The sequence below is a fragment of the Pongo abelii genome, chromosome 1 (assembly GCF_028885655.2).
Source record: "Pongo abelii isolate AG06213 chromosome 1, NHGRI_mPonAbe1-v2.0_pri, whole genome shotgun sequence".
Lineage (NCBI taxonomy): Eukaryota > Metazoa > Chordata > Mammalia > Primates > Hominidae > Pongo > Pongo abelii.
The window spans coordinates 87,720,319-87,792,407 of NC_071985.2; the positions used below are offsets into that span (position 1 = coordinate 87,720,319).

General features: G+C 40.2%; 2 protein-coding genes across 2 annotated transcripts in view; both read right to left on the minus strand.

The window, feature by feature from the left end:
* Positions 1-2,792: 2,792 nt before the first annotated feature.
* UHMK1 (U2AF homology motif kinase 1) lies at positions 2,793-29,153 on the minus strand. Its single transcript, NM_001131711.1, is given in 8 exon segments — positions 2,793-4,455; positions 8,691-8,779; positions 14,036-14,134; positions 14,283-14,359; positions 23,158-23,252; positions 25,908-26,099; positions 26,767-27,059; positions 28,744-29,153. Coding segments are annotated over 8 exon segments (1,260 nt in total). The 5' UTR covers positions 29,012-29,153; the 3' UTR covers positions 2,793-4,308.
* Positions 29,154-70,611: 41,458 nt separating this feature from the next.
* Positions 70,612-72,089, minus strand: part of LOC100447864 (SLAM family member 9) — a 1,634-nt gene continuing 156 nt past the window's right edge. Inside the window, exons 2-3 of the mRNA XM_002809867.3 lie at positions 71,421-71,693; positions 70,612-71,242 (exon numbers count right to left, since the gene is read on the minus strand). Coding sequence (XP_002809913.2) covers positions 71,094-71,242; positions 71,421-71,693 — 422 coding nt within the window. The 3' untranslated portion in view covers positions 70,612-71,093. The remainder of the gene's footprint in view (positions 71,243-71,420; positions 71,694-72,089) is intronic.

Genomic DNA, 72,089 nt, shown 5'->3' on the forward strand with positions numbered 1-72,089 from the left:
AACCCGATATTAAAAACAGAACTAGAGATCCAAGGAAGAATTAAATTCTGCCAGACAATTCTGGCTTTTCCATCATATATAATATTGGAATAAAATCAAACATGAATAGTTTTACACATACAAAAAAACAAGGTAAACCAAGGCTATTTCCAGGCAGATAGTGAATATATACATGAAAAATAAAACAAAGGTAAACCAAGAAAATTTTGGACTTTTATACTATCATATGTGACTCAATCTAAAAGTTACTCCAGGAAAAAGGCAGAAGTGCTATTAATTATCATCATCTGGGAAGCTTTCACCCAAATGAGTTTTAATATTTTCCAGGAAACACAAGGCACTTGCTTAAATCTTTATCTACACATCCATCAGACTCAAAGTCATGATGTGATTCCAACTGTACCCGAATCTGAATAAAGCCACCTAGCATGTACCCTTGCATAAGTGTCTAGGTAAATATATGGTTACTGAGTGTCTCCCCTACTCCTTCACCCAGTAACTATGTTCTTACAATTACTATCATTTACAATGGTGCTGATTTACATTAAATTAACTGTAAAAAAAAAGAAAAAAAGTCATGCTGCCAAGTATACTGATAGTAGAAATGATGTGTAAGATAGGCCTAACAGAAAATAAGACCTAAAACAAAAAATACCCAAATGTTAGTTATCTGCATGATGAATTAACTAAAACAAGCCATGAAACAGCATCTGCTAAGTGCTCTAACTCTGCCTTTTATTCCAGAAAAGTAACTGATGCTCTTACCAGAGTGAAGGTCCAGTGTAACAAGACAGAAAAAAGCCTTCTGCCCATGGTTTCTCTTCAGCTTTCTCTATATGGCAGCATTCCTTACAATAAACTTGCTCAAGAGTTAAAATATAAGCAACATGAATCTAGAAGACAAGTTAAATGAGTATTCGGAGATTTTCTTTTGAAGAATAATTTAACATATCTCAGCACTCTTTAGCAGCTGGAGTACCAAAAAGAAGGCAATATTTCTCTCAATAAAAACAAAGAGAAGTTCGAGTAAAACCATACTTATGGTTTTTGTTCTAAAAGCAGCCAGTTTGGCTCAAGGCATAGCAGAAAGGGAATCCCTCTAAAGAGAGCTGCTATATTGGTGGCCACAAAAAAGGAAGACAACCAGTGGTAATAAATGCGGATCTCTTATTGCAAAAGGATAGTTTTAAAAATTCCTTTAAAAGGCAGTCAGTACTTTTAGTTAATGCTGTCTCTTACTGAGGTGTCCAACTCTACTTGTTTTTGTCCTGTAAATACAGCATTAGTTTTGACAGTGGCTAGCTAGCTACCCCCTCCAAATATATTTCAAAAGAATCAAGTATTTTCCACAAAACAATAATCACTGTATGTGCCTTTTCTGGGTGTACAATGTGCCACAGTAATACCCCAAAGAAGTAACTGGGAAGGTGAGAGGCAAGGAAGCACAGGTATTAATTTAGGGAATGAAACACTACCTGAGACAAAATTTGCCCAAAAGGGTAGGGGTTAAGTGACATGAACCCTCACCTCTTTACCCTTTCTCTCAAAAATAAAATTTCTAGGTCTTTCAATAACTTTAAGAAATCAAAATCCCTATGTATATATTTCATCCTAATCATGAAACTCGTATCTTTTGATAATATTTGGTTCAGGTTTAAGAAAGATAATATCACAGGAGGGAGGGGTAATCTGCTAATGTGATCTTTGGTAGAACAGGCTAAGAGCTATAAAATAATTTAAATCACAGGAGGCATTTCTTTTTCAATTCTCTGGCTTTAATATAAAACATCTAGCCAGGTGTGGTGGCAAGTGCCTGTAAACCCAGCTACTGGGGAGGCTGAGACAGGTGAATCGCTCAAACCTGGGAGGCAGAGGTTGCAGTGAGCCAAGATTGAGCCACTGCACTCTAGCCTGGGCAACACAGCAAGACACCATCTCAAAAAACAACAACAACAACAAAAAAAACCCCATCTAATCAAATGCATGGTTAATTCAAGGCTCATCAATTATTCCCTCAGCTCCCTTAAAATCTAGTTACCATCTTCTGTAACAAAATTCTACAGTGTCAAGCACTAAATATATGTATGAATGTATCAGCAATAAGATGACAATCAAAGAATGCTGTGAAGATTGGCATCAAGATGTTAGCAGCATACTGCAGGACTAGGCTTAGAAGCCTACCTGCAGTTTATTTGTAAGGATTTTTCTTTTGGGGGCGGAGGGGAGAGAAAAGTAAATGTGCTAACTTAGGATACTTGCCCTTATAAAGAATTTCTTTGTATCCCATGTTCATCATATTTAAGGACCTGATGTTTCTAATCACCACAAAATCTGCTACCCATATGAACATTTAGGAAAGTTTAGGTCTTCACAATACTGGTTCTGCCCACTTGAATTCTGACTTGAAAACAAACCAATTTATAATCAACTCCTGAAAGGGTCAAAATAAAAAATAATAGTTCTTCCTTCTAAGGGCATATATTGGGGAACATGCCACAAGACCCTTTGGTAATTCATAAATCAGCCTCCTTATGCCAAATTTGGTTTCATAATAAACATTAAAGGAGAGTCCTGAATTTGACAATTATAAATAACTAAAATGTCAAACAGTAATTGTTTGAGTGGGGTAAAGTATTTCATTCTGTAAAACGCAAATCCTAATTGGACTCTCAGCAACCTGCCTGGCAAACATAAGGAAATATGAGAAGGCTTCCAGCAGGGAAAGACAGAAGACTTTTTCCTTAGGAAAAAATAAATAAATAAAAAAATTAATAACCTGTATATAACTTGTCTTTTTTTTTTTTGGTATAATCAGTGTTTCATAAAGGCATCCTAATTTTTATATCATTAAAGACAACCTACCATGAAATAAGAAGAATCCATAATTATAATTCTAAAAACCATGTCATCAACTTGTGTCCATGAACTCACGAATAGCAGCATCCTCTACTCACGGACACATTAGGTTGCTATGAATCCTTTTAAGAATTCTTTGAGTTTTTCTTCCTTTCTACTCTACCTCATTATATCTACACCTTTCTTAACTACCTTGCAGTCAAAAGCCAAACTACCTGGGATGCTGTTCCTCTAGTTTGTCTTCAGCTAAGGACAGAGGCAGAGAATGAGGGAAGGGGAGGAAAAAGGGAGCAGGGATATGAGAAACAGAAAGGAAGAAAAAAAGAATCCTTTTATTTTCCACCCTCTCTTCGCCCTTTTTTTTTCTTTCCCCTTCACTGTACATCTAATTCTTTTGACCCACTTCAATTTTCCATCATAGTAGGTAGAGCCACATCTTGAGAAACCTTAAAACTATAGATTTACTACAAAAAAGATGAGCTAATACAAAGTCTAAAGTAAACTAAAAGAGGGGTTGATTTACATCTGGCACAACTTAGTCTTTGTTGCAATCATTTTAGAAGTCTCAATTTAACTCCAGGCTAGACTCCAGTTTGTTCTGGGCCTCTCAGGAATTATGTTTTGTCATTTACATTGTATCAGACAGACTACCTCTCAAAAAATGTATATCTTAAATCTTACGGATGTGAAACAGGTAGGGAAGAAATAAGTATAGACTGTATTAGCTCACAGGATTCACACTATAAAGTACACTGACTCAAATTTTCTCTAATCGTTCATACTCGCACACTCACTCAAGCATACATACTAGACATAAAAATTGTGCAAGATCAAGCATCAGCTTTCTATTTTAAAAGCCTTAATTTAAAAAAAAAACGTAGATAGGCTCACTGCAGTTCCTTTAAAGGAATATTCAGTACTACAGTACTGCTTTAAGAAAAAATTCACAACTCAGTGTTAAGAACACAGTAGGTAACTGCTGCTTGACAATTACTTAACATTACTAAGAGCATCCAGTGCCAGCTTATGGATATCAACAATAAGAACCACTGGACAACATAAAGAAATAATCTGTAAATGATGTCACCAAACCTAACAAATTTGTTAGTATTTACCGAGACATGATATTATTCATCCTTGCTTCATGATCCATGAAATAATTAAGATTTTTTTAGGCTACATACTGAAGAGCAACACCTGCTCTCCTGCACAAAAAAGGGTTGCCCACATGGATGCTCTAAAACCCCTCAATGTATAGCTGAGAGGTCTTGTCCTACTCAGTGCCAAATGTATGCAACGCAGTCACTGCTTGGGCAATGGCTGCATATTAGTAGGATTAAATAAATGTACAAAGTACCTTCTTAAAATGGTAAGGGGGTACTCCTGCATTCAGATGTGGAATAACCCAAGAAATGGAAGAGGAGAAAAAGGAAACAGTCCTTAGGTTACTGATTAAAGCAAGGTTTGATACAGATATCCCCTCTTGTAGGCACTCAGCGGGTAGAATGTAGCCACAACAAACTTCCCATCAAACATCCTTCCAGTCAGTAATTTCTGCGCAGCTTTGGAATCACCAGCATTTGCATACTCGACAAAGACCTGAAAGACAGAGAAAAAAACATTTCATTTCCACCAAGATTGTTTTAGACCAGTGCTTTACCACCTTTAATGTACATACATCAACTGGAGATGTTATTAAAATGCAGATTTTGCTTCCTTGGGTCTAAGATGTTGCCTGAGTTTCTGTTCTAAACAAACTTCCAGGTGATGCCAATGCTGCTGGTCTATGAACTATACTTCAGGGCAGCAAGGTTTAGAATACTTCCTCACAACTCAGCTCAACTCTGAAAAATCTCTCAAAGACAAGTTGTGTGAATCATGTACAATCTTTTGCTAAGGTCATTACAGGAGTGATGAACAACACTAGACATTTGCCAAAGATACGGCTGAATAGCCCAGACAGCAACTGCATTTCAATGGTACCTGGATGATAATCTGTATTTTTACAAGTGAAAAAGGTAAAAATACTGGTCAAAATCTGCTGGAAATTGCACCTATTAGGAAGTACAATTTGGCTGGGTGCAGGGGCTCACTCCTGTAATCCGAGTACTTTGGGAGGCGGAGGCAGGTGGATCACGAGGTCAGGAATTCAAGATCAGCCTGACCAACACGGTAAAACCCTGTCTCTACTAAAAATACAAAAATTAGCTGGGCAAGGTGACACACACCTGTAATCCCAGCTACCCAGGAGGCTGAGGCAGGAGAATCGCTTGAACCCAGGAGGTGAAGGTTGCAGGGAGCTGAGATTGCGCCACTGCACTCCACCCGGGGCAACAACAGAGCAAGACTTCATCTCAAAAACAAACAAACAAAATCTAACTAGGTGTGGTAGCATGTGCCTGTAATCCCAGCTACTTGGGAGGCAGAGTTGGGAGGATCACTTGAGCTCAGGAAGTCGAGGCTGCAATGAGCCGAGATCACGACACTGTATGTATTCCAGCCTGGGTGACAGAACAAGGCCTTGTCCCCTCCCCCACCCCACCCCAAAAAGGAATAATGAATCTATTCCTGATTTTTTTTTTACCTGATTCTTAATTATGCCCAAACCTATAGACCAAAGTTCAATAAATGAGTAGACATGCATTTATAGAAGGAATATCATGTTTTCTATCATACTCCTTGCTTCAGATAGGCTATACTTTTCTATACTACACCATCCCACACTAAGAAAGGCATCTTATTTTTATAAATTATTATGAAATTAATAGGGCTGTATCATTTTAATTCTGATTTTTATAATTGCATTATCAGATGCATTCATTATTTTTCAGTGTTTTTTGTAACATTCCTTATAAAATCATGTTTGCCTGAATTAAAAATTCAAATGAAGAATGGCTTTGACAACTAAGTAATGGACATTTTCAAAAGCCTAGATAGATTAAATCTGTGATTCCAAGAGTTTATCAAAAGCTGCTTTCACTCTCCTTTAAATGTCAGTGAAAACTTCTCAAAATAGCAACTTTCCTCTCACTGATACTTTTTTCATATCATCTTAAACCTGGATACTTCTCTCTGGAAAAGCTTTCTCCTCTCTCTCTATTCTGTATCTTCCACTTCACTTTGACCACTGGGGCTAATATTGAGTCAGATCATGTTAGTCCTTCATTCGAAATCTTCCAATACCTTGCCCTAGTTCAGAGTAAAAGCCAATGTAATCTCAATACTCTACCAAGCTCACTCTACTTAATATGACCCCTACCACTCCCTAATCTCTCTGATCTAATCTCCTACTATTCTTCTTTCTCACTCTGCTACAGCCACATCGGCCTCCTCAAATCTGCCAGGAATGCTCAGGGCCTTGGATCTTGCTGTTCCTTTTGCCTAAAATTCTCTTCCTCACTTCCCTCAAATCTTGATTCATATGACCTTCTCAGATGTCCTTCCCTACTAACCCATTTAACAGTGCAACCCACCCTACCTACCCCAGCACTCCTTAGGCTTCTTCCTTAATCTGTTTTTCTCCCTAGCACTTATCACATTTTTAAAAATCTGATTTGACCACTTTTATGATGGGTACCTAGAACATAATAAATGCTCAATAAATATCAGTTAAATGACTAAACAGCAATGATACAATTATACATACTAGTATTCAGTATGTGATACTAAATGTAAAACTATTATCACTAGTTTGGCAATAACTTTTCATTAGGACTAGAATAAAACTGTGTTCATATTTTTGTTTTCATATTTTTTCAGTTGTCAGGAATGTTCATAATACTAAGCTATTAAGATAAAATAATAGCTGGGCGCAGTGGCTCACGCCTTTAATCCCAGCACTTAGGGAGGCTGAATCGGGTGGATCTCTTGAATTCAGGTGTTCAAGACCACCCTGGGCAACATAGCAAAACCTCGTTTCTACAAAAAATTAGCCAGGTGTGGTGGCACATGTGCATGTAGTTCCAGCTACGCGGGAGGCTGAGGCAGAAGGATCACTTCAGCCTGGAAGGCAGAGGTTGCAGAGAGCTGAGATCGCGCCACTGCACTCCAGCCTAGGAAACACAGTGAGACCCTGTCTCAAAAAAAAAAAAAAAAAAAAAAAAGATAAAATAAAATAATCCACAACCAGAGATGACTTCACCCCCTACAGGACAGACACTGGGCAGTGTCTAGAGACATTTTTGTTGTCCAAAGTGGGTAGAAATCAGGAAAGCTGTTAAACGTTCTATAGTGTAGAGGACAGCTACTCCAACAAAAGAATGATCAGGCTCAATGTCAACAGTGTCAAGAATGAGGAACCCTAAGATAAAGCAAGCCAAAATTCTATCTCTCGAAAAATAAAAATACTACAAATAAATATTTTCTTACATTCTTTGTCATATAATTTAATTTGGAATTAGAGTTTCTAAAGAAAATGCAGTGATAACAGTTTTACCCCACACATTTTAAAGATGAAGAAAATGAGGATCATCACAAAGCTAATCATATTGAGGCTAGAACTCAGGTTCAAGAATTCTCAGTCCAGCACACTTTCCATCTTTAAACTATCACTGATAGTTTCTATTACAATTAGAACCTAACCTAATTGGCTTTCTAACTCTACCTAATTAGAACAAAATTAGACTAAAACATTTCTCCAGCTGAACCTGAAATAAAGCATGATTTAGCAGTTGGTGTTATTGTTACTGTTTTTTTTTTTTTTTTGAGATGGAGTCTCGCTCTGTCACCCAGGCTGGAGTGCCATAAAGCAATCTCAGCTTGCTGCAGCTCAGCCTCCCAAGTTCAAGCAAATTTCCTGCCTCAGCCCCCTGAAGAGCTGGGACTATAGGCACCTACCACCACACCTGGCTAATTTTTGTATTTTTAGTAGAGAGGAGGTTTCACCATGTTGGCCGGGCTGGTCTCAAACTCCTGACCTCAGGTGATCCACCCGCCTCGGCCTCCCAAAGTGCTAGGATTACACGCATGAGCCACCTCGCCTGGCCTGGTGTTACTGTTTATAGTGGCTCAAAAGTAGTTTTTTTTTTTTTGAGATGGAGTCTCACACTGTTGCCCAGGCTGGAGTGCAGTGGCGTGATCTCCGCTCACTAAAACCTCCACCTCCCAGGTTCAAGCGATTCTCCTGCGTCAGCCCCCCGAGTAGCTGGGATTAGAGGCATGCGCCACCATGCCCGGCTAATTTTTTGTATTTTTAGTAGAGAAAGGGTTTCACCATGTTGGCCAGGCTGGTCTCGAACTCCTGATCTCGTGATCTACCTGCCTCGGCCTCCCAAAGTGCTGGGATTATAGGCGTGAGCCACGGCGCCCGGCCAAAAGTAGTTTTTTTTTTTTTTTTTTGAGATGAAGTCTCACTCATTTCTCCCGGCCCAGGCTGGAGTGCAGTGGCAGGATCTCGGCTCACTGCAACCTCTGCCTCCTGGGTTCAAGTGATTCTCCTGCCTCAGCCTCCCAAGGAGCTGGGATTACAGGCATGTGCCACCACGCCTGGCTAACTTTTGTATTTTCAGTAGAGACAGGGCTTCACCATCTCTGAACTCCTAACCTCAAGTAATCCACCCACCTCAGCCTCCCAAAGTGCTAGGATTACAGGCGTAAGCCACCACACCCGGCCAATATTTTAAAAAAAAAAAATTTTAAGTGCTAAAAAAATGCAAGCATATTATAGAACTTTTAGAAGAAGTAAAAAGTACAAGTCAGAATATAAAAATCATTAAAATGCAAAACTCATAATCCCTAGTAAAATTTTGTTGTACATCTTCCTACAGAACTAAAACATTAAACGCAGAATTTTAATAACCTCTGAGTAATCTGCAATTATGAAAATATTCACTTACTTGTCCTCTGCCAGGATTTTCCTTTGGAACAAGTAGAGATACCACTGGTCCATATTTTTGACACTCCTCTTTTACATCTTCTACAACATCTGATTATTAAAACATATAACAGTAACTGCTCTGATATAATAAACAAGTATTCAACATTTTAAATTTTTTAATCATCAAAGAATTCAAGAATACATAACTAGTAATGAGGTCATTTTATGTCTTGAATAGTTGACATTCAAATGATTCAAAATTTTAAATAATAGTCTTCCACCTTCTATTCTCCTTGAAGGCAATACATAGTATCAGTTTGTCTTTTTTTTTTTTTAGACAGAGTCTCGCTAGGCTGGAGTGCAGTGGCGTGACACTGCGACCTCCACCTCTCGGGTTCAAGCAATTCTTCTCCCTCAGCCTCCCGAGTAGCTGGGACTACAGGCGCGCACCACCACGCCCAGCTAATTTTTGTATTTTTAGTAGAGATGGGGTTTCACCATATTGGCCAGGCTGTTCTCGAACTCCTGGTCTTGTGATCCACCCACCTCAGCCTCCCAAAGTGCTGGGATTACAGGCGTGAGCCACCGCACCTCGCCAATTTCTTCTGTATTCTGCCATTATTATAAACTTATATACAAGCAAATATGAAATTATAAAAATACCTTGCTTTTTATATTAAATATGTCCTTTAAGATATTTCCAAATTATCCCATAAAATTTTCTCATTTGTTTTAATGGTTATGCAATATTTTATTCTATCAATGTTCAATATATTATCTTATATGTCCAATACTGATTAGACAATTTCCAAACTTTTACCATTAAAAACAGTACTGCAATAGATAACTCCCCTATGCACATCTCATTTCATTTGTGTATTTCTTTCTTTCCTTTTTTTTTTTTTTTTTTGAGATGGAGTCTTGCTCTGTTCCCAGACTGGAGTGTAGTGGCACAATCTCGGCTCACTGCAACCTCCACCTCCCGGGTTCAAGTGATTCTCCTGCCTTAGCCTCTCAAGCAGTTTGGATTACAGGCGTGTGCCACCACACCCAGCTAATCTTTGCATTTTTAGTAGAGACAGGGTTTCACCATGTTGGTCAGGCTGGTCTCAAACTCCTGACCTCAGGTGATCCACCTGCCTTGGCCTCCCAAAGTGTTGGGATTACAGGCGTGAGCCACTGCACTCAGCCTCACTTGTGTATTTCTAAGTTGACATTCTAGAAATAGAAATGCTGGGTCAAAATTGACATAAATTTGTAATTTTTCCAATTTGCTTTCCATAAAAGTTTACCAATGTAAACTTTCTCTAGCAATGTACAAAAATGTCTGCTTCCTTATACCCTTACCCACAAGAGGATAATCAAATGTTCCATTACTGTCAATGTGTTTGATGGGTAACAAAGATATTGCAGTTTGGCTCTAATTAGCATTTCAAGAATAATAGAGAGTAAAAGCATATGTGTAAAATACTTGTCTACTTCCTTTTCCATAAACTGTAATAAGAGCTATAAATATTTTTTCTTTAAACTATAAATATTTTTTCTTTAAATTATCCTTTGTCTTTTAATCTTTCTTAGGGTGATTTTTGTCAGGGTTGATTTTGTTCAATGCTTATTACACTGCTTCTGAGTCTTTTGCCATATTCAAAAAAGGCCTTTCCAACTTCAGGAATATTAAAAAACAAAATTCTACAATGTCTTTTTATATTAAAAAATTATCTCCTTCCTACCTGCCCTACTTCCTTCCCTCACCCTTTCTTTTCCCTTCCTCCCTATTTCATTCCCTTGTTTTAGTATTTTAATCTTTACTTGATTTGAAATTTAATTTGGTCTATAATGTAAGGTTTAACTTCCTTCCCTGCCTCTATGAAGATTACAAGACAGCTGTTCCAACACATACCATAATTTCTAGCTAAGAAATTCATTATTTCATGATGACCCCGTTCATCAGAAGTGACAAAGGATTTAATGGTACCATATTGTCTGCTGCACTTTAGTTCACTTCAGATTCTTAAACACTAAGATTCAATAGCAACATTTAAACAAAATGTAAAGACTCCGTGTATTTAAAAGCAGAAAAAAAGTCACAGCAAGATAGAAAAGGAGAGTTATATGGTTGTCTAAAGGTTTATTCAAAAACAGGCCAAGCTTCAGTTTTTTTGTTTTTTGTTTTTTTGAGACAGAGTCTCGTTCTGTCGCCTAGGCTGGAGTGCAGTGGTGCCATCTCGGCTCACTGCAAGCTCCGCCTCCCGGGTTCATGCCATTCTCCTGCCTCAGCCTCCTGAGTAGCTGGGACTACAGGCGCCCGCCACCACGCCTGGCTAATTTTTTGTATTTTTAGTAGAGATGGGGTTTCACCATGTTAACCAGGATGGTCTCGATCTCCTGACCTCGTGATCCATCCGCCTCGGCCTCCCAAAGTGCTAGGATTATAGGCATGAGCCACCGTGCCCGGCCAAGCTTCAGTTTTAAAGAGAGAAAAATTATTAGGAGTAGACAGAATGAGGTGATGAAGACAGCAGGTCTTTACAAAGATGAAGACTAAAAGGACCTAAGTAGTATTCTGAACTGATTCCAAGAAATTCAGAGCCATTGCACCTTCGTAACCTGAAACAATGCTGAGGGCAAGACTTTCTTTCAGATAGACAACCTGAAAACTCAAGACTCTTAAAATGGTCACAGACTCAAAGAAATTACAGTTCTCTCACTACACTGTAGGGACATGAAATCATTTACAAGAGGTACTGTCATATAATTAGCCTTATCTGTAACATTTTAATTTTCTACAAGGAGAATATTTAATATTAAGCAATTGATATTTTTAAATAGAAAAATAAGAGCTTTAGAGATATACAGACCTAAATATCTGGCTTTAAAAATATTTACTAGCTTTGTGAATAAACCTAAGTTTACTTCCATTATCTACAAACTGGAAAAATAACTACTACCTCTCAAATAATATATATAAAGTACTAGGCACAAAGTAAGTGTTAAGCCAGAGAACAAGAAACAAAGTAAAAGGAAAAGGAAACATAAAATAAAGCTTTCTGTTTTAAATTTTTTCCTATTTTAAATATTAAGAGGACATAAAACTGATATAATTTATGGGCAGAAGATACAGAAATTAAAAATAGGTCAAGAGTCTAGAGGATATTTGAGCATCATTTGTTAGCAAAATAATAGTTAAGACCTGAAAGTAAATAAAATAATAGGAAAAAATTAGAAAAGTCCAAAATCGAGTGCTGAAGGACATATATAGAAAATATTTGGTTACTACGCAGGAACATCACTAACTTCCTACCTACTTTTACTTATAACTTACGTAACTTAGATACAGCCACACCAAAATTCTTTCTCTTCCAACCTATTTCAGTGAGTACAGGAGGTATTCCTCTTGTCCAAAATGAATCCCCAAGGTCTGCTTTTTCTCTTTTATTCCTTACCTCTTTAACTAGGACCACCATCTGCCAAGTGGTTTAATTCAGATGCCTCGTGCAAAACCCCAACCTGCCTCACTTCTTGCTCTCATATCCACTTAGTCACTACATTTAGATAGATTGGCTCCTTGCGAATTATTTCTCCTTCCATCTTCCCTTTCTTCCTATAATAAATATTTGAGTGCCTACTGTGTGTCAGTGCTATTAATATAGCAATAAACAGAACAAACCAGATTGTATTCTAGTGGTTAATAATAGGTAATATTTGTTGAGTGCTTACTATTTGCCAGGCATGGTTCTAGGAAATGTTTATACATTATTTAATTTTCACAACAACTCTACAAGATAGGTACTATTTATTATCTCCATTTTATAGATGAGGAAACTATAGTTTCCTTCTTTTGCAGAAAACTGCAAAGAAGCTAGTAAGTGATAGAGGCATAATGTAAACTCAGTCTACATTCTTTTTTTTTTTTTTCCTGCGATGGTCTCACTCTGTTGCCCAGGCTGGAGTGCAGTGGTGCAATCTCGGGTCACTGCAACCTCTGCCTCCTGGGTTCAAGCGATTATCCCACCTCAGCCTCCTGAGCAGCTGGGATTATGGGCATGTGCCACCACATTCAGGTAATTTTTGTTAAGTCTACACTCTTAACCGCTACACAAAATTGTCTCTCCAGTAGTAGTAACAATAGGTTGATGCAAATGCTTCACAGCTGTTGTCCTTGGTCTAAGTTTGGCCCTGTTTTAGTCCACTCCCTCTCTGTTTCCAAAATGTCCCTACTAAAATACAGGTTTGACTATGTCATTCTCCCATTTAAAATTATTTAATAAACTCCTTACTGCATTCAACAAAGAACAGATAGGTATTGAATACTTAACCATAAACTAGATATTATTCTATACCTGACGCAAAGTTCTTCACATATCTGTATTTTGGTGTTACTATCTCTGGGATAAAATCCAAATTCTTAAACATAGCAAACTCGTCTGTACTCTGGCTACCTTGTTAGCTTTAACTGATTGCTCCCCAACAAATATCTTAAGATACAGTCATACCAGTTTGCTGTTTTCTGACACTTTCATATCTATGTGTTTGTGCTACTTATTTCCTAACCCCTCAACTTTTAGTCAAGCAACTCCAAATTACTGAGCTCAGATATAACGTCCGTAGAGAAGCATTCACCAGTTACTGAGATTGGGTTAAGTACTTGTCCTTTCTGCCATTGTATAGTACCCTATCTTCAGATTATCAGAACTATAATTGTTTATGTAGCTGTCTCCCCTACTATACTAAAGACGGGAAGTAATCCCACAACAGCACATAGTAAATACTCAGTTAATATGTCTTAAAAGCAAAAAAGAGAGCTAAAATGGAGAAATGCAAGCATAGGGAAAGGCTAGAAGAGACAGACCAGAGAGATAGAAGTTGTTGGGAAAATTAATCTTTTTCATTAACTGGGTAAAGATGAAACGTAAAAGAGTCAAAAGGACATTATGAATAAAAAAGTGAGAGGGCTGGGCACAGTGGCTCACACCTGTAATCTCAGCACTTTGAGAGGCTGAGCCTGGTGGATCACCTGAGGTCAGGAGTTTGAGACCAGCTGACCAACACGGTAAAACCCCGTCCCTACTAAAAATACAAAATTAGCCAGGCCTGGTGGCACATGCCTGTAATCTCAGCTACTTGAGGGGCTGAGGCTTGAACCCAGGAGGCAGAGGTTGCAGTGAGCTGAGATCGTGCCACTGCACTCCAGCCTGGGCAACGAGTGAAACACTGCCTCAAAAAAAAAAAAGTGAGAGTATATTAGAGATCATATTGTTCAATATTCTCATTAGATAAATTGGGAAATATGAAAATGTTACGGATATGTTTATTCCAGACTTATTTAAGAAAGACACATTAAAATATAATTTAGAAAACACTAACCTTCATATTCCTCTTCATTCTCAAGATAATCATCATCCAGCACATTCAGCAGTCTTAGCACTGGAGTGGGAAGCATGACCAGATCTTCAATATGAGGGGCTGTTAAAATTCATCATAATATGGTTAAATGTAAATCCCCCCAAATAAGTTGAACACCAGATAAAGGAACTTGGGAATATAAATTAGTGCTGATGTCTTGTATGACTGTCAAATGACCAAGAAAAAAATAAAAGAATACACAACTTACCAAAAGGAATGCTAAAGAATGGGCTGCACAATGCCATTTCAGCAGGAATTCTTCTGCTTGGATCATCATGAAGCATGCTAAAACACAAAAATAGGTGCCTTATCATTTCTGCTGAATCTTTTGAAAATGCAACCATTAAAGAAAGTAAGAATGTCTAAATGTTCATCACAGCATTAATTATATTAGCATGATTTATTGAATCATTCACTTACAAAGAATACAAATGCTATTTATTAGTAAATGGTTTAGTAATTCATGATACATACCTATGACATTATACTGTGATTTAAAATAACACTTTTGATTAATAAATGAAACACTGCAAAGTGACCCACACTCTATAACAGTGAGTGACAAAAAAAGACACAGATTTAGGGTAACACAATTAAAAAAAAAGATATCGGTGGGATGATTGTTGAATCTCATCAAATTTCTCTACTAATAAAGCAACTAGATAGCAAAACCAAAAACCCATGGACAAAATATATAACAAAAACCATAGGGACACCCTGAATAGCCAAAGCAATCTTGAGAAAAAAGAACAAAGCTGGAAGCACTATACTACCTGACTTCAAAAAAGTTCTACAAAGCTACAGTAACCAAAACAGCATGGTATTGATATGAGAACAGACACACAGACTGATGAAACAGATCAGAGAGCCCAGGGAAAAAAAATATTTACAACCAACTGATTTCCAACAAAGGTGCCAAGAATACACAATGGGGAAAGGACAGTATTTTCAATAAACGGTGCTGGGAAAAACTGGATATTAACACGCCAAAGAATAAAATTAAACCCTTATCTCTCACCTACACAAAAATCAACTCAAAATGGATTAACAATTTAAATGTAAGACCTAAAACTACTAGAAGAAAACAGGAGAAAAGCTGCACAACATTGTTCTGGGCATTGAATTTTTGAATATAACTTCAACAGCACAAGCAACAAGAGCAAAAACAGACAAATGGGATTATATCAAACTAAAATCCTTCTGCATAGCCAAGGAAACAATGAACAGGGTGAAGAGACAACTTACAGAATGGGAGAAAATATTTACAAACTATACATATGCTAGGGGAGTAATATACAAAATATATAAGGAACTCAATTTGGCTGGGTGTGGTAGCTCACATCTGTAATCCCAGAACTTTGGGAGGCAGAGGTGGGAGGACTGCTTGAGTCCAGGAATCTGAGACCAGCCTGGGCAACATGGCAAGATCCTCTCTCTACAAAAAAAATTTAAAAATTAGCTGGTGTGATGGCATGCACCTGTAGTTCCAGGATCACTTGACCCTATGAATTCAAGGCTGCAGTGAGCCATGTTTACACCACTGCACTACAGCCTTGGCAACAGAACGAGACCCTGTCTCAAAGGAAAAAAAAAGAAAAAAGAAAAAAGAAAAAAAAGCGCTCAAATAACTTAATAGCAAGGAAACAAATAGCCCAATTAAAAAATGAGCAAAAGACCTGAACAAACATTTCTCAAAAGAACACATACAAATGGCCAACAGTATATGAGAAATGCTCAATATCGCTAATCATCAGGAAAATGAAAAACCAAAACCACAATGAGGTATCACCTCATATCTACTACAATAGCTATTATCAAACAGACAAAAGACATAAAGAAAAGGGAATCCGTACACATTGTTGGTGGGAATATAAATTAGTAAAGCCATTATGGAAAGTAGTATGGAGGCCCCTTAAAAAATTTTTTAAAAAAGAACTACCAGCAATCCCACTACTGGGCATATATCCAAAGGAAATGAAATCAGTATGATGAAGAGATACCTGTAGGCCCATGTTTGTTGCAGCACTATTCACAATAGACAAGATATGGAATCAACCTAAGTATCTATTAACAGATAAGTGTTCATTTCTTGCATGTTAGCTTAAAAAAAAAAAGATGAGTGTAAGAAGTAAAAAAAAAAAAAGAAAAAAAGAAAAACACAGATGAGTAAAAAAAGAAAATATGATATATATACACAATGGAATACTATTCAGCCATTGAAAAGGAGCAAATCCTGTCATTTTCAACACAGATGAACCTGTAGGGCATCATGTTAAGTGTTATAATAAGCCAGGTCCAGAAAGACAAATACAGCATGATCTCACTCCTATGTGAATTCTAAAAAGTGCTGATGTCACAGAAGTAGAGAGAAGAATGGTGTTACCAGAGGCTGGGTGGGGGCGTTAGTGGAGAGAGGAGTTTGGGGAGACATTGGCCAAAGCCAAAAGATGCCTAATTACAGTTAGATAGAAAGAATAAGTTCAAGAGATCTACTGCACAACATGGTGATTCTAGTTAATGATGATATATTGGATTCTTGAAAAACATAGGCAGTGAATGTTAAAAACTCTCATCACAAAAAATGATAACTATGTAAAATAATGCATTTGTTCATTAACTAGATTTAATCATTCCATAATGTATATATACTTTAAAACATGTTGTACATGATAAATACATATAATTTTATGTCATTAAAAAAAAAGACCGAGATGCTGTTATAGTCTAATAAAATTAATGTATCTCTATATAGCTACTGAAGTGTTTGTGGCATAAAAAGACCATTATTTCCTTATTGTAAGTAAGCATTTATAAAGTAAAAATAAGCCACTTAAAAAACAAAAACTAGGCCAGGTGTGGTGGCTCACGCCTGTAATCCCAGCAATTTGGGAGGCTAAGGTGGGTGGATCACTTCAGGTTAGGAGTTTGAGACCAGCCTGGCCAACATGGTGAAACCCCATCTCTACTAAAAAATACAAAAAATTAGCCAGGTGTGGTGCCGTGCACCCGTAGTCCCAGCTATTTGGGAGGCTGAGGCAGGAAAATCACTTGAACCTGGGAGGTTGAGGTTGCAGTAAGCCGAGATCGTGCCACTGCACTCCAGCCTGGGCAACAGAGTGTGACTCCATCATACACACACACACACACAAACCTATAGTGCCAAACTATCAATAGCCATAAGATTTGCACTATATTGGCATCTATGTGTAAGAAGGCAGAGGAAAGCTACAATTGATCTGATGAACCAGAAAAAAAATAACCCCAAACAGCCAAGAGGTACTCACTGGACTGCACAGCAAGACGCTGGAGAAAAGCAGCTGAAACTATAAGGGGTTATACATTCTAATACTAAGTGAATACAAGGAATTCTTTGTAAAATCATAAGAGGTTGGAGTAATCTAGACACTAAGACCTCTTAAAACTAACCAGCCAAAGCTTTCTTTCAGTGCAGAGTCCCACAGTGAGAAGAAATCTTGGGAATAGAATCCAAATTGAGCAGGGTGAGAGGAGAGAGAGAGGCACCAGAAAAAAGCAGAAGAGAAGAGCCAGGAGATCTCTGAAAAAAGTCACTTTTTGGGGAATATTACACAAAACAACAGAAGAGGGAGCCCTATATAATAAGAAAAGTTATCCCAAGTATATTTTCTTATAAGTTTAGGAAAATAATTTTCACATAAAAATGAGCAACATAAAAAGGATTATAACTGACTGTGCATGGTGGCTGATGCCTGTAATCCCAGCACTTTAGAAGGCAAAGGCAGGAGGATTACTTGAGCCCAGGAGTTTGAAACCAGCCTGGGCATCATAGTGTGACTTTGTCTACCAAAAAAATAAACCAGGCATGGTGGTGCACACCTGTGGTCCCAGCTACTTCGGAGGCTAAGGTGGGAGGATTGCTTAAAGCTGCAGTTAGCTGTGATCACACCATGGCACTCTAGCCTGGGTCACAGAGTGAGACCCTGCCTCGAAAGAAAAGAAGAGAAGAGAAGAGAAGAGAAGAGAAGAGAAGAGAAAGAAAAGTATCTATTGTACAAAAAAAAAAACCTACAAAATGATAAATCTCAGATAATGTATGCCAGAAAGACATGACCATTATAATCTACCTTTTTTTTTTTTTTTTTTTTTTTTGAGACAGAGTCTTGCTCTGTCACTCAGGCTGAAGTGCAATGGTGCAATCTTGGCTCACTGCAACCTCTGCCTCCGGGATTCAATCGATCCTCCTGCCTCAGCCTCCAGAGTACCTGGGATTACAGGCAGATGCTGCTAGGCCCAGCTAAATTGTGTTTTTAGTAGAGACAGGATTTCACCATGTTGGCCATGCTAGTCTGGAACTCCTGACCTCAAGTGGTCTGCTCGCCTCAACCTCCCAAAGTGCTGGGATTATGGCCATGAGCCTACCATTTCAAAATGAGGTAAATGGCCAGGCGTGGTGGCTCACGCCCATAAATCCCAGCACTTTGGGAGGTTGAGGCAAGCAGATCACTTGAGGTCAGGAGTTCCAGACTAGCCTGGCCAACATGGTGAAACCTTGTCTCTACTAAAAACATGAAAATTAGTTGGGCCTGGCAGCGTCCGCCTGTAATCCCAGCTACTCGGGAGGGTGAGGAGGGAGGAATGCTAAAACCTGAGAGGCGGAGGTTGCAGTGAGCACTGTGCCACTGCACTCCAGCCTGGGTGACAGAGTGAGACTCTGTCTTCTCCTCCCCCCGCAAAAAACTCAAATGAGCTAAAGACATTTTTAAAAAATGATTCAAGATGTGAAAGAGCAACAGAAAAAAAATTGAAAATCACAAAAATAAGGTAATAGAACTCAGGAAAGAATTAGACATTTTTAAAAATCATTTCATAAAATAAAATTACACTACAAGAGATACAAGGATGAATAAACACAACAAATAATGTCTTAAAGAGAAATAGTAGGCAAAAAGGAGGATATTTTTAAAAATAAAAAAGAGGCCGGGCATGGTGGCTGATGCCTGTAATCACAACATCTGGGGAGGCTGAGGCAGGTGGATCACGAGTTCAGGAGATCAAGACCATCCTGGCTAACATGGTGAAACCCTGTCTCTACTAAAAATACAAAAAATTAGCCGGGTGTGGTAGTGGGCGCCTGTAGTCCCAGCTACTCGGGAGGCTGAGGTAGGAGAATGGCGTGAACCTGGGAGGCGGAGCTTGCAGTGAGCCGAGATCACGCCACTGCACTTCAGCCTGGGCGACAGAGTGAGACTCTGTCTCACAAAAAAAAAATAAAAATAAAAATAAAAAAAGAAATAATGGGTTGGGGGTGGTGGCTTATGCCTGTAATCCCAGCATTTTGGGAAACTGAGGCTGGAAGGTCACTTGAGTTCAAGACTAGCCTGGCACATAGTGGGACCTTGTCTCTTAAAAAAAGAAAGGAAAAAGAGATAATATAGAATCAAGATAAAATGGCAGCTGGGCGCTGTGGCTCACGCCTGTAATCCCAGCATTTTCGGAGGCCAAGGCAGGCGGATCACGAGATCAGGAGTTCGAGACCAGCCTGGCCAATATGGCGAAATCCTGTCTCTACTAAAAATACAGAAATTAGCCAGGCATGGTGGCAGTAGCCTGTAATCCCAGCTCCTTGGGAGGCTGATGTGGGAGAATTGCTTGAACCCAGGGGACAGAGGTTGCAGTGAGCCGAGATCGTGCCACTGTACTTCAGCCTGGGCAACAGAGCAAAAACTCTGTCTCAAAAAAAAAAAAAGAAAAGAAAAAAAAAAAAAAAAAAGAAAAGAAAAAATGGCAATATTGAATATAAGGCAAAGAAAATCAAATGCATGTAGACTAGGAGGACATGAAAGTGAAAACCACAAAGAACAGAAAAAATATTTAAAAACTGTAATTTAAGAGACATACCGTATTTCTGAGAATACTGACCCAGAACAATCAAAATCAAAATACATTTTGATAAAATTACTATACATTGAAGAAAAAGTTAAAATCCTCTGGGCATCTAGACAAGAAGACCAAGTGACTTTTTTTTTTTTTCTTGAGACAGATTCTCACTCTGTTGCCCAGGCTGAATTGCAGTGGCACAATCTTAGCTCACTGCAACCTCCACCTCCTGGGTTCAAGCAATTCTCTGCCTCAGCCTCCTGAGTGGCTGGGATTATAGGCGCGTGCCACCACACTCGGCTAATTTTTTTGTATTTTTAGTAGAGACAGGGTTTTACCATCTTGGCCAGGCTGGAAGACCAAGTGGCTTTTAATGAAAAGGCAATTACTGAGTCATCAAACTTTCAACAGAAGCACATGCAGTAATATATAAGACACTCAAGGAAACAAAAATGTATGAGATTGGGATGAGACACATACAGGACTTCCAGGGTGATGGGCAAAGTTTTATTTCTTGATGTGAATGGTAGTTACAAGATGGGTACAATGTTCCTACAGATTAAGCTACACATTTGTTTAATTAGTGTTTTTAGTGTCTGTGCTTTATTCAACAACAGCAACAAAAAAGGTTCAGCGACTTGCATGGATATATAATGCAAAATGCAGAAAAATAGTGGAAGGAAATATACCAAAGTGCTAACACTAGAATGTGGGTTTATAATTTTTATTTTCCTCATCATGACTTTCTATAGTTTCCAAATTTAGTATTCTATGTAAAATGGTGGGGGGGTCTATTATTTAAAAAAAATAAAAATAAGAAAGTCAATACTAGAACTTAGATAAAAATTTAACTTCCAGGCTAGAATCCATTTTATAATTTTTCACTCCCATCTCGTCAATGTAAAATGCAATTTATAATATCTCATATCAATCAGATACTAACAGCTATTTAAAACTAATTTGAAAAACACAAGTAAGTATGCGTAAAATTGGTGAAATCGGAATAAATCGTGTGGATTATACCTATTTCAATTTACTGGATTTGATACTGTATATACTACAGTTATGTAAAAAGTTACCACTGGGGGAAACTGGGTAAATGGTAGGGACCTCTCTGTAACATTTCTGCAAAGTCCTGTGAGTCTGTAACTATTTCAAGGTAAAGAGTTAATAAAACTAATTTAAAGGTTTACAGGGCCAATATTCAAAGGAAACTATAATACTCTAACTCAGACAAGGGATCCATACCTTTCTAGTGTACTAATTATTTTATTCACTTCCAGTCCATAGTCTAGAAACCTGAAAAGCCTACTATTTAATAATAGTCATACACTGCACAATGACGTTTTGGTCAACAATGGACCACATATACGACAGCGATCTCATAAAATTATACTGGGCTGAAAAATTCCTATCACCTAGTGACATCGTAGCTATCATAATGTCCTATCGCAACACATCACTCACATGCTTGTGGTAATGCAGGTGAGTAATGTGTTGCAGTAGGACATAGATGTAAACAAAACTACTGTACTTGATAATGACAATACATAGCTGTGTTACTGGCTTATGTATTTACAACTATATTTTTTTATTCCTATTTTAAAGTACATCCCCCTCCCCCAAAAAGTTGACTGTAAAATAGTCTCAGGCAGGTCCTTTGTGAGGTATTCCAAAAGAAGGCATTGTTAACATAGGAGATGGCAGCTCTATGCATGTTACTGTGCCTGTGGACATTCCAGTAAGACAATATGTGGAAGTGGAAGACAATGATATTGATGATCCTGACCCTGTGTAGGTCTAAGCTAAGGTGTGGTTGTGTCTCAGTTTTTAACAAAAAATTTTAAAAGTAAGTAAGATAAAGAAAAATTAAAGTTTATAAAGTAAAAAAGTTACAGTTAAGCTAAAGTTAATTTATTATAGAAGAAAAAAAATTTTGGCCAGAAGCGGTGGCACACACCTGTAACCCCAGCACCTTAGGAGGCTGAGGCAGACCGATCACTTGAGGTCAGGAGTTCGAGACCAACCTAGCCAACATAGTGAAACCCCGTCTCTACTAAAAACACAAAAATTAGCTGGGCATGGTGGCATGCACCTGTAATTCCAGCTATTCGAGAGGCTGAGGCACAAGAATCGCTTGAATCTGGGAGGCAGAGGTTGCAGTGAGCCAAGATTGTGCCACTGCACTCCAGCTTGGGTGATGGAGTGAAACTCTGTCTCAAAAACAGAAAGAAAAAATTTTTAAATAAATATAGTGTAGGCAAAGTATACAGTGTTTACCCTTAGTCTTATAGTGTACAGTAATGTCCTAGGCCCTCACATTCACTCACCACTCACTCACTGAATCACCCAGAGCAACTCCAGTCCTGCAAGCTCCATTCATGGTTAAGTGCCCCATAAGGTATACCATTTTTAATCTTTTATACTATATTTTTACTGTACCTTTTCTATGTTTAGACACAATACTTACCATTGTATTACAACTGTCTATAGTATTTGGTACAGTAACACACTATATAGGTTGTAGCCTAAGAGCAATAGACTGTGCCATATAGCCTAGGTGTGGGCAGAAGTCTGTATCATTTACGTTTATGTAAGTACTATATGATGTCGGCATGGCAAAATCACCTAATGGCATATTTCTCACAACAGATCCCTATTGTTAAATGACATGACTGTACACATTTGTATTTTCAAAATATCTATTGTATTTGGATCTATTCAGATATCAGAAAAACTGTACCTGTCTCCAGACCGTTGTCAAGAGTAATTATTTAAAGTATAATAAAAAACTATCTTATTCGAAATGGTTTTTGGGTCTTTTTTGGGGGGGAGGGGAGTAGTCCAAAAGCAAACTCAATCTTTAGTTAATAAAGACTCTCTTTAAAAACCTGCTTTCCATCAAGTATATAGAACTGCCAGGGCTATGAGAGGCCAACGGTACAGTGAATCTATCTTCCAGTGAAAAGGCAGCTGCCAGGAAAAGCTTAACATCTGATACTATGAGCAAAAGAACATTCCTTTGAAAACAAACTTGGTACAACTATTTCATTACTTATGTTCCTTACAGGAAGCTAGCCTGCATAGACTTATTTCTAGGGGAACAAAACCCCTACATGGATCAAGCAAACTAGAAATAATAATATAAATCTGTTCAGAGAAAAAAAAGACGTACCATTTCACATAGTACATGTATGCAAAGCAAGTTTATGCTACGTGTAACATACCTTTTGATAAGGTCTCTTAGGTGATAGGCTGGAATTGCGGCATTCACCACTGCTTTACTGGCAAATATGTGATCAATAATAGCAGAACTGTTTGCCTTAAAAAACGGAGAAAAGTTTTCCTTTGGTTATTCAGTCTGTATTTATTGAGTACTAGGCATATAGCACTATTTGAGAGTAAAATGCAACAGAAAACACTATCTTCTGAGAGCCTACAATCTTTTTTTCTCTTTTTTTTTTTTTTTTTTTGGAGACAGGGTCTTGCTCTGCCACCCAGGCTGTAGTGCAGTGACGCAATCTCAGCTGACTGCAACCTCTGCCTCCCAGGTTTAAGTGATCCTCCCGCCTCAGCCTCCTGCGTAGCTGGAAATACAGGTGTGTGCCATCACATCCAGCTAATTTTTTGTATTTTTTGTAGATACAGGGTTTCACTAAGTTGCCCAGGCTGGTCTCAAACTCTTGGGCTCAAGTGATCTGCCCACCGTGGCCTCCCAAAGTGCTGGGACTATAAGTGTGAGCCATCATGCCCAGCAAGAGCCTACAATCTTAACAGAGGAAATAATATACATAATTATACACTTCTAGAGAAGAACATTTTTTTCTTCATTTTCAGCACCTAGCACTCTATGAACATCTACTAGATGAAAGAATAAAAAATAAATACCAAAGCAACCACATAAGAATGTAGTTTAATGCAAAAATGAATGTGTAATAGGTGACTCAGGGTATCTCCGTGATGAGTCTTCAATTGGTTTTCAGGCAGAAATAAACCATCAAAGCGAATATGATGCAGTATTAAAACATCTTATTTGTCATATTACTCATTCTCTAAATCTTTACAGAATATATTTTCTCCTTGAATACTATGCTAACTCACAATTTAGAACTGTGTACATGAGTTAAAAGAACAGATACTATCATTATCAGTAAAATTTATTAAATACTTACCATGAGCTGTTTGCTAAAAGTATCATTTCTTTATTAACCTCAATAGTCTTATGAGATAGATGCCATTATTATCCTCATTTTAAAGAAAGCAAACTATGGCTTAGTGAACCCAAATAAATAACTTAGAGCTTTGTGGAGGCAAGATACAAACCCTAGTAGCTTTGACTTTAGAGCCTATGCTCATAATCAGTTGGCAATTTTGCCTCCATAGAAAGTGATAAAACAGAAAAATAACGTTTTATCTAGAGGCATATATTGGAGATCCCATTACTACACATCACCCCTCTAAATTTCACACAAATCTGAATGTGATCTAGTTCTGATGAGCTCTAGGCCAAACAGATATAGTCCAAAAGGCTCAAAGGCAGTCAAAGCTCATTCAAATAACTGATCTATGTCTGGATTAGCACTAAGAAAGAATACTTAGACTCTTGATTGTTTGGGATATCAATAATAAAGAATGATACTGATTTTACTCCCAAGAAATCAATTTTTACCCATTAAAGCATCAGGTACATACATTGGGCTATTAAAATATCCCTTCCAGGAAATGCTACAACGGAAATCAGTGACTAGGTGTTTAAAAGAAACAAAACTATATGTTATAATAGCTATACAGTATGTATTAGATGCTCAAAAAAATACTTGTTGCTTAGTATCAAAAACTTGTTGCTTAATATCTAAGTTCCAAACCTCTAATATTTGAATGAACTTTCTGTGCATTTATAAATTAGGAATTAACTATAGTATGTTTTCAAAGGTATTGTGGGGCTTTAATGTTGTGATAATATCAGTATCCTTTAGGCTACTGTTTAAGTGATCCTCCTGCCTCAGCCTCCTGGGTAGCTGGGACTACAGGTGTGTGCCATCACACCCAGCTAATTCTTTGAGGTTTAATAAATACAATGCTTTGGAATGATTATTGTTCTTGATATTAAACAAGTATTAAAATACCTTTTATAATTTTTTTTTTTTTTTTTACTAGAGACTGGGGTCTCACTACGTTGCCTGGGCTAGTCTCAAATTCCTGGTCTCAAGTGAGCCTCCCATCTCAGCCTCCAAAAGTGCTGGGATTACAGGTGTGAGCCACCATGCCCAGCAAAAATATTTTTTAACTGTAAAGCAGTTAAGATAATCTATAAAAATTATCATTTAACTTATAAGCTATGGTTGTATTAGTAACACTTTAGAACTTAATATTACTGTTAGTAAACAAAAGAAACCACTTTTGCTTCTTCAGGAAAATGCATTCATTCAAACATTTTATCAAGCACTTACTATATGCCAAGCCACAGGCTAGGAACAATAAGAATGCAATACTCACTAGCACATCGATAGCCATAGGAGTTGGTAGTGGCATTCAAGTATCATAAATAGAAAAAGAGGAGAATGGACAACAGACAGCAATCAAGAGTTCTCTAAAAGAATCATCATAAATTGGCCAGGTGCAGTGGCTCATGCCTGTAATCCCAGCACTTGGGGAGGCCCAGGCGGGCACATCATGAGGTCAGGAGTTCGAGACCAGCCTGGCCAACATGGTGAAACTCCACATCTACTAAAAATACAAAAATTAGCCAGGCATGGTGGCTGGCGCCTGTAATCCCAGCTACTCAGGAGGCTGAGGCAGGAGAATTGGTTGAAACCGGAAGGTGGAGGTTGCAGTGAGCTGAGATTGCGCCACTGCACTCCAGCCTGGGCAAAAGAGTGAAACTCCATCTCAAAAGAAAAAAAAAAAGAATCATCATAAATTGAATACTCCTAAGTTGAAAGTAAGGACCCCAAAGCAAAGCACTGGTGAAGTTTACCTTCCATTCCTGAGATCTGACTGTATGTTTCAGTTTCATTCCTGAGAACATTTCCAGTAAAATGATTCCTAGGCTCCACAGATCAACAGCTGAGGTACATTCTGTATCACTCTGCAGGCCAGCCTGGGCCAAGCAATTTTGCAGTTCTGCTTCTGGAGCCCGATACCCGTCTGTCTGAATATACTTTACATCCTAAAAAAGATGAGTAAATATTACAACCAATAAAAAAGCTGCTCCCTTTCTATCCATCTCTACAGTGAATTTACTTCCCTAAGAGTGCAGTAAACCCACTGCCAAGCTAAATGCTAAAACTTTTTAGTCCTTGGTTACCATAATTCTTTGGTTCATTAACTGGGCAGTTCTCAGAGGCAAGCTGTACATTTCCATATAGTGCTCATAAAGAAGTCTTCTTTGGATTGTCTCTTACCTATTAGGCACTGCTGATAATAAGGACACTCTGCAAAGAAATGATAAGCCATGGAGAAAAGAGGATTTGGCAGAACTATTATATGCATTCTGCCACGAGATACAGCCCCAACACTGAAGAGACCAGGAATAGTAACTCAGCAATTAGCCAAACACGCATAAAATTTAAAAAACCATTCTATGTAGGTTAAGTACTTTTAATAATTCCAGAGCTCTTGTGCTTCACTGGCTCCTCCTACCTGACCCAAACATTATGTCCTTTTTTTACACGGTGGCACTGAAATTCTTTTGATTTACTGCATCCCCTGGCATTTCAGTAATTTAGGTTAAAATGACTTGTAAGTCCCTACTAAACTACCCTTGTCATTTAAAAATATTTGGCTTCAACCACTACATTTTAAACTGCGAGAGAAAAGAAAAGGTTATTTCTTACCTGATTGCCTTCTTTGAAGCTAAGTCCAAAGTCAATGAGTTTAAAACATTCATTCTCTGCACTCCACAATATGTTACGTGGTTTGAGGTCCGCATGGACATAGCCCTCATGATGAAGAAAAGCAAGGGCCTCCAAAACATCTCGGGCACAATGCTGTATCATCCACATGGAACAACCCTGGTGACTGGAATATAAGAGCAATTCCGAAACACTGACATCCAGGAGTTCAAGCAACAGACAGCGTGATGGCACATTTGGAGAAAAGTGGATTGTAAACACTCCATACAAAGTCACTAGAAAAAGAAATTATAATACTTTAAAAATCAGACTCAGAGTAAGTCACTATTAAAGTAGGTAACTGCAGTACAAATTTGAGATAGTCTAGATAAGGATAACTTTGATGAGCAAGCTTCCACTGTAATTTATTTCTCCCATGAATAAGATCTTTTGGCAATTGGGTTATTTTAATAAAAATAAGATGAGACAGCCTACAACAGCTGATTACCATTCACAGATACTAAATATGGTACAATTATTCAATTTGTGTTTCACCAAGTACTCAGTGGTGGTGAACACGAACTTGGAGTGCCAAGCAAAAATGATTAAAAGTAAAAATCCAAAATATAAATAAATAAAACTTACTGTTGCATCATGAGGTCCTTTAAAAAAAAGAAATTTTAAAAAGTAAAAATCCAAATATTAAGTAACTCTTTTAAAAGGAATGTCACAATGCGCAAAAACCAAACTAAAGATTGCTTCTTCATCCAAAACAGCAGTCTAGGTCTGTCACGGTGGCTCATGCCCGTGATCCCAGCATTCTGGGAGACTGAGGCAGGTGGACTGCTTGAGCCCAGGAGTTTGGAGACCAGCCTGGGTAACAAAAGGGGACCTCCTCTCTACAAAAAATTAGTGGTGCTACGTGCCTGTAGTCCCAGCTACCTGGGGAGGCTGAGGCAGGAGGATGGCTTTAGAAGGAATTGGAGGCTGGAGTGAACTGTGATCTCGCCATTGTACTCCAGCCTGGGTGACAGAGTAAGAACTTGTCTCAAAAAAAAAAACTAAAACAGAAAAATAAACAGCTCTCTATAATCTAAATACTAACAAAGAGATTAAGACTTTCCGGATGAAATTTTAATCTTGCAGAGATTCGGCAAGTCCTTAGGCTTGCAAAATTTTTCCCTTTTCAATACCAAGGTTATAGTAACAGACCATTTAGTAAACTAAAAAAATGTAGCACTAGTGTTAATTCTTCCCCAAAATGGTATTATAAAAAAACTCACTCTTCAAATTAAATATGCATCATACTTGCTAGGAAATAAGACTTTTCTTTAATAACCAAAGCTATAACTAATGATAAGCTTTCTGTCGAGTAATGAAAATGAAACCTTTTCACAGATCAATCATCAGTGATCATTACATATCTTACATTCCGAGTTATCTGATTCTTGAAACAGTCTCACGAGAGCAAAGGTACAGTGTTCCTAAATTTCACACTTCTATAAGGGCTCCCATGGAATACTGAATAATTTCTTCCAAATCCGTACTAAAGATATAACAGGTGAGCTATATGAGTTACTAGCATTGATGTCACAAGGCCCAGACATAGTCCCCATTTTCTACTGGTATGCAAAGATTCAAAAATTTCCACACAAGACACGACAATCTAGTAAAGACATGCCTCCTCTCACCAGAAAAGATATTTCTGTATGCTAATGAATGCGGCATTCTCCGATGAGACTCGAAGCAAGACAGAATTTACTGAGCATCTATGTGACACCTGGCAAAGCAGACCACCAACTCCACTATACCGCAGACAGTAATAAAGAGAAAGGGGAAAGGGGCCTGGATGGGGTGATAAAGAGGGCTAGACCCGCTTCTTCCGCAGAAGGGGAGGAAGATGGAACGCCAGACAGCGAGAGGAAGAGTGTGCTCGGACTGTGACCTGGGCAAGAAGAGAAAGGAGACAGCGGCAATTACCGATGTTTCTGTGACCCTGCAACTGTTCCAGCGCCGCCCTCTCTTTGCGGAAACCATACTCGGCGGCAGAGGCCGCAGCCCCGGTGGTTCCTGGCGGCAAGAACTGCTTGAGGGCGCCGGGGGGCGAGCCAGGGTTGCCGCAGCAGCGAACCCGATACACCGAGGCGGAGGAGCCGCTACCCAGACGGCTCTGTACCTGCCATAGCCGTCCGAAGGCCTCCAGAAAACGCGGCGGCTCCGCGCCCCAGGCGCAGCCGGATCCCGCCATCGGTGTGGGTTAAGGGCACGGACACGGGAGCTGACGCGACGCCTGAGACAGGCCGTCCGGGCCCGCGGTCACATCCCCGCCAGCCGGACCAGCGGCTCCGCAGGGAGGCACCTGCAGCCGCCTCACCGACTCCCGGGACTTCAAGCAGCCATGACACCGGAAGCCGTCGTGCACCCGAGTCCCAGAAGCCGGAAATGGAGGAAGAGCCTATCATACAGGCCGAAGGAGGGGGGCTCAGAAGGGGCGGGGCGTAGAAGTGATTAGACGCGCTAGGGTTGGAAAAAAGAACCGAGAATAAGAAGTAACCTTAAATTATCTACCATTCCAGGCCCAGTGTTAACCGCTTTCACATAGACCTGAAGCTAAAACTGGTCCTTTTTCTTGTTGAGGGACCTCACCTTACCTCACCACTAGGAACCTAGAAAAATAAAACCCGGCCTACATTTGTCATAGAAAGTATCCCAATGAAAACACCCCAGGAACAAAAAGAGAGATTTTACCATCACCTCCAGGTCCACGGTCACCAGAACCCATGATTCTGGATGCCTAGACCTTTGTGCTTCTTTTAGATGTAAACCAAAAATAGCTAAGCCCCCCGCGCCGCCAACCATCGGAATGGACTTTCTCCCAGGCCAGGGCACTCTAAAATTCTGGTTCAGGCCATGACGGGAAGTTGGGGTCCGACTAGCCTCATACCTCTCTGGTTAAGGTCAACACAGACTTTCGGTCTGGTAAGAAACATTTACAATCTGTTTTCTCGGAAGCCTGCTACCTGGAGGCTTCATCTGCATGATAAAACTTTGGTCTTCACAAGTTCTTATGACAACCCAGACATTCCTTTCTATTGATAACTCTTTCAACCAATTGCCAATTAGAAAAATTTTAAATCTACCTATAACCTGGAAGGACCCATTTCTCCCACCACCAATTCCCGCTTCGAGTTGTCCCACCTTTCTGGGCCAAATCAATGTATTTCTTAAATGTATTTGATTGAAGTCTCGTGTCTCCCAAAATGTATAAAACCAAGCTGCATCCCAACCACCTTGGGTGCATGTTCTCAGGATCTCCTGAGGGCTGTGTCACAGATCATGGTCACTCATATTTGGCTCAGAATAAATCTCTTCAAATATTTTACAGAGTTTAACTCTTTATCAACATAGTCCACCTTGCCTATGGCTCCCTCATCAAAAAACATTCACCCTGGGCAAACATGGATCTGTTTCAAATTTTTATTTTTCATTTATTTATTCAATTATTTTATTCATTCAGCAAACGCTTATTGAGTAACAAATGTAGCAAATAGGCATCTCAATCCACAAACTAGGGTGTGTAAGAAATGTAGCCTTCTTTACTTTTCAGTCATTCAACCTTTTCTCTTTCAAGCTCTATTCTGATTGTGTGGCAAAAACTTAGTATCAGACAATAGGCCCTATCTTCTTTTCCTCAGGTTTTGTGTAAGTTCCCAGCCAGATGAGATGGTTCATGTAGTGCTAAGTGGAAAGTTTGAGGAGAGGTTTTAGACGGAGTTTCACTCTTGTTGCCCAGGCTGAAGTGCAATGGCACGATCTCGGCATCTCGGCCCACTGCAACCTCTGCCTCCCGGGGTCCAGCGATTCTCCTGCCTCAGCCTTCCGAGTAGCTGGAATTACAGGAATGCGCCACCACGCTGGCTAATTTTGTATTTTTAGTAGAGGCGAAATTTCTCCATGTTGGTCAGGCTGTTCTCGAACTCCTGACCTTGTTATTCGCCCTCCTCACCCTCCCAAAGTGCTGGGATTACAGGCGGGAGCCACCGCACCCAGCCCCAAATTCTTATCTAAGGGATGTGAGGAGTCACAGCCTACAAACCATAAAATCTCATCAGATTGTCAGAGGTGTTCAAACCAGAGCAACTCCATCTTGAATAGGAGCTGGGTAAAATAAGGCTGAGATCTACTGGGCTGCATTCCCAGGAAGTTAGGCATTCTAAGTCACAGGATGAGATAGGAGGTCAGCACAAGATACAGGTCACAAAGACCTTGCTGATAAAACAGATTGCAGTAAAGAAGCCAGCCAAAACCCACCAAAACCAAAATAGTGGTGAAGGTGACCTCTGGTCGTCCTTACTACTCATTAGATGCTAATTATAATGCATTAGCATGCTAAAGAAAACTCTTACCAGCACCATTACAGTTTACAAATGCTATGGCAACGTCCGGAAGTTATCCTACATGGTCTAAAAGAGGAGGAACCCTCAGTTCCAGGAATTGCCCACTCCTTTCCTGGAAAACTCATGAATAATCCACCCCTTGTTTAGCATATAATCAAGAAATAACTATAAATATGAATAACTATAAGTCGAGCAGCCTAAGCTGTTGCTCTGCCTATGGAGTAGCCATTCTTTTATCCCTTTTACTTCCTAATAAACTTGCTTTATGGACTCATTCTGAATTCTTTCTTGCGTGACGTCTAAGAACTCTCTCCTGGGGTCTGGATTGAGACCACTTTCCAGTAACAAGATGGGTTTGTTTGTTTGTTTGTTTGTTTGTTTGAGACAAAGTCTCACTCTATCGCCCAGGCTAGAGTGCAGTGGCGTGATCTTGGCTCACTGCAACCTCTGCCTCCTGGGTTCAAGGAATTCTCCCACCTCAGCCTCCCGAGTAGCTGGGATTATAGGCATGCGCCACCATGCCCGGTTAAATTTTGTATTTTTAGTAGAGACAGGGTTTTGCCATGTTGGTCAGGCTGGTCTTGAACTCCTGACCTCAGGTAATCCTCCCACCTTGGCCTCCCAAAGTGTTAAGATTACAGGCATGAGCCACTGCACCCGGCCACAAGATGGGTTTTATTTAACCCCATGTAACGTGACTTACTTTCCAACCTAACTCTGGCATAACATCACGTGACAGATAAAGAAGGAAATACAAATATTTTAACACCAAATATATTTCTTTTTTTTTTTTTTTTGAGACGGAATTTCGCTCTTGTTGCCTAGGCTGGAGTGCAATGGCACAATCTTGACTCACTGCAACCTCTGCCTCCTGGGTTCAAGCGATTCTCCTGCCTCAGCCTCCCGAGTAGCTGGGATTACAGGCATCCACCACCACACCCTGCTAATATTGTATTTTCACCATGTTGACCAGGATGGTCTCTATCTCTTGACCTCGTGATCCACCTGCCTCAGCCTCCCAAAGTGCTGGGATTACAGGCGTGAGCCACCGTGCCCGGCCTCTTTTTTTTTGAGACGGAGTTTTGCTTTTTTTTTTTTTTTTTTTGAGATGGAATTTCACCCAGGCTGGAGTGCAATGGTGCGATCTTGGCTCACTGCAACCTCTCCCTCCCGAGTTCAAACAATTCTCCTGCCTCAGCCTCCCAAGTAGCTGGGATTACATGTGCCTGCCACCACACCCAGCTAATTTTTTATTTTTAGTAGAGATGAGGTTTCACCACGTTGGCCAGGCTGACCTCGAACTCCTCAGCTCAGGTAATCCACCCACCTTGGCCTCCCAAAGTGCTGGCGTAATAGGCATGAGCTACTGTGCCCAGCCCCCAAATATATTTCTTTGCTATATTTTGAAATGGCCCTGCAAAGCCTGTCTTTTGTGGGGGAAAATTTGCAGCTGTAAATAATCTATGTTAACATAACTAGGACTTTTCCCCCTTCCAGGCCCTCCCAGCCCTGAAGATATTAAATGAGAGTCTGGCACCTTTTAAAGGTCCAAATAAGAAACATTTTTCATCTATTGTCTCTAAGGATGACCATCTATGAGACTTCATCTACATAATGAGATTCGGTCTTTACAATCCCTTATCTTTTTTATTTCTTATTCATTTTAATTTTTATTTTAAGTTCTGGGGTACATGTGCAGGATGTGCACGCTTGTTACATAGGTAGGTAAATGTGTGCCATGGTAGTTTGCTGCACCTACCAACCCATCAGCTAGGTATTAAGCCCAGCATGCATTAGCTATTTTTCTCAATGCTCTCTCTCCCCCCATCACACCCCCCAACAGGCCCCAGTGTGTGTTGTTACCCTCCCTGTATCTATGTATTCTCACTGCACAACTCTTTGTCTTAACCAAGATACTCCTTTCTATTGATTACAGGACAATAATTTAACTCTTTCAAACAACTGCAATCAGAAAATCTTTGAATCCACCCATGACCTGAAAGCCATCACCCCTGCTTTGTTCCACCTTTCTAGACCAGTCCAGTGTGCACCTCACATGTATTGATTGATGTCTTATGTTTCCCTAAAACATATAAAACCAAGATGTAATCCAAACATATTGGGCGCTTGTTCTCAGGACTTCTTGAGACTGTGCCTTGGGCCATGGCCTCTCATATTTGGCTCAGAACAAATCTCCTCAAATATTTTACAGAGTTTGGCTTTTTTCATTGACACATCTGCTTTTCAGTATCATTTTTCATCATCTTGTCTGGTTGTCACTGAGATATGTGCACTCTCCTGCTCTTTTACTTCTTTTTTTAGAGACAGAGTCTCACTTGTTGCCCAGGCTGGAATGCAGTGGCATAATTATAGCTCACTGCATCCTCCAATTCCTGGGTACAAGTGACCTTCCTGCCTCAACCTCCCATGTAGCTGGGACTACAGGCACACACCATCTTGCACAACTATTTTTTTTTTAATTTTAAAAATCCATTTATTTATTTATTTAGAAACAAGGTCTCCACTTTCTTGCCCAGGCTGGTTTTGAACTCCTGGCTTCAAGGGCTCCTTCCTCCTTAGCCTCCCAAAGTGATGGGATTATAGGCATGAGCCACCATGCCTAGCCCCTCTCCTACTATATCTAAAAAGCATTTCCTCTAAGTCTGCAGTCCGCACAAATCTCTTGAGGGCTTTGGGTTTTTTGGAATACAAAACTGAAGCAAAGACTCACAGGTTTTTGTGATGTTGCAGCCACATGGCTTCTCTAAGGCAATAAGTACAGCCATCTGTGTTTGTATAAAGGGAGAGCAAAGTGGGAAGTTGAGAAGTAGGGAGGGAAGTGGAGAACACAATGATATTAGATCCTAAATAGAGGGAAGAGATGAAATAGAAATGAACTCTGATTTTAAGGACTTTGGAGTTGGTAGAATGACTCAGACATGTGTAATATGATCAAACAGTAAAGGTAAAAATGCTCTAAAGGAATGCCAAGTAAAGTACTAGGGATCTTCAGAGGGTCTTGTCGAAATAAAGTGTATTGTAATCAGAGAGTTTAAGCGCTAAATTTTTAGAAGTTGACTAGGTCCTCCTTGTGAAAAATATCCATTGTTATACGCCATATCTTGGTTAGTTATAAGCCCTTTTCCTGAACACTACAAATAAAAGTTATCCATCTGAAAATATTTCCCAGTAAAGTTTTCTTTCTTTCTGCTTTTCCAGTCTCTTCTGTTATACTTCAGTGTCTTCTCGTTGCTTCACTTGCTAACCTAAAAGGTGAGGATACTAAATTGTAGAATTGAGCCATATTCAAAAGTCATAGCAAGAATATTCTGAAACAGATATGCCTTTGAATATCATTAACAGAAGGGGTGGCCTGTATTTTAATTGTTGAGCTCTTAAAGATAGATCCAAATCCTTCAAGCATGAAAGTGATTACATCCTGTGGTAGCCAGTCTCCAAAATAGCCCCCAGTGATCCTTGTGTGCTAGTATTCACCCCTTCCCGTAACCCCCTTTCATGTTGAGCAGGGTGACCTGTATAACCAAGGGAAATTCATGGAAATGATGGTGTGAGACTTCCTAGGTCATAAAAGACATTTCAGCTTCCACCTTGCTATATCTTTGATCACTTACCTTGGGGGAGCTACCTGTCTTGTCATGAAGACTCTCATGCAGCCCAATGGAGATGTCTACATGGTGAGGAACTGAGGTCTCCTGTCAACAGCCATGTTAGTGAGCCACCTTGGAAGTGGATCTTTCAATCCTAGTCAAGCTTTCAGCATGATTGCAGCTCTGCTGAAGTCTTGATTGCCAACTCATGAGAGACCCCCTAGCTAGAACCATCCCGACTAAGCCACTTCTGAATTCAGTCCTACAGAGATTATGTGTGATAATAAATATTTATTGTCGTTTTAAGTTTTAGAGTACTTGTTATGTAGCAATAAGTAGCTGTACACTAGAAAGGAATAAATAATGTCCCTCAAATTTAACACTTTTTCAAACCAATTGTATACATTTGTGTTCTAATCAGCAGTCACAAGTTGACTTACCATATCCATACCAATATAAAGTATTATTATTTAAACTTTTTTCTTTTTAATTTTAAAAGCCAAAATGACATTTTCATATAGTTTTTAATTTTTGTTGTTATTGGTAGGGTGTACCTTTTTCATACTTTTAGTGACTTTTCATTACTTTTCAAGAGTTTTTTAAAAAAATTCTTTTATTTTTATTTTCTCTTCTTTAAATTTTCTTGATCACCTGGTAGATTTTCTTTTTCTCTTTAGTTCCCCTCACTCCTGTCCCAGCTAGCTCTTGCCTGAAAAGTAGGTGCTTAATGATACAGGTAGGGGCCCGGCGTGGTGGCTCACGCCTGTAATCCCAGCACTTTGGGAGGCCGAGGTGGTCAGATCACGAGGTCAGGAGATAGAGACTATCCTGGCTAACACGGTGAAACCCCGTCTCTACTAAAAATACAAAAAATTAGCTGGGCGTGGTGGCACATGCCTGTAATCCCAGCTACTCGGGAGGCTGAGGCAAGAGAATGGCGTGAACCCGGGAGATGGAGCTTGCAGTGAGCTGAGATGGTACCACTGCACTCCAGCCTGGGTGACAGAGCGAGACTCCGTCTCAAAAAAAATAAAATAAAATAAAATAAATAATACAGGTAGGTCTAAATAGTGAAAAGATTTATTCCATAAGCCACTAATTAAAATCAGTCTGGCCTTGATGTATTCAGCCTAGAGAGATTGATGATTCTAGGGAGAGGATTGTGGGGCCCCAAATCCAGAAAACTGGAAAAGATTGGTAGCTTAAAACCATTCATTCATTTATTTATTCACTTATTCATTATTTCAACATATATTTATAAAGAACCACTAGTTTCCTGGGCAAGGAACTCATAGTCTAGTAGGGGAGACAGACAAGATTAAGGAGAAAAAAAAAAAACCACAGGACTTTGCTCAGAGCAAAAGAGAAAGCTCATTATTTGAGATTGGAGAGAGTTCTGAGAGGATGATGTGGGAATGTGTGATGTGATGAACTGAAAAATGCTGGATGACTTCGAACTTTCCCATTAAGGTGGCATGATAGCATCATTGGAAGAGGAGAGGGAGAGCATATGGGGATTGAAAGAGAGAATAAATCCAGTGGGAAATGTGTTGGAAAGAAGAGTTTAAATTGAACAGCATGTATCTACATGGAAGCTTGATTTGAGGTTGGCGCTTACTGAAGTTAACCAAGCAGTTCTGTACTTGATACATTATTGGGGAAGAGGCTGAAGGGAGTGGGGAATGTCTCAATGTCACTCTTGTCAGCTGGCTACAGGAACTTTTTTTCCTGGAATTTTGAGTGGGGAATGTCAAATTAGCATTTTATCAGTATTTCAAACTTGGTATATATATAACTATACTCCTGATCTTCCTCTCCAACTTTCTTCCTCCACAGCCTTCCCCAGGTCAGTTCATGGAAACTTTATTCTTCCAGATGCTCAAGTCAAAAACCCTGGAGTCATTCCTTTTTTTTTTTGACAGAGTCTCACTCTGTCACCCAGGCTGGAGTGCTGGAGTGCAGTGGTGCAATCTCAGCTCACTGCAACCCCCACCTCCCCAGTTCAAGCAGTTCTCCTCTCTCAGCCTCCTGAGTAGCTGGGACTACAGGCGCTCACCACTACACCCAGATAATTTTTGTATTTTTAGTAGAGACAGGGTTTCACCATGTTGGCCAGGCTGGTCTCGAACTCCTGACCTCAGGTGATGTGCCAGCCTCGGCCTCCCAAAGTGCTGGGATTACAGGTGTGAGCCACCACGCCCAGCCCCTGGAGTCATTCTTGATTCTTCTCTTTCCTCCATTTTCAACATATACTCAGTCTCTAACAACTTTTTTTTTACCACCTTCCCAGCTACTAGTCTGTTCCAAGCCTCCATCACCTCCTGCCTCAATGATTGAAATAACCTCCTAGCCAGTCTCCTTGCTTCCACTCCTGCCCTCCTACAGTCTATTCTCAACACTTTAGCCAGAGTGATCCAGTGAGAGCAGAAGTCAGGCTAAGTCATGGCTTCATGGCTTTGCTCCAAACCCTCCATCTCTCCCAGAGTTAAAGTCAAAATCCATAAAATGGATGATGAAGCTGTCCATGATTTAGACCCCTCTACCGCTCTAACCTCATGTCCTCCCATTATCCCCCACGTCCACTCTGGTCCCAACACACCAGCTTCCTGTTCTTCAAACACATCAGGCAGCTGCCTTCCTCAAGAAGGAAACTTGCTGTTTCCTCTGCCTGGCATAGTCTTTCCTCAGATATCTACATGACTCACTTTTCATTTCTTTCTTTTTTTTTTCTTTTTGAGACAGAGTCTTGCTCTGTCGCCCAGGCTGGAGTGCCACGATGTGATCTTGGCTCACTGCAACCTCCGCCTCCCGAGGTCAAGAGATTCTCCCTGCCTCAGCCTCCATAGTAGCTGGGATTACAGGTGACCGCCACCACGCCCAGCTAATTTTTGTATTTTTAATAGAGACAAGGTTTCACCATGTTGGCCAGGCTGGTCTTGAACTCCTGACCTCAGGTGATCTGCCCGCCTTGGCCTCCCAAAGTGCTAGGATTACAGGCATGAGCCACCACACCCAGACAACTTTTCATTTCTTTCAAGTGTCGGCCCAAATGTCCTTAATTGATGAAGCTCTCTTGACCACATTTATATAAATTAGCCATTCCTTACTTCCCTGGTATCCCCTGCACCCCTTACTTTGCTTTCATTTCACTCTGTATCACCTTGGACATAGTATATATTTCATTTTTTAAATTAGATTCCCCTGTCTAAAATAAGGACAAGTTTGATTTTGATTTGTTCACCGCTGTATTTCCAGTGCCTGGAATAGTGTCTGGAACACTATTAAGCTCTTAACAAATGTTTGTTAAATGGTTGTCTATTTTTCAGGCAGCAACAGGAGGCTAGTGGATGGAGAGGGGATGACAACCAGTGGGAGAAAACGGAAAAACCAGAAGATGGACTTTAACAAAGGGCATTATGTCTTAAGGAGGAAAGACAATTAGAAACAGAACTGAGGGGCCGGGCGCGGTGGCTCACGCCTGTAATCCCAGCACTTTGGGAGGCCCAGGCGGGCGGATCACGAGGTCAGGAGATCGAGACCATCCTGGCTAACACGGTGAAAGCCCGTCTCTACTAAAAATACAAAAAAACTAGCCGGGCGTGGTAGCGGGTGCCTGTAGTCCCAGCTACTCGGGAGGCTGAGGCAGGAGAATGGCGTGAACCCAGGAGGCAGGGCTTGCAGTGAGCCGAGATTGCGCCACTGCACTCCAGCCTGGGTGACAGAGCAAGACTCCCCGCCCCCTCCAAAAAAAAAAAAAAAAAAAAGAAAGAAAGAAAGAAATAGAACTGAGGAAGGTAGAGAACAGAGAAACTGATGTGAGTGAAACACACCTGCCTTACAAGATTAAAGGTGTTTGGCCCATTGCTGGGGCCACATGAGAACAAATTAAGAGCCCCAAAAAGGTTTAGTGTGTTTATGAGTCAAGGTCAAGATTTGGGGCTTTATTTATTTCATCTCCTCCCACTACCCTCTGACTGAGATGAGAGTTTCCCACACAAGTGAGACATATGAGACAGACAATGTAGCTGGAGGGTTAGGTGGCAGTGATTGGCAGACTCCACCTGGAGTCTCAGCTCTAAGATAAGCGCTAAGGTTCCCTCTGGAGCAGCAGTCTGTACTTTTCTATATTTAGAGGAAGTCTCAAGTGTAGGACGATTGCTGCAGTCTGGAGTCTTCACTCGTACAGCAGGATGATGGATTGTTTTTCAGTACTTGTTTCCTCCTATGTAATGATTATTTTTTTCTTTGCAGCTCCACATTACTCGTTTGCTGTGTTGCTGTTCCCTAGACCAAGCAGAAGCATCTGTAACATCTGAAGGAAGAACCCAGGCCCGCAGCTCACCCATTACAGAACCTAGGGACCTTATCCTTCTTCCAGGTAGGGAAGTCTTCAGCTGTTTTTTTCTAATTATCAATCCTGGACCAAGATTGTTTCATGTAGAATTGAAGGGCACTAAAGGATGAAAGACAGGAAGGATGAGGGAGAGGCAAAGATGGTGGGGGAAGAAGAGGCAAAAGAAAAGGGCACTAGGCAGAGCAGGGCATTTCTTTCTTTCTTTCTTTCTTTCTTTTTTTTTTCTTTCTCTCTCTATCTCTCTCCTTTTTTCTTTCTTTCTTCTTTTTTTTTTTGAGTTGGAGTCTCGCACTGTTGCCCGGGCTGGAGTGCAGTGGCATGATCTTGGCTCACTGCAACCTCCGCCTCCCGGGTTCAAGCAATTCTCCTGCCTCAGCCTCCTGAGTAGCTGGGATTACAGGTGGGTGCTGCCATGCCTGGCTAATTTTTTGTATTTTTAGTACAGATGGGGTTTCACTATGTTGGCCAGGCTGGTCTCGAACTCCTGACTTCATGATCTGCCCACCTCAGCCTCCCAAAGTGCTGGGATTAACAGGTGTGAGCCACCGCACCCAGCCAGGGAATTTATTTCAACATCTTCTGTTCCTCCTTTTCTCTCCCAGCACCAACTAATGCTGAGAAAAGCCACTTTCACTGATGGTGACATTTGAGTCATTTGGACTTCACAACCTCTTCACTTTGTTCTCCATCTTCTGGTGAGAGTGGTAATAAACAGTGAAAAGATGGTCTACAATAAACATACTTGTGCACTATTCACAATAGCAAAGACTTGGAACCAACCCAAATGTCCAACAATGATAGACTGGATTAAGAAAATGTGGCACATATACACCATGGAATACTATGCAGCCATAAAAAAGGATGAGTTCGTGTCCTTTGTAGGGACATGGATGAAGCTGGAAACCATCATTCTCAGCAAATTATTGCAAGGACAAAAAACCAAACACTGCATGTTCTCACTCATGGGTGGGAATCGAACAATGAGAACACTTGGACACAGGAAGGGGAACATCACACACCAGGGCCTGTTGTGGGGTGGGGGTAGGGGGGAGGGATAGCATTAGGAGATATACCTAATGCAAATGAAGAGTTAATGGGTGCAGCACACCAATATGGCACATGTATACATATGTAAGAAACCTGCACATTGTGTACATGTACCCTAGAACTTAAAGTATAATAATAATAATAATAATAATAATAATAAAGATGGTTAGCAAAACCAAGGAAAATTTAAGGACCTTGATAATCCAGAAACTGCGTGATTATAGATAATTGAGAATTGTCTCTAGATTCAAAAACATTATTTTTACTCCTGATCCTGAAATAATGGAAATCACAAACAAGATATATAAACTCAGATTGTTTTAAACCATCACTTGTCACTATTTTACATGATGTCACAAACTAACTGCATTCATTATTAATTTGCATTAAGAGCTGCATTATTCTTTCAAATGCCAACAGCTTTTCCTCTGAACATTTTCTTTTCTACTTATGAATTATTGTTCTAGTTCTTACAGCCTGGGCAGGTTTCCATTCAATCCTTTTTGTTTCATGGGTTCTTGTGTGAGGTAATACTAAGTCATTTGCTAAATTACTATGTTCTATTATAATATGGTATTGTATATTTTAATATATCTTTTAATAGATTTTTATATTGTATTTATTCCTTTGGAGAGGAATAGACAGAGAGAGATGTATTTTTTTTTTTTTCCATTGTGCTGGGGCTGTGTTATAATATAGACAGTATTGGTAGGGGTTTGGCAAAAAAAAAAAAAAATTGGTGCGCCATAGAAAAGGATAGATTAGTATTCTGCCTATCCCACATCCCAATCCTCATGAGGAATAGCAACACAATTTTAAAAAATCCTTTAATGTTATAAGGCTGAGCAAAGGGCAAGGAAAACCTCTTCTTTCCCTTCCCCCCAAAACCTTGCTCTTCTCTTAATAAAGCTTTCAGCCATCTCTCCAAGTGGCGGCAGGACAATTCCAAAGCCTGGCCTTCAGTTCTTAGCAGAGGATGTTAACAGACCTACCCTCAGTTTCCTGGCCCACCAGGACTCCAGCAAACTTTCTGTTGCCTAGCAGGCTGGACTGTAGCCACACTCTAACAAGATCTGAGTATCGGCCTTATGGGATGAGTATCTTCTTCCAAATTCTGAGTTTCCTCCTTAGATATCTTCTCCCTTAACCCTATGGATAGTAACTGTTTCCTGTATTTGCCATTCCTGTATTTTGTAAAATCCCCTTTTATACCTTTTAGTTAACCATCTTTTACTACTTAATTCCATATGTGAAAGTTTTTCCTGCTCCAATTACTGTTGTGGTTTTTGACTCATAACTAGACTCTCCCTAACATTTCTCAATCTCTTTACCCTGGAGGAATGCTTATAATAATCTTCAAGTCTCAAGGAAACCCTACATAAAAACTACTAAAGCTGTGGCTTACATTATCAGTAAATTGTAGATGATGGTCAATGTTGTTTGGTAGACAATGTTAGTTTTCTATAGATCTGCTTATTTTGGCTGACTTATTAGTATACCTTTTGCGTGGTTCTCCCTCCTTACAAAGGATAACTCTAATCTAAGTCATTAGTATAAGTAGAGAAAAGTTTAGTTTTTCCTTTGTTTTTTTACCTTATCCAAGTGGGCCTAAAAGTCTTATAATAAATTTCTACTATGTAAGATGTTAATGGGGTATATTATAACATATTTGATGGGCAAAAGTAGTGCTTCACCCTATCTAAAACTAATAATTACTTTATAGCCAACCTTTCTGGGAAAAAAAATTGGTAGTTAAGCTTAACTTACCTTTTTAAAAATTAATCTCTTTCTTTTCATGAATTTTTAAAATTTAGAAGGCAGGCCAGGCATGGTGGCTCACACCTGTAATCCCAGCACTTTGGGAAGCGGAGGTGGGCGGATCACCTGAGATCAGGAGTTCAAGACCAGCCAGACAATCATGGTGAAACTCCATCTCTACTCAAAATACAAAAATTAGCAAGGCGAAGTGGCAGGCACCTGTAATCCCATCTACTTGGGAGGCTGAGACAGGAGAATCGCTTGATCCTGGGAGGCAGAGGCTTCAGTGAGCCAAGATCATGCCATTGTACTCCAGCCTGGGTGACAGAGCGAGACTCTGTCTCAAAATAAAATAAATAAATAAATAAATAAATAAATAAATAAATAAATAAAATAAAATTCAGAAGGCAGATGACAAATTTCTGTTAAATAACTGACAAGCCAAAATGGTGTTTGATTTTTTTCTAAAGGTAGGCTTGGTTGATTTAACTTAAACAAAGACTGCACATTTATTTTGATTAATATTATTCACAACATAAAATTTTATTAACATTTATTGAATAGGTAAGCTATGAAAATAATAAACAAAACCAATATGAATAAAAATCTAGTATAAGATACAGTTTTGTACAAGATTTAAAAGAGAACATTTTCTTACTGAATGACATGATCAAGCTTAAATATAATCGTGTCAGTGACAAAATCATTGTATACATGTATTGATTTCTTGCTTAAAAGTGTTATTTATTCATTTATTTAATAATAGCGATAGGGTCTTGCTGTGTTGCCCAGGCTGGTCTCAAACTCCTGGTCTCAAGCAATCCTCTTGCCTCACCCTCCCAAAAATGTTGGGATTACAGGCATGAGCCACCATGCCCAGCCAAAATTGTTATTTTTGAAGCCAGAAAGGGAAAAGAAAATTTTCTTCTTTAATGTGAAACTTGGGCTTATTTTTTACTGCACAAATAATTCTGAGTTGAAGTTTAATTCTGAATATTGAATTCTGAGTTTAAGATAAGCATACATGGATTTCATTTTCCAGTAAAATGAGACAATTTCTGTCTTTACTCTTCATACTTTCTATACTATAAAAAATTCTTACAGATTTAAGTAGTTAAAAACTGAAGCAAAGCCGGGCGTGGTGGCTCACTCCTGTAATCCCAGCACTTTGGGAGGCTGAGGCGGGTGGATCATTTGAGGTCAGGAGTTCGAGACCAGCCTGGCCAACATGGTGAAACCCCGTCTCTACTAAAAATACAAAAATTAGCTGGGCGTGGTGGCAGGCACCTGTAATCCCAGCTACTACGGAGGCTGAGGCAGGAGAATCGCTTGAACCCAGGAGGTGGAGGTTGCAGTGAGCCAAGATTGCCCCATTGCACTCCAACCTGAGCAACAGAGCAAGACTCTGTCTCAAAAAAAAAAAACAAACAAACAAAAACAAAAACGGAAGCAAATTATTGTTTTTCTGTGAATAGCAGGATATTTTCATTTTACCAAATTCCAGAACTTGTCTAGGAGCAGGTCAGTAAATCTCATCTTTTGTATATGAACAGATTATACCTTACAGAGCTCTTTCTTGTCTCTCAAAGCCAAGAGTAGACAAGTTAGAAAAAAAGATCCCTGGCGGGCGCAGTGGCTCACGCCTGTAATTCCAGCACTTTGAGAGGCCGAGGAGGGTGGATCACGAGGTCAGGAGATTGAGATCATCCTGGCTAACACGGTGAAACCCCGTCTCTACTAAAAATATAAAAAATTAGCGGGACATGGTGGCATGGTGGTGGGCACCTCTAGTCCAGCTACTCGGGAGGCTGAGGCAGGAAAATGGTGTGAACCCAGGAGGCAGAACTCGCAGTGAGCCGAGAGCGCGCCACTGCACTCCAGCCTGGGAGACAGAGCGAGACTCCGTCTCAAAAAAAAAAAAAAAAAAATCCCTTACCAAGTCACACACTTGGATCGAAAGAAGACAAAATACTGTTCAATTTTGTTATGCAGTTCTTTCTGATTTTTAAAAAGCTTTAAATTTTGGCTGGGCGCAATGGCTCACGGCTGTAATCCCAACACTTTGGGAGGCAGAGGTGGGAGGATCACTTGAGAACAGGAGTTGGAGACCAGCCTGGCCAACTTAGTGAAACCCCATCTCTACTAAAAATTTTAAAAAATTAGCCAGTTGTGGTGGTGGGCACCTGTAATCCCAGCAACTTGGCAGGCTGAGGCAGGAGAATTGCTTGAACCTGGGAGGTGGAGGTTGCAGTGAGCTGAGATCAGGCCACTGCACTCCAGCATGGGCGACAGAGCAAGACTCCGCCTCAAAAAAAAGAAAAAAAAGTTTTAAATTTTGAGTTATTATGGGCACGTAATAGTTGTATATATTTGTGGGGTACATATGATGATTTGAAACAAGCGTATAATGTGAAATGATCAAATCAGAGTTATTGGGGTATCCATCACCTCAAGCATTTATCATTTCTTTGTGTTAGGAACATTCAAATTTCACTATTTTTGTTATTTTTTAACTTACAATAGATTATTGTTAACTATAGTCACCCTATTGTGCTATGAATGCTAGATCTTATTTATTGTATCTAACTGTATCCTTTGCACTTACTCTAACTGTATTTTTGCATCCCCTCCCTACTACTCTTCCCATCCTCTAGTAATCATCATTCTACTCTGTCTCCAAGAGTTCATTTAAAATAATTTTTAACTCCCACTTATGAGAGAGAACATGTGAAATTTGTCTTTCTGTGCCTGACTTATTTCACATAACATGATGCCCTACAGGTTCATCCATGTTGTTGCAAATGATTGGATCTCTTTCTGTTGAATGGCCAAATAATATTTTATTATGCACATGTACCATATTTCTTTATGCATTCATCCACTGATGGGCACTTCAGTTGATTCCATATCTTGATTATTGTGAATAGTGCTGTAATGAACATGGGAGTGCAGGTATTCCTTCCATATACTGATTTCCTTTCTTTCAGGTATATACCTAGCAGTGGGATAGCTGGTATGGTAGCTCTGTTTTTCGTTTTTTGAGGAATCTTCATAGTGTTCTCCACAGTGGTTGTACTAATTTACATTTCCACCAACAGTGGACAAGGGTTCCTCTTTCTCCACATGCTCACCAGCATTCATTATTGCCTATCTTTTGGATAAAAGCTATTTTAACGGGGCGGAGTGAGATGATATCTTATTGTAATTTTTATTTACATTTTTCTGTGATTAGTGATGTTGAACATTTTCTTTTTATGCCTGTTGATCATTTACATGTCTTCTTTTGAGAAACATCTATTCAGATATTTTGCCTACTTTTTAATGGATTATTAGATTTTTTTTTTTCATAATGAGTTGTTTGAGCTCCTTATATATTCTGGTTATTAATCCTTTTTCAGATGGGTAGTTTGCAAACATTTTCTCCTATTCCATGGGTTGTCTCTTTATTTTGTTGATTGTTTCCATTGCTGTGCAAAAGCTTCTTAGCTTCATCTGTCCATTTTTGCTTTGGTTGCCTATGCTTTTGAGGTATTACTCAAGAAATCTTTGTCCAGATCAATGTCCGGAGTGTTTAGCCAACATTTTCTCTTAGTAGTTTTATAGTTTCAGGACTTAGATTTAAGTCTTTAATCTTTTTTGTTGTTGTTGTTGAGATGGAGTCTTGGAGTCTCACTCAGTCATCCAGGCTAGAGTGCAGTGGTATGATCTTGGCTCACTGCAACCTCCGCCCCCAGGGTTCAAGCGACTCTCACGTTTCAACCTCCTGAGTAGCTGAGATTACAGGTGCACGCCACCATGCCTGGCTAATTTTTAGTAGAGACAGGGTTTCACCATGTTGGCCAGGCTGGTCTCGAACTCCTGACTTCAAGTGATCTGCCCACCTTGGCCTCCCAAAGTGCTAGGATTATAGGCGTGAGCCATTATGCCTGGCCTTTAATCCATTTTGATTTCAATTTTGTATATGGCAAAAGATAGGGGTCTAGTTTCGTTGTTTTGTATATGGATATCCAGTTTTCTCAGCACAATTTATTGAAGAGACTGTTCTTTCCCCAATGTATGCTCTTGGCACCTTTGTCAAAAATGAGTTTACTGTAAATGTGTGGATTTATTTATGGGTGCTCTATTCTGCTGTATTGGTCTATGTGTCCACATTTATGCTAGTACCATGCTGTTTGGGTTACTATAGTTCTGTAGTATAATTTGAAGTCAGGTAATACGACTTTTTTTTTTTTTTTTTAGGTTTTTCTAGTTTTTTGATGTAGGCATTTATTGCTATAAAATTCTTTCTTAGTACTGTTTTGCTGTATCCTATAGGTTTTGGTATGTTGTGTTTCCATGTTTCATTTGTTTCAATACATTTTTTAATATCCCTCCTAATTTGTCATTGGCTCAGTGATCCTTCAGGAGCATATTGTTTAATTTCCGTATGTTTGTATAGTTTCCAAAGTTCTTCTTGTTCTTGATTTCTAGTTTTATTTCATTGTGGTTAGAGAAGATACTTGATATGATTTCAATTTTAAAAAAAATTTTAAGACTTGTCTCATGGTCTAACATATGGTCTATCCTTGAGAGTGATTCATGTGCCAAGAAGAATGTGTATCCTCCGGCAGTTGCATGAAATGTTCTGTAAACGTCTTTTAGGTCCATGTTGTCTTGGTGCAGATTAGGTTGGATATTTCTTTCTTTTTTTTTTTTTTTTGAAACGGAGTCTTGCTCTGTTGTCCAGGCTGGACTGCAGTGGCACAATCTAGGCCCACTACAACCTCCGCCTCTTGGGTTCAAGTGAATCTCCTGCCTCAGCCTCCCGAGTAGCTGGGACTACAGGTGTGTGCCACCATGCCCGGCCAATTTTTTCTATTTTTAGTAGAGACCACCATGTTAGCCAGGATGGTCTCGATCTCCTGACCCTGTGATCCGCCTGCCTCGGCCTCCTAAAGTGCTGAGATTACAGGTGTGAGCCACCAAGCCCGACCTCTTTTTTTTTTTTTTTAATTATATTTTAAGTTCTGGGATACATGTGCAGAATGTGCACATTTGTTACATAGGTATACATGTGCCATGGTGGTTTGCTGCACCCATCAACCCGTCATACATTAGGTATTTCTCCTAATGCTATCCCTCCCCTAGGTTGGATGTTTCTTTGTTGATTTTCTGTCTGGATGATGTGTCCAGTGCTGAAAGTGGGGTTAAGGTCTTCAGCTATTATTATATCGAGGCCTTTCTATTATTGTATCGAGGACTTTCTTTCTTTTAGCGCTAATAATATTCACTTTATTTATCTCCATTGTCGAGTGCATGTATATTTACAATCATATCCTCTTGCTGAATTGACCCCTTTATCCTTTTTTTTTTTTTTTTTGGACCAGAGTCTTACTCTGTCACCCAGGCTAGAGCACAGTTGTATGATCTCAGCTCACTGCAACCTCTGCCTTCCGGGTTCAAGCAATTCTCCCTGCCTCAGCCCCCTCAAGTAGCTGGGATTACAGGCACCCGCCATCACGGCCAGCTAATTTTTGTATTTTTAGTAGAGATGGGGTTTCGCCATGTTGGCAAAGCTCCTGACCTCAGGTGATCCACCTGCCTCAGGCTCCCCAAGTGCTGGGATTACGGGTGTGAGCCACCACGCATGGCCCCTTTACCATTTTATAATGACCTTCTTTGTCTCTTTTTGCAATTTCATGTTTAAATATATTTTATCTGATGTAAATATAGTTACTTTCGCTCTTTTTTGGCTTCCATTTGCATGGAATATCCTTTTCTACCCTTTCATTTTCAGTCTATGAATGTCTTTGTAGATGAAGTGAGTTTCTTATAAGCAGCATATGCTTTGAGTCTTATTTTGTATTCATTTAAGCACTCTATGTCTTTTTTTTTTTTCTGTTTTTTGAAACAGTCTCGCTCTGTCACTCAGGCTGAAGTGCAGTGGTACAATCACAGCTCACTGTAGCCTCAACCTCCTGGGCTCAAATGATCCTCCTACCTCAGCCTCTTGAATAGCTGGGACTGCAGGAACACACCACCATGCCAGGCTAATTTTTTCTTTCTTTTCTTTTGGGTAGAGATAGAATTTTGTTATGTTGCCCAGGCTGGTCTTGAACTCCTGGGCTCAAGCCATCCACCTGCCTCGAACTTCCAAGGTGTTGGGATTACAAGTGTGAGCCACCACACCTGGTCACTATGTGTCTTTTGATGGGAAAATTTAGGACATTCATATTCAGTGTTATTATTGATAGGTAAAGAGTTACTACTGTCATTTTGTTTATTTGTTTTCTGGTTGTTTTGTTGGTCTTTTCCTTCCTTCCTTCCCCTTCCCCTTCCCTTTCCTTCGTTCCTGCCTTCCTGCCTTCCTTTGTGTAAAAGTAATTTTCCCTGATAATATGTTTTAACTTCTTCCTTTTTATCTTTTAATGTATTTGTTACAGATTTTTGATTTGAGGTTATCATAAGGCTTCCAAATAACATCTTATAATCCATGATTTTAAACTAATGACAACTCTGATTACAAAAAAAGAGAAAAAAGCAAAGAGAAAACTAAAAAACTTTACACTTTAACACCACCACCCTCTTTTTGACTTTTTGTTGTCTCTGTAACATTTTATACTATCTGTCTCTTAAAAAGTTGTTATTGTTTTTGATACGTGTCTCTTTTAGTCCTTTTACTCAAGATATGAGTGGTTTATATAAGCAATTGTAGTGTTATACCACTCTGTTTTTGTCTGTGTACTTACTATTATAAATGAGTTTTATACCTTCATATAATTTCTTGTTGTTTATTAATGCCCTTTTCTTTCAGATTGAGAACTCCCTTTAGCATTTCTTGTAGGATTAGTCTGGTGTTGATGAAATCCTTCAGTTTTTGTTTGACTGGGGAAGCCTTTATTTCTCCTTCACGTTTGAAGGATATTTTTGCTGTTTATAATATTCCATAATGAAAAATTTTTCCTTCAGCCCTTTGAACATGTCATTCCACTTTCTCCTGGCCTGTAAGGTTTCCCCGAGAAGTCTGGTACCAGATGTATCAGAGCTCTTTTGTATGTTTGTTTATTTTATCTTACTGCTTTTAGAATCCTTTTTTTTTTTTGAGACGGAGTCTCGCTTCGTCGCCCAGGCTGGAGTGCAGGGGTGCGATCTTGGCTCACTGCAAGCTCTGCCTCCCGGGTTCACGTCATTCTCCTGCCTCAGCCTCCCGAGTAGCTGGGACTACAGGTGCCCGCCACCACGCCCAGCTAATTTTTTGTATTTTTGGTAGAGACGGGGTTTCACTATGGTGAGACCTCGTGATCCGCCTGCCTCGGCCTCCCAAAGTGTTGGGATTACAGGCGTGAGAGAATCCTTTCTTATACTTGACTTTTGAGAGTTTGATTATTAAATACCTTGAGGCCATCTTATTAGGGTTGAGTGCTCTTGGTGTTCCATGACCTTCTTGTACCTGAATATTGATATCTTTCTCTAAGTTTGAAAAGTTCTCCATTGTTACTTTTTTTGTTGTTTTTTTGAGGCAGGTCTTGCTGTGTCACCCAGGCTGGAGTGCAGTGGTACGATTTTGAATCACCATAACCTCTGCCTCTCAGGATCAAGTGATTCTCGTGCCTCCGCCTCTTGAGTAGCTGGGATGACAGATGTGCACCACCACCATGGCCCAGCTAATTTTTTGTATTTTTAGTAGAAATGGTGTTTCACCATGTTGGCCAGGCTGGTCTCGAACTCATGGCCTCAAATGATCCGCCTACCTCGGCCTCCCAAAGTGCTGGGATTACAGGCAGGAGCCACCATGCCCGGCCTGTTTTTGCTTCTTTGAATAAACTTTCTACCTCAATCATTATCTCTAACTCCTCTTTAAGGCCAAGAACTCTTAGGTTTGCCCTTTTGAGGTGATTTTCTGGGTTTTATAGGCATGCTTCATTCTTTTCTATTCTTTTTTCTTTTTTCTCCTTTGACTGTGTATTTTCATATAACTTGTCTTCAAGCTCACTAATTCTCTCTTCTGCTTGATGAATTCTGCTGTTGACTCTGATGCATTTTTCAGTTTGTCAGTTGAATTTTTCAGCTTCAGCACTTTTGCTTGATTTTTTAAAATTATTTTGATTTATTTGTTAAATTTATCTGATGGAATTCTGAATTCCTTCTCTGCTTTGTGTTATCATGACATTCATTGAGCTTCCTCAAGACAGCTATTTTGAAGTCTTTGTCTGAAAGGTCACATATAGCCGAGTGTGTTGGTTCACACATGTAATCCCAGCACTTTGGGAGACTGAGGCAAGCGGATCACTTGAGATCAGGAGTTCAAGAACAGCCTAGTCAACATGGTGAAACCCTGTCTCTACTAAAAATACAAAAATTAGCTGGGCATGATGGCATATGCCTGTAACCCCGGCTACTCAGGAGGCTGCGGCAGGAGAATCACTTGAACCCAGGAGGCGGAGGTTGTAGTGAGCCGAGATTGCACCACTGCACTCCAGTCTGGGTGACAGAGCGACACTCTGTCTCAAAAAGAAAAGAGAAAAAAAATTAAAAATAAATAAATGAAAGGTCACATATCTCCATCACTCTGGGATTGGTCAGTGGTATCTTATTTATTTCATTTGGCGAGGTCATATTTTCCTGGATGTTCCTGATGCTTGTGATGCTTATTAATGTCTGGGCATTGAAGAATTAGGTATTTATTCCAATCTTCACAGTCTGGGCTTGTTTGTACCTGTCTTTCTTGAGAAGACTTTCCATCTGTTGAAAGGGAGTTGAGTGTTGTGATATGAGACTGTGATCACTGCAGCCATTATCATCATTAGGGGGTGCCCTCGAGCTCAGTAACATTGTGACTCTTGCAGACTCAGAGGAATCACCTTGGTTGGCCTTGGTAAGATCAAGGAGAATTCCCTAGATTACCAAGGAAAGTCTTTCACTCTCTTCCTTCACTTTCCACTAATCAGAAGGAATCTCTCTCTGTGCTGAGCTGCCTGAAATTGAGGAAGGAATGATGCAGGCACTCCTGTGACCACCACAGCTGCTACTGCTGTGTATCACACCTGAAGCCAGTACGGTACTGGGTCTTGCCCAAGGCCCATGGTAACTACTGCCTGGCTACCACTGATGTATATGCAAATTCCAAGGGCTTCTTAGTCAGCAGGTGATGAATCTTGTAAAGACTGGGTCCTTTCCTTCAAGTCAGCAGGTTCCCTTCTGGCCCAGGATGTACCTAGTAATGTTGTCTGGGAGGTAGGGCCCGGAATGGTGGCTTGAGGAATCTGCTTGGTACTTTATTTTACTATGGCTGAGCTGGTACCAAAGTTGCAAGACAAAGTCCTCTGTAGCCTGCCCCTACCTTTGCCCAAGCAGAAGTCTCTCCCTAAGAAGCTGTACTGCCTGAGGTTGGGAGAGGGATAATACAGGCACTACCTTGGTCACCACTCCTGGTGTCTCACTGGGTCACACACACCAAATCTATTGCCTTCAAGCTCAGTGCAGCATCATCGCTTGCCCAGGGACTGTAGTCCCAGTGGTCTGGCTACCACTCAAGTTTGTTCTGGGCCCCAGGCCACTTTATTCAGCCAGTGGTGGAGCCAGCCAGAACTTGATTTCCTCCTGCCAGGGCTGATCTAAATGCTACCTCCATGGGTGCTGGCAGAATTCTGCCTTGTGTTGTCTTCCACTGTGACAGGGCAGCACTAAGCTCCAATGCAAAGTCCCACAATCAGCCCACCTTGGCCTCCCAAAGTGCTGAGATTACAGGCGTGAGCCACTGCACCCTGCCTATACCTTCCTTTTTAGACACAAAAATGAATACTTCATATTTCTTGGCCTTTTCTTGTTTCAGTCAGTTCTTTGCAGCAGAAAAGATTTTCTTAAATCTTACTATCTTTTTTTTTTTTTTTTTTTTTTTTTTCTGAGACAGAATTTCGCTCTTGTTGCCCAGGCTGGAGTACAATGGTATGATCTCGGCTCACCGCAACCTCCACCTCCCAGGTTCAAGCGATTCTCCTGCCTCAGCCTCCCAAGTAGCTGGCATTACAGGCATGCGCCACCACGCCCGTCTAATTTTGTATTTTTAGTAGAGACGGGGTTTCTTTATGTTGGTCAGGCTGGTCGCAAACTCCCAAGCTCAGGTGATCTGCCTGCCTCGGCCTCCCCAAAGTGCTGGGATTACAGGGGTGAGCCACTGCGCCCAGCAAATCTTGCCATCATTTAAAATCCTAAAACTGCTATAGCATATTTATTTTTGAACTCTGTTGACTTATCATCCTAGATAAAAAAATTCGTGTTCTCTAGTTTTTTTTTTTTTTTGAGATGGAATCTCGCTCTGTCACCCAGGCTGGAGTGCAGTGGGTACAACATAGCTAATTCTTCTTCAATTTATGTTTGTATTCCATACATGAATAAGGAAATGACAGGGAAGAAGATGCAATGTCTATGGGAGACAAGCAACTTCCCAGCAATTCCCTGGCAATTATGTATCAAGGTCTTATTGACCAGACCTGTGTGGTGTGGCCACCCCTAGCTGCAAGAGAGGCTAGTTGGGTGAAGTTCTTTTTCTTTGTGCACATCGTCTTAAAATCAGGATTCTATTAGTCAGGAAGGTGTTAATTAGTAAGGAAGGTGGCAATTATTAGTGTAAGCCACAATAAGTAACAACAATGGTTTATTATTATTAAAATACTATTACATTATCATAATTAACAAATTCATCATTGGGATCTGGTCAAAATCAATTTTCCAGTGTTAACTTTGAAGGTATTGATATTTTCATTTGTACCACCATAGAATTTGACAAAGACTAGCAGCTTGTTATAACAAGGCAATCATGAAATTATTATAGCTCTGTTTATTCATTTGTTTATTCATTCTTCTGTACTTACTATGTGCAGGTCATTGTATTAGCTATTAAACAAAAGGAAGAGAGCAACATGGGGACATAAGGCATAATCTTGATACAAAAACCAGGATAGTTCAAGAAAGGAAATGTATAGACCTGTCTCACTCATAAGCATAATTCCAAATATCTTAAACAAAATAACTGGCAAAATTATACTGAGCAAAAGACTTACACAGATTACTTACCTTATGATTCCATTTATAGGACATTTTCCAAAGGTCAAAACTAATTTACGGTGAGAAAAATCAGAAATGTGTTTGTCTCTGGTCGGGGTGGGGCAGAAATTGACTGGGATGAGACACAAATAAATTTTAAGGATAATGGTAGTGTTTCATATGTTGATAAAAGTTTTTATTTTCACAATGTACATATTTAAGTTTCACAGTTTATGTATTTGGAGTTGATACCATTCAAGAATGCTAAGGCCAAACACCTCTATTATGTTGAAGAGTAACTCTTGTGGTATAGTGCAGAAAATGTCCTAGAGGATGGTGAGACTCCTCTCCTGCATTCAGTTAGCATTTACTGAATGCCTGCTCCGTACCATATTGTGTGTTAGGTGCTAGGGACAAAAAAATGTGTTAAGATAGAGTTCTTGTCTTAAATAAGTGGCTCTTAGACTAGATAAACTAGGGGTTTTTATCAGATGCCTTGGGGAGCTAAAAAAAAAAAAAAAAAGGCTGGAAGCAGACCGAATATAAATATGTGCAAATATTGTTATTAGAAACAGTTAAAAAGCATCTGGATTCTAAAGTGTTAAAGAGGATGCAGCGAGTGGAGAATATATGTAAATGGTTTGGCAGAATATTCTTTCTCATTTCAGATGATTTTATACTTAACAGCCATGATTACAACATATGTCTATTCTAACACTGCTCAATAGCTACATTTCATAAGTTTGTGATAAAATTGGGTAATAAGATACAGGATTTTTTTTTCTTTGAGCTTTTCTGTAAACATAACTCCCCATTATAAGTATCTAACTCCCCATTGTAAGTATCAGAAATGTACTCTATCCTTGAATTATGCAAATCCGTGTCCCTTTTGTTCTCAAAAGAACCACCTGCATATTTAAAGCTGTCATCATTCATTCATTCATTTCATAATGAATGAATGCATTATGAACATTCATTCATAAATTCATAATTTAAAGCTGTCATAATTCATTCATTAATTTACTCATTCATTCATTTCACAGGTATTTTTGATGAGTCCGTAGAACAGACACTGTTCCAGGAACTTGAGATATATCAGTGAACAGAATTAAAGTCTTTGACTTCATTCAGCTTATGTTCTACCCAGAGAATTCAGACAAAAACAATACTCTTAATAGGTTAGTAAATTATACAGTAGGTACAAAAGTTATAAGTTCATTAATAAAACATTATGTTTTAATTTTAAAAAGCAGAGTAAGGGAAATCAAGAGTGCCTGAAGGTGGGGTGAGGGGAGCTACAATTTTCAGAGGAGCAGTCTAGGCAGGACTCATTGAGATGACAGCATTTAAACAAAGACTTGAAGGAGGTGAGAGAATTAGCTATGTGAATCTGCAGAAGAAGCCATCCTGCAGCAAGAACAGCCAGTGTGAAAGCTTTGTTTCTGAGGCATGCCAAGTGTGCTTAAGAGGGACTGGGCAGCCAGGGTGGCTGAGGCTGAGTGAGCAAGAGGCAGGGTAGGAGATGAGGCCAGAGAGGAGCGGGGCAGTGGAACAGATCATCAGGGCTTCGTAGCCTCGTAGAGCTTTTGACTTTTACTGTAAGTGAAAGGGGAAATGATTTGCAGGGTTTTGAGCAAAGGGAAAACAAGGTCTGATTAAACTTTTTTTTTTTTTTTTTTTTTTTTTTTTTTAGAAAGGGTCTCTGCCACCCAGGCTGAAGTGCAGTGGTATGATCTCAGCTTACTGCAGCATCCACCTCCAGAGCTTAAGCAATCCTGCCACCTCAGCCTCCCAAGTAGCTGGGACTAAAGGTGTGCACAACCATGCCCGATGATTTCTGTATCTTCTGTATAGACGAGGTTTCATCATATTGCCCAGGCTGGTCTTGAACTCCTGGGCTCAAGTGATCTTCCCACTTTGGCCTCCCGAAGTGCTGGGATTACAGGTGTGAACCACCGCACCCTGCCTGACTAAACTGTTAAAAGATCTCTTTGATGGTTTTGTTGAGAATAGATGGAAAAAGAGCAAAACTATAAGCAGAGAGACAATAGGAGGCTATTCCAGTAATCCAGATATCGGAGGGACCTAAATCTGTCTTGCAGCCTGTTCTCTTGCCTATCAGAGACACAAAGAAACAGAGGCATATCACTGAGGGATGTGGTGAAAGAAGTAACAAGCACAAATCTGGGAGGTGGTCTCCCAGCTTTTTAGTATTACCACATATAAGTGTATGTGTTCACCTGGTGAGTTAGCTTACTAGAGAGGTAACAGCTCCTAGGTGTAAGAACCAATACAGGTCTTATCTTACACCTAAGCCTGATAATGACAAGATCTGGGCACCAACAAAGTAGCACTGGGGAGACTGGCCAGGGCTGGTGAGACTAAGCAAGGGGAACCTAAAGGAGGAGGGGAAACAATGATGCTGAGGGCATGCTTCATTCATTCAAGAGATATTTATGAGTATTTGGAATGTGCTAGAAACTCTACTAGGCAGTAGAAAAAGACAGAAGATATAGTACCTGTCCTTAAAAAGCTTGCAATGTAGTTGAGGAGACCAAAACAAAAACAAAAACAAATAATTGCGCATCAGTGAGATAACTACAATATTTGAAGTGTGGGCCAGGCACTGTGGCTCACACCTATAATCCCAATACTGGGAGGCTGAGGCAGGCAGATAGCTTAGGTTTGAGACCAGCCTAGGTAACATAGCAAGAATTCATCTTTACAAAACTAAAAAATTAGCTGGGCATGGTGGTGTGTGCCTATAATCCCAGTAACTTAGGAGGCTGAGGTGGGAGGATTGCCTGAGCCAGGAGGTCAAGGCTCCAGTGAGCCATGACAGTGCCACTGCACTCCAGCCCAGAAGACAGAGCAAGAAGACACTGTCTCAAAAAAAAAAAAAAAAAAAGAAAGAAAAGATACTTGAAGTGTGAACTAGGTAACCAATGGCACAAAGGACTCATTGGTTAAACTTGTCCAAGAGATTGAGGAAGGCTTCATATAGGACAGGACACTTGAGTTTGATGTTGAAAGATGTGTTTATCAGTTAGTCAAAGGGGGCTGGCATTCCGGGAAGTAGAAAGTATGCAAAGATGCAAATGTAGATCTAGATATATGAAAAGTATGGTCATCTGGAAAAGCATGTTCTTTTTCAGGAAGTACAGGTAGTTCAATACGTCTCAATTTTAAGTGTGCAAAGAAGAATGGCAAGGAATGAGTCCTGAGAGGTAAGCAGAGGACAAAACTCAAAGGGCTTTGTCAGTTGGGCAAAAGAGTTTGGACCTTATCCATGTAGTGACCCCATGATTTTCTACTCAACATCAATTTTACCCACTTCTATTGTGTAACATCCAAGTGGTACGGAAGATTGAACCCCCAGCTCTGGGAGTGTATTCTGAATACTCTAAGCTACTTTAATAATCCATGCTCCTTGTCAGTGATTGGCTCAGGATCTCAGACCTGAACCAATCCCTGGATGGCATTCCCTTAACCAGAGAGATAGGGTCAGAAATTGTACATATGGTGAAATATGAGCTAATACAATTTAAGTTTTCTGACAGCTTCCAGATAAAGTTTTTTCACTCCCAAGACTGAAACACAAGAAGGGGCAGTTTTTCCTCTCTCACTGGACATCATACTATAAGTGTGAGTGCCAAAACTACTGTGGATACCTTTCAACTAGCCTGAAGAACGAAACTGATAGTGGAGAGACAGACATGAGAGAATTGCAGGGAAATGGTGCTGGAGCCTAGATTAAGCAAACACTGCCTTCTCTCTGAACTTCCCATGACATGAGCCAAGAAGTTTTCTGGTTGAGTTTCCTTACTGAATAGGTTTGAGATAAGGTTTCTATTATGTGAAACATGAACAACCCTAACTCGTACATCCCAGTAAGGAAATATATATCAGTTTTTATTTCACAAAGATCATTCTGGTGAATTGGGAGGGGATAAAACTAGAGATAGGGCTTAGCCAAAAGATGATTGAATCATTCAAAAAAGATGAGGAGACCATGAATTTAAACTATACCATAGGGACTGGATGTGGTGACTCACACCTGTAATCCCAACACTTTGGGAGGCTGAGGTGGGTGAATCATTTGAGGTCAGGAGTTCGAGACCAGCCTGGCTAACATGGTAAAACCTCACCTCTACTAAAAACACAAAAATTAACTAGGTGTGGTGGTGCATGCCAATAATCCCAGCTACTCAGAAGGCTGAGGCAGGAGAATCGCTTGAACCCAGGAGGCGGAGGTTGCAGTGAGCCAAGATCGTGCCACTGCACTCCAGCCTGGGCAACAGAGTGAGCCTCCATCTCAAAAATAAATAAATAAGTGAATAAATAAATAAATAAATAAATAAATAAATAAATAAAATTAAACTCTACCATAGGGATGGGTGAGAAGGAATGACTATAAGACTATTTAGGTAATGAAAAGAACATGATTTAGTCATTGGCTATAGGGATGAATGAGAAGAAATTTTAATAATCTCCAGTTTTCTGTTTTGGAAGACTACTTGTATAGTGGTAACATTCAGAGACAGAATAAGATCAGGGAAAATAATATTAATGGCTTGCTTCTTCATCTGAATAATGGGAGTAACCATGCCTACCCCCTACAGTTGTTAGGGGTATTCAGTGATATATAGTACTTGGAACATAAGAGACACTCCATAAAAAAATGATAGTTATATTACCCTATTATCTAAAATCCTTCTCTGACCTACTCAGTCTCCTTCCATCTTTCAATATCAATCTCAAATGCCTCCCTTGCAAAGTATTTTCTACTCTCCCAAACTAGATGTAGTATTTTGTACCTGTGATCCCTTCCTGATACCAACCGTACAGCCCCATCCCTTTCATGAGGCAACTCAGTCTGTACCCTCTTCTTTATTATGAGAGTTTTTTTGGCGATTTTTTTTTTTTTGAGACAGAGTCTCACTCTGTCACCCAGGCTGGAGTGCAGTGGTGCAATCATGGCTCACTGCAACCTTTGCCTCCCGGGTTCAAGCAATTCTCCTGCCTCACCCTCCTGAGTAGCTGGGATTACAGATGTGTGCCACCACACCTGGCTAATTTTTATATTTTTAGTAGAGACAGGTTTCACCATGTTGGCCAGGCTGGTCTTGAGCTCCTGACCTCAAGCGATCCACCCACCTTGGCCTCCCAAAGTGCTGGGATTACAGGAATGAACCACTGTGCCCTTTCAACTGTAGCCTTTTTATCTTGATATCTGCTGCACTCAAGAAAACAGTGCTCTACACACATATGATACACATGTGCCAGTTTCTTGGCATGTTCCTAATTTCTTCTACTTGTTGAGTTACCTTGTCATTAAAGATTTGTATAAAATTGGCTTAAAATCCCATCATTTTGTTATTCCTGGAAATTCTTGCAAACCTATATTGTATAGTAGATGAGGAAATCAGACTCTAGAAACAGTTCATCTGGATCCAAATCCTGGTTGTACCATTTATTAATTGTGCATCTTGGGGAAATTATTCACTCCACTGGTGCCTCAGTGTCCTTATCTTTATTTTATTTCTATTTTATTTTTTTATTTATTTTTATTTTTATTTTTATTTTTTTGAGACGGAGTCGCTCTGTCACCCAGGCTGGAGTGCAGTGGTGCAATCTCGGCTCACTGTAAGCTCCGCCTCCTGGGTTCACGCCATTCTCCTGCCTCAGCCTCCCGAGTACCTGGGACTACAGGCATCTGCCACCACACCCAGCTAATTTTTTTTGTATTTTTAGTAGAGATGGGGTTTCACCGTGTTAGCCAGGATGGTCTCGATCTCTTGACCTCATGATCCGTCCACCTCGGCCTCCCAAAGTGCTGGGATTACAGGCGTGAGCCACCGCGCCTGGCCCTGTCCCTATCTTTAAAACAGGGAAGATGTACCGAGCACGGTGGCTCATGCCTGTAATCCCAGCACTTTGGGAAGCTGAGGCAGGCAGATCACAAGGTCAGGAGTTTGAGACCAGCCTGACCAACATCGTGAAACCCCCATCTCTACTAAAAATACACAAATTAGCTGGGCATGGTGGCACGTGCCTGTAATCCCAGCTACTCAGGAGGCTGAGGCAGGAGAATCGCTTGAATCCGGAAGGCGGAGGTTTCAGTGAGCTGAGATTGCGCCACTGCACCACAGCCTGGGTGACAGAGCGAGACTCCATCTCAAAAAAACAAAAACAAACAAACAAAAAACCAAGCACAGGGATGATGGTAATAATAAGAACTCCTACATTGTAGCATTGTGTACATTCAGTGAGTTAATATGTGCAAGCCACTTATAACAGTTCCTTACACGTTGTAATTGCTATCAAAGCATTAGTTATTTCATAATATTTCTTCTGTTTGAATCTTTACTCCAAATTCCTGCTTATGTCAATATTTTGGCCTCAGCCACAGAGGGTCAAGTTAATTCATTAAACACCTTCTGTGGCACATTATCTTCATTGATCCACCAAAGGCCTCTTTTTCATTTTATTTATCCATCTTTCCCACTTGCATTCTCCTCTCTTCTTCCACATACACCTTACATATCTGTTTATTTGTAAGTATTTGTATAAATTGTGGGGTTTTTTTGAAACAGGGTCTTGCTCTGTTGCCCTGGAGTGCAATGGCACAATCACAGCTCACTACAGCCTCGACCTCCTGGGCTCAGGTGATCCTTCCACCTCAGCCTCTCTAGTAGCTGGGACTACAGGCGTGTGTTACCATGCTCAGCTAATTAAAAAAAAAATTTTTTTTGTAGAGATGGGGATGGGGTTTTGCCATGTTGCCCCGGCTGTTCTCCAACTCCTGGGCTCAAACAATCCACCTACCTCCATCTCCCAAAGTGTTGAGATTACAGACGTGTATTCTTGTAAAATTTTTTTGGCTACTTTATGCAGTCTTATAGGTGATGGCATGCCTTAGTGTGTGTCTTTGTGTGTGTGTGTGTGTATGTGTGTTTGTGTATCTGGCTTGAGTTTCATTGGGCTTCTTGGACCTGTAGATTTATAGTTTTCATCAAATTAGGAAAATTTTGGTCATTATTTCTTCAAATATTGTTTTGTCTTTCCACTCTCTTCACCTTAGGGGACTCCAAATACACATATTAGACTCCTTGAGATTTCTCTGTGGGTCACTGATGCTCTTTCCATTCCTTTACAGCTTTATTGGGGTACAACTGACATGTCGTAGACTACCCCTGTGGAAAGTGTACAATGATTAAGTTTTCACGTTTTCACCTGTGAAACCATCATTAGGAACGAGAATCTAAACATAACCATCACTCCTAAGCTTCCCTATGCCCTAGTGGAATATTTCCTCCTTCCCACTCTCATCCCCCTCATTCCCAGACAACCACTAATCTGCTTTCTATCATGATAGATTAGTTTGCATTTTCAAAACATTATACAAATTAAATCATTAAGGCAGGGCTCGGTGGCTCACACCTGTAATCCCAGCACTTTGGGAGGCCAAGGCAGGCGGATCATGAGATCAGGAGATCGAGACCATCCTGGCTAACACGGTGAAACCCCGTCTCTACTAAAAATACAAAAAAAAAAAAAAAAAAATTAGCCAGGCATTGTGGCAGGTGCCTGTAGTCCCAGCTACTCAGGAGGCCGAGGCAGGAGAATGGCATGAACCCAGGAGGCAGAGCTTGCAGTGAGCCGAGTGAGCCACTGCACTGCAGCCTGGGCGACAGAGCGAGACTCTGTCTCAGAAGATAAAAATAAAAATAAAAATAAATAAATAAATAAAATAATTAAATTCATGTTCATTTTTTGTCTGGTTTATGTCACTCAGAATAGTTTTGAGGTACATCTATGTTTTTGCATATGTCCGTAGTTTCTTCCTTTAAGTTTATGAGCAGTATTCTATCAGATGAATGTGCCACAGTTTAATCATTCATCTGTTGATGGGCATTTAGGTGGTTTCCAGTTTGAGGCTATTACAAATAAAAAGTGATATGAATATTTCCATATAACTCTTTGTGCAGGCATATGTTTTCAGTTCTCTTGCGTAAATACCTACAAGTGGAATGGCTAAATCATGTTATATGTGTTACTTTTTAAGAAATATCTAAAATGTTTTTCAAAGCAGTTGTACCATTTTGTATTCCTACCAGCAGTATATGAGTGCTCCAGTTCCTCCACACCATCACCAAATAGTTGGTCTGCTCACCCTAATTTTAGACATTATCATATGTATGGAGTGGTGTCTCATCTGGTTTTCATGCGCATTTCATGTGCTTATTTGCCAGCACATGAAAAGTTGTTCAACACATTAGTCATTAGGCAAATGCGCATGAAAACCACTTCTCTGACATCCCTATTCAAATATTTTGCCCACTTTTTAATTGCTTGTCTTTTTAAAATTGAGTTTTGGGTGTTCTTTATATAATCTGGATACAAGTACTTTATCAGATAGGATTTGTAAATATTTCCTCCTAGTCTGTGGTTTGTCTTTTCATTCTCTTTCAAAAAGCTGAAGCTTGGCCAGGCGCGGTGGCTGACGCCTGTAATCCCAGCACTTTGGGAGGCCGAGGCGGGCAGATCACGAGGTCAGGAGATCGCAACCATCCTGGTTAACACGGTGAAACCCCATCTCTACTAAAAATACAAAAAATTAGCCGGGCGTGGTGGCGGGCGCCTTGTAGTCCCAGCTATTCGGGAGGCTGAGGCAGGAGAATGGCGTGAACCTGGGAGGCGGAGCTTGCAATGAGCCGAGATCACGTTACTGCACTCCAGCCTGGGTGACAGAGCAAGACTCCCTCTCAAAAAAAAAAAAAAAAAAAAGCAGAAGCTCAAATTTTTCTTTTATGGATTATGCTTTTGTTATTATCCGCAAAATTCTTGCCTAACCCAAGATCACAAATAATTTTTCCTGTTTTTCTCTAGAAGTCTTATGCTTTCTGATTTTACTTTTATGCTTATAATTCATTTTGAGTTAATTTTACGATATTGTATAGGAAATTGATCAAAGTTTTTTGACATATTTATATCCAATTGATCAAGCATCATTTGTTGAGAAGACTATGAAAATTTACGTAGAAAATTACAATGAAAATTTAATGGCAAGCAATTTGCCTAATAATACACTTGCCTAAAAGTCATGTTTTCTGGCACAAGCATACATATGTAACAAACCTGCACGTTGTGCACATGTACCCTAGAACTTAAAGTATAATAAAAAAAAAATCATGTTTTCAAATTTGCAGTGATTCGTATATGGCAAAACATCCTCAGGCTATAGGGGAAACAAAATTAGGAGCCCTATATTTCCTAATTCAGTTTTGTAGCAAAAGCCAGGGTCAAAAAACGTAATTTAACAACTTAATAAGGAACCTAGAAAAATTAGGAAAAGTCCTGTTATTGTGTTTTGAGATTGACAAAGCACTGAGCTGGTCATTACATCTTGTTATATAAGGGAGAACATGGGGACGTAATTACAAGATCTTCCCCTTGGAGGCAGTAAGAATGTAAACATTAAGCAAATGAGGGTTAAATCCTTTATTATCACATTTATACGTACCATTATTTTGTTATGAAGGAAATGTGTTTTGGCAAATTTTGGTTACCAGAAGTTTCCTTGAGATAGCTTTATGTGACGGTCTTATGTCTCCTTAATCTCAAGGCTATTCATGCACAATATTTGTTATAAGAAATTATATTTGTTAGATTATTTTTACACGATATATTCCACCATTGTGATAACTACTCTCTGTGATTTCATGTACTTTATTATTTATTATTTTTATTTTTTTGAGATAGGGTCTCACTCTGTCACCCAGGCTGGAGTGCACTGGTATGATCACAGCTTACTGCAGCCTTGACCTCTTGGGCTTAAGTGAGCCTCCCAAGTATCTGGGACTACAGGTGCATACCACCACACCCAGCTAATTTTTGTATTTTTTTGTAGAGACAAGGTTTCACCATGTTGCCCAGGCTGGTCTCGAACTCTTGAGGTCAAGTGATGCACTTGCCTTGGCCTCCCAAAGTGCTGGGATTACAGGCGTGAGCCACTCCACCCAGGATATTATTTAACTTCAATTGTACATGTAGCCCACCTTCACCAGCTAGTAAGAAAGTGTTAAAGTACTTCATCTTGCTTCCCACCTACAGATCTCTTTACAATAAACTAAAAAATTTTTTTAATATTGACTATATTGACTTGATATTTCTTTTCTTTTTTTTTTTTGAGATGGAATCTCACTCTGTTGCCCAGGCTGGAGTGCAGTGGCATGATATCAGCTCACTGCAACCTCCGTCTCCCAGGTTCAAGCGATTCTTGTGCCTCAGCCTCCCAAGTAGCTAGGATCACAGGTGTGTACCACCACGCCCAGCTAATTTTTGTATTTTTAGTAGTGATGGGGTTTCGCCATGCTGGCCAGGCTGGTCTCCAACCCCCAACCTCAGGTGATCTGCCTGCCTCGGCCTCCCAAAATGCTGGGATTACAGGCATGAGCTGCCACACCTGGCCTTCACTTGATATTTATGATGAAAATTTTAATTTTGATGAATTTCCTAATGCTAGGATGGGATTAGCAGATTCTGACTATTTTCACACCTATTGGGGCTACTTATTGCCTTTTCAAAGCAGTTAAATGCTATTTTATAAAATAGTCTCAACTATCTAGTTCTTTTTTTTATTGTTATACTTTAAGTTATAGGGTACATGTGCACAACGTGCAGGTTTGTTACATATGTATACATGTGCCATGTTAGTGTGCTGCACCCATTAACTTGCCATTTACATTAGGTATATCTCCTAATGCTATCCCTCCCCCTTCCTCCCACCCCACAACAGGCCTCGGTGTGTGATGTTCCCCTTCCTGTGTCCATGTGTTCTCATTGTTCAATTCCCACCTATGAGTGAGAACATGCAGTGTTTGGTTTTTTGTCCTTGTGATAGTTTGCTGAGAATGATGGTTTCCAGCTTCATCCATGTCCCTACAAAGGACATGAACTCATCATTTTTTATGGCTGCATAGTATTCCATGGTGTATATGCGCCACATTTTCTTAATCCAGTCTATCATTGTTGGACATTTGGGTTGGTTCCAAGTCTTTGCTATTGTGAATAGTGCCACAATAAACATATGTGTGCATGTGTCTTTATAGCAGCATGATTTATAATCCTTTGGGTATATACTCAGTAATGGGATGGCTGGGTGAAATGGTATTTCTAGTTCTAGATCCCTGAGGAATCGCCACACTGACTTCCACAATGGTTGAACTAGTTTACAGTCCCACCAACAGTGTGAAAGTGTTCCTATTTCTCCACATCCTCTCCAGCACCTGTTGTTCCCTGACTTTTTAATGATCGCCATTCTAACTGGTGTGAGATGGTATCTTATTGTGGTTTTGATTTGCATTTCTCTGATGGCCAGTGATGATGAGCATTTTTTCATGTCTTTTGGCTGCACAAATTTCTTCTTTTGAGAAGTGTCTGTTCATATCCTTTGCCCACTTGTTGATGGGGTTGTTTGTTTTTATCTTGTAAATTTGTTTGAGTTCTTTGTAGATTCTCGATATTAGCCCTTTGTCAGATGAGTAGATTGCAAAAATTTTCTCCCATTCTATAGGTTGCCTGTTCACTCTGATGGTAGTTTCTTTTGCTGTGCAGAAGCTCTTTAGTTTAATTAGATCCCATTTCTCAATTTTGGCTTTTGTTGCCATTGCTTTTGGTGTTTTAGACATGAAGTCCTTGCTCATGCCAATGTCCTGAATGGTATTGCCTAGGTTTTCTTCTAGGGTTTTTATGGTTTTAGGTTTAACATTTGTCTTTAATCCATCTTGAATTAATTTTTGTATAAAGTGTAAGGAAAAGATCCAGTTTCGGCTTTCTACATATGGCTAGCTAGTTTTCCCAGCACCATTTCTTAAATAGGGAATCCTTTCCCCATTTCTTGTTTTCGTCAGGTTTGTCAAAGATCAGATAGTTGTAGATATGTGGCATTATTTATTTCTGAGGGCTCTATTCTGTTCCATTGGTCTGTATCTCTATTTTGGTACCAGTACCATGCTGTTTTGGTTACTGTAGCCTTGTAGTATAGTTTGAAGTCAGGTAGCATGATGCCTCCAGCTTTGTTCTTTTGGCTTAGGATTGACTTGGAAATGCGGGCTCTTTTTTGGTTCCATATGAACTTTAAAGTAGTTTTTTCCAATTCTGTGAAGAAAGTCATTGGTAGCTTGATGGGGATGGCACTGAATCTATAAATTACCTTGAGCAGTATGGCCATTTCCATGATATTGAGTCTTCCTATCCATGAGCATGGAATGTTCTTCCATTTGTTTGTATCCTCTTTTATTTCATTGAGCAGTGGTTTGTAGTTCTCCTTGAAGAGGTCCTTCACATCCCTTGTAAGTTGGATTCCTAGGTATTTTATTCTCTTTGAAGCAATTGTGAATGGGAGTTCACTCATGATTTGGCTCTCTGTTTGTCTGTTATTGGTGTATAAGAATGCTTGTGATTTTTGTACGTTGATTTTGTATCCTGAGACTTTGCTGAAGTTGCTTATCAGCTTAAGGAGATTTTGGGCTGAGACAATGGGGTTTTCTAGATATACAATCATGTCATCTGCAACAGGGACAATTTGGCTTCCTCATTTCCTAATTGAATACCCTTTATTTCCTTCTCCTGCCTGATTGCCCTGGCCAGAACTTCCAACACTATGTTGAAGAGGAGTGGTGAGAGAGGGCATCCCTGTCTTGTGCCAGTTTTCAAAGGGGATGCTTCCAGTTTTTGCCCATTCAGTATGATATTGCTATGGGTTTGCCATAGATAGCTCTTATCATTTTGAGATATGTCCCATCAATGCCTAATTTATTGACAGTTTTTAGCATGAAGGGTTGTTGAATTTTGTCAAAGGCCTTTTCTGCATCTATTGAGATAATCATGTGGTTTTTGTCTTTGGTTCTGTTTATATGCTGGATTATGTTTATTGATTTGCGTATGCTGAATCAGCCTTGCATCCCAGGGATGAAGCCCACTTGATCATGTTGGGTATGCTTTTTGATGTGCTGCTGGATTCGGTTTGCCAGTATTTTATTGAGGATTTTTGCATCGATGTTCATCAGGGATTTTGGTCTAAAATTCTCTTTTTTTGTAGTGTCTCTGCCAGGCTTTGGTATCAGGATGATGCTGGCCTCATAAAATGAGTTAGGGAGGATTCCCTCTTTTTCTATTGATTATAATACTTTCAGAAGGAATGGTACCAGCAACTCCTTGTACCTCTGGTAGAATTCGGCTGTGAATCCTTCTGGTCCTGGACATTTTGTGGTTGGTAGGCTATTAATTATTGCCTCAATAATTTCAGAGCCTATTATTGGTCTATTCAGAGATTCAACTTCTTCCTGGTTTAGTCTTGGGAGGGTGTATGTGTCGAGGAATTTATCCATTTCTTCTAGATTTTCAAGATTATTTGCATAGAGGTGTTTATAGTATTCTCTGATGGTAGTTTGTATTTCTGTGGGATTGGTGGTGATATCCCCTTTATCATTTTTTGTTGCATCTGTTTGATTCTTCTCTCTTTTCTTCTTTATTAGTCTTGCTAGCAGTCTATCAATTCTGTTGATCTTTTCGAAAAACCAGCTCCTGGATTCATTGATTTTTTGAAGGGTTTTTTGTGTCTCTATCTTCTTCAATTCTGCTCTGATCTTAGTTATTTCTTCCCTTCTGCTAGCTTTTGAATGTGTTTGCTCTTGCTTCTCTAGTTCTTTTAATTGTGATGTTAGGGTGTCAATTTTAGATCTTTCCTGCTTTCTCTTGTGGGCATTTAGTGCTATAAATTTCCCTCTACACACTGCTTTAAATGTGTCCCAGAGTTTCTGGTATGTTGTGCCTTTGTTCTCTTTGGTTTCAAAGAACATCTTTATTTCTGCCTTCATTTCGTTATGTACCCAGTAGTCATTCAAGAACAGGTTGTTCCGTTTCCATGTAGTTGAGCGGTTTTGAGTGAGTTTCTTAATCCTGAGTTCTAGTTTGATTGCACTGTGGTCTGAGAGACAGTTTGTTAAAATTTCTGTTCTTTTACATTTGCTGAGGAGTGCTTTACTACCAACTATGTGGTCAATTTTGGAATAAGTGCTGTGTGGTGCTGAGAAGAATGTATATTATGTTGATATACATTCTGTATGGATGGAGAATGGGTGGAGAGTTCTGTAGATGTCTATTAGGTCTGCTTGGTGCAGAGCTGAGTTAAATTCCTGGCTATCCTTGTTAACTTTCTGTCTCGTTGATCTGTCTAATGTTGACAGTGGGGTGTTAAAGTCTCCCATTATTATTGTGTGGGAGTCTAAGTCTCTTTGTAGGTCACTAAGGACTTGCTTTATGAATCTGGGTGCTCCTGTATTGGGTGCATATGTATTTAGGATAGTTAGCTCTTCTTGTTGAATTGATCCCTTTACCATTATGTAATGGCCTTCTTTGTCTCTTTTGATCTTTGTTGGTTTAAAGTCTGTTTTATCAGAGACTAGGATTGCAACCCCTGCCTTTTTTTGCTTTCCATTTGCTTGGTAGATCTTCCTCCATCCTTTTATTTTGAGCCTATGTGTGTCTCTGCATGTGAGATGCGTTTCCTGAATACAGCACACTGATGGGTCTTGACTCTTTATCCAATTTGCCAGTCTGTATCTTTTCACTGGAGCATTTAGCTCATTCACATTTAAGGTTAATATTGTTATGTGTGAATTTGATCCTGTCATTATGATGTTAGCTGGTTATTTTGCCTGTTAGTTGATGCAGTTTCTTCCTAGCCTCGATGGTATTTACAATTTGGCATGTTTTTGCAGTGGCTGGTACTGGTTGTTCCTTTCCATGTTTAGTGCTTCCTTCAGGAGCTCTTGTAGGGCAGCCCTGGTGGTGACAAAATCTCTCAGCATTTGCTTGTCTGTAAAGTATTTTATTTCTCCTTCACTCATGAAGCTTAGTTTGGCTGGATATGAAATGCTGTGTTGAAAATTCTTTTCTTTAAGAATGTTGAATATTGGCCCCCACTCTCTTCTGGCTTGTTGAGTTTCTGCTGAGAGATCCGCTGTTAGTCTGATGGGCTTCCCTTTGTGGGTAACCCGACCTTTCTCTCTGGCTGTCCTTAACATTCTTTCCTTCATTCCAGCTTTGGTGAATCTGACAATTATGTGTCTTGGAGTTGCTCTTCTCGAGGAGTATCTTTGTGGCGTTCTCTGTATTTCCTGAATTTGAATGTTGGCCTGCCTTGCTAGATTGGGGAAGTTCTCCTGAATAATATCCTGCAGAGTGTTTTCCAACTTGATTCCATTCTCCCCGTCACTTTCAGGTACACCAATCAGACGTAGATTTGGTCTTTTCACATAGTCCCATATTTCTTGGAGGCTTTGTTCGTTTCTTTTTATTCTTTTTTTCTCTAAACTTCTCTTCTTGCTTCATTTCATTCATTTGATCTTCCATCACTGATAAACTTTCTTCCAGGTGATCGAATCAGCTACTGAAGCTTTTGCATTCGTCACGTAGTTCTCGTGCCATGGTTTTCAGCTTCTTCAGGTCTTTTAAGGACTTCTCTGCATTGGTTATTCTAGTTAGCCATTCGTCTAATCTTTTTTCAAGGTTTTTAACTTCTTTGCCATGGGTTTGAACTTCCTCCTTTAGCTCGGAGTAGTTTGATCGTCTGAAGCTTTCTTCTCTCAACTCATCAAAGTCATTCTCCATCCAGCTTTGTTCCGTTGCTGGTGAGGAGCTGCGTTCATTTGGAGGAGGAGAGGTGCTCTGATTTTTAGAATTTTCAGTTTTTCTCCTCTGTTTTTTCCTCATCTTTGTGGTTTTATCTACCTTTGGTCTTTGATGATGGTGACGTACAGATGGGGTTTTCGTGTGGATGTCCTTTCTGTTTGTTAGTTTTCCTTCTAACGGTCAGGACCCTCAGCTGCAGATCTGTTGGAGTTTGCTGGAGGTCCACTGCAGACCCTGTTTGCCTGGGTGTCAGCAGTGGAGGCTGCAGAACAGTGAATATTGGTGAACAGCAAATGTTGCTGCCTGATCGTTCCTCTGGAAATTTTGTCTCAGAGGAGTACCCGGCGTGTGAGGTGTCCATCTGCCCCTACTGGGGTGTGCCTCCCAGTTAGGCTACTCAGGGGTCAGGGACCCACTTGAGGAGGCAGTCTGTCCGTTCTCAGATCTCAAGCTGCGTGCTGGGAGAACCACTACTCTCTTCAAAGGTGTCAGACTGGGACATTTAAGTCTGCAGAAGTTTCTGCTGCCTTTTGTTCAGCTATGCCCTGCCGCAAGAGGTGGAGTCTACAGAGGCAGGCAGGCCTCCTTGAGCTGCGGTGGGCTCCACCCAGTTCAAGCTTCCCTGCCGCTTTGTTTACCTGCTCAAGCCTCAGCAACGGTGGGTTCCCCTTCTGCAGCCTCACTGCCGCCTTGCAGTTTGATCTCAGACTGCTGTGCTAGCAATGAGTGAGGCTCTGTGGGCATAGGACCCTCCAAGCCAGGCGCGGGATATAATCTCCTGGTGTGCCGTTTGCTAAGACTGTGGGAAAAGCGAAGTATTAGGGTGGGAGTGACCCGATTTTCCAGGTGCCGTCTGTCACCCCTTTCCTTGGCTAGGAAAGGGAATTCCCTGACCCCTTCTCTTCCCGGGTGAGGCAATGCCTCACCCTGCTTCGGTTTACGCTTGGTGTGCTGCACCCACTGTCCTGCACCCACTGTCCGACTGTCCTCAGTGAGATGAACCCAGTACCTCAGTTGGAAATGCAGAAATCATTCATCTTCTGCATCGCTCACGCTGGGAGCTGTAGACTGGAGCTGTTCCTATTTGGCCATCTTAGAACCGCCCCTTCAACTATCTAGTTCTAATAAAATTGAACAGATTTGTACTGTTTCTTAAGATATTTTAAATTTTTATTTAAGTTGAACTATATTATTAACCTATAGTGACCATATTGTACAATAGATTTTTTGAGCTTCTTCCTAACTGAAATTGTGTATCCTTTGACCAACATGTCCCCAACATCATACCCAACTACCCCAGCCCCTGGTAACCACTATTCTACTCTCTACTTCTATGAGTTCAACTATTTTAGATTCTACATATGAGTGAGATTATGTAGTATTTATCTTTCTGTGCCTGGTTTATTTCACTTAACATAATGTCTTCCAGGTCTACCTATGCCATTGCAAATGACAGATTTTCTTCTTTTTAAAAGCTGGCCAGGTTCAGTGGCTCACACCTGTAATCTCAGCGCTTTGGGAGGCCGAGGCAGGCAGATCACCCAAGGTCGGGAGCCAGGACCAGCTTGGCCAACATGTTGAAACCTCATCTCCACTAAAAATACAAGAATTAGCTGGGCATGGTGGCATGTGCCTGTAATCCCAGCTACTCGGGAGGCTGAGGCAGGAGAATTGCTTGAACCCGGGAGGCAAGGTTGCAGTGAGCTGAGATCACACCACTGCACTCCAGTCTGGGCAACAGAGTGAGACTCCATCTCAATAAATAAATAAAAGCTGAATAGTGTTCCATTGTGTATATATACCACATGTTCTTTATCCATTCATCCACTGCTGGACACTTAGGTTGCTTCCATATCTTGGCTATTGTGAATAATGCTGCAATCAACATGGGAGTGCAGATATCTCTTCGACATGTAATTTTCTTTGGATATATGCCCAGTAGTAGGATTGCTGGATCAAATGGTAGTTTTATTTTTAATTCTTTTAGGAACCTTCGTACTGTTTTTCCATAACAGTGTACTAATTTACATTTCCATCAACAGAAGACACCACTGAATTTTAAAAAGCAGATCATTTTAATAATGATATTTCAGGAGAAAAACACCCTATTCCTTTTAGCTGTATACATTTATATTATGACTTATCTTGATTTCAGAAACCTTAAATTGTGGAGAAAAAATATGCTTAGAATAGATAACATATGGTGTTCGTGCAGTTATTTTATCTCTTCTTGACCAAACTTCTTCTTTTTTTTAAAAAAAATAAGCATGTACATGGGCTCAGACATGACAAAATAAAAAATTTTTATCCCAATGGCCTTTGACAAGCCATAGTACTTCACCTTGAAAAGAGTATGGGTCAATAAATGTAATTTAATTGAGCCACAGAAAGTAATGGCCTCAGTTGGGCATAGCCTGGCTCTTTTGGGGTACTGGTGGCCTCTTATTACCCTGAGTTAGGCCTCAAGGGTTTGCTGAGCACCTGTGCCTGAATATGCCAAGTTCGTAGGACACCAAGGAACACAAGGAGAAGAAACCTGTTCCCCAGGAAAATCCATTTCACTGGACAATAGATGCCTTCAGCTGCCTTGGAACCTGAAAGAGAGAAAGTAGAATGAGAGAGGACAGAGCACATGTGTGTAAGTGGAATGAGGGTTGTTGGCAGGTGACAAGGGCTGCTGTGCCCTCACCCCAAAACATTTCCTAGGGGTGCTACAGAGACCAGACAAAACATTTCCTAGGGGTGCTAGAGAGACCAGAAGGGGACTCTTACTTGCACAAAGCTGCACAGCAAGGATGGGAGTAGAGTTGCTGTAGCTAACAGGATTCAGAGCTGTGCAAGTGTAGATCCAATCCAGGTCATGAAGACTCCAGGAGCCATAGAGGACTGACCCCACGTGGGACACAGCAGCCCCTGGTCCCACTGATGTCCACTCATATGTGATGGTCTCACCTCCTTCCTCCACAGAACACCTCAAGATGGCATTACAGATCCCATTTTCAGAGATGATAGAATCCACTCTAACTTGAGGCCTTGGCAGCCGCTCTGTTTTCAAACAGTAATTTTAAAAGACACAAATAGCAATTAAGGACCTTTCCAGGCCATGCTAGGAGAAGACTCAGATCATCAAGGAGTAAGAACCCAGCAAGAAATCCAGACCCCTTTAATGCAAAGATCTCTGACACTTTCATTTCCAACTCCTGAGCAATGGCATGAAGGAAGTGGTAAGTTGTATGTTTTTCAGTCAGCCACAACCACAGCCAGGGGCTGCCAGACTGAAGAAGGACAAAAAAGAATAAGGAGAGAAAAGAAAAAAGAATCTATCTAGGAAAGGTTCTGGACGGACAAAAAGAGTGAAACTGGGAGATCGCCTTTAACAAGGGTCTTAGAGCCCCCCAGGCTTAGTGGGTAGCCCACTCACCCTTACCAGTAGGGACCTGG